Here is a 72,089-nt window from a genome sequence, read left to right as displayed (position 1 = left end):
CCTGTTAAGTTCCATGTGCAATCTAATTACAAGTAAAATCATCAGAACACTAAAAGACGTATTGTTTGTTTTCGAACTAACATTTTTGAAACTATCAACTTTTCACCTACCAATGATCTGAGTTTGTTGTTAGTATTTAAGTTCTTCATTGTATGAATAACAATTGTCAGCTGATATTTGAAGCAAGACAGCCGAGCAAACCAAGAAATATAATGCAGAAGGGAATGATCAGCCTTTTTTTCATGCAGAGTAAATGCAATCTGCCTATCATTGCGTTTGGATGGCAGGCAAAAAAAAACAATCACAGGTGCCTCGGAGCAACCTCCCCATTTGCTGCAGTGATGGATGTTACTGCTCTTGGACCTCAAAGAGCAAATTCAGCTCTTCAGACTGGGCAGCCTTCATGATGGCCTTAAGAATAGAGGTTCATATGAAAATTCAGGTGTAGAGGAAATGCAGTAGATCAAACTGGAGCAATAATCCCTAAAGTACTTCAAGTGTACTTGCAGAAGTGGATAGATCTAGTTCCAACAGAAGCTGCTTGATAGTGGGGACACATTGATTATCACAACTGATGCCTCTTCTTTAGATTGGGGTGAATGATTTGCTGACAAGTGGCACCTAGGCACTTAATGTCTTTTTCCTTGTTATTGCTGGAATTAATTGATTTTTATTCCAACATACAAACTGGATTCAATGCTGAAGATTTTCACTTTCTCAGCAAACATTGGCCAGAAGTCAAGGGAAAAGTAAACTGGAAAAAATAGTGAAAAACAACTGGCCCATTGAATTTAGTTTCTCCTAGTCCCCTCATTTTAGGTTCCAAGGCCCATGCTTTGCAACAATGCAGAGCCAAAGCCATCTTTTCAGAGATAATCCAATAGTTTCTATGGGAGTTGAAAAGTTGTACGGGTTTTCTTTCCACTTAGTGCCTTCCTCTGCTCTGTCTTGGAGTAACATGGCTTCAGATTAACATACCGGGCCTCTTAAACATGCTAATGATCCTGATCATTAGCATTTTATTTACTAGTGACATTTAGTGCCTAGGTGCCACTTGTCAGCAAATCATTCGCCCCAATCTAAAGAAGAGGCATCAGTTGTGATAATCAATGTGTCCCCACTATCAAGCAGCTTCTGTTGGAACTAGATCTATCCACTTCTGCAAGTACACTTGAAGTACTTTAGGGATTATTGCTCCAGTTTGATCTACTGCATTTCCTCTACACTTGATTTTTCATATGAACCTCTATTCTTAAGGCCATCATGAAGGCTGCCCAATCTGAAGAGCTGAATTTGCTCTTTGAGGTCCAAGAGCAGTATCATTTCTCAATATTTAATGAATATTAAATTGCACTGATAATGACATAAATGTAATATTTTAATTGCCCTTACTTTCGATGCTTGGTTTGCCTTTCTAATGAAAACTTAAGGAGGCTTTACGTTGTCATCAAATCAGAAAACAAAAGTGCCCTCCTTTAAAGTAAAATGTTGGGTATGTCATCCAGCAACAGATCAGACCGTGTGCCTTTTATATACAGAATTAAGCCGGTCCAATGTAAAAGAAAAATTATTAATGCTGATGTATGAAAAGATAGAACTAACACTATTGTTACGACCAGGTGAGAAAGGTGTCTAGGGGTCTCTTTTAGCCTTCACCTGGTCTTATTGTAACAGGTTTAATTTTAAAGACACTGTGTTTTGAGCTCCCCCTTGGTGAATCCTTGTTCGCTGCTTTCCAAATTATAAGGCAAAGAAATGAGCACAAACAAGCTTCCTTAGGTTTAAAGAAGAAAAGTGAAATTTATTAAAATTTAAACTGAAACTCTAATTTGGTTAAAACCAACGGATACATGCCACACCCCGTGCTAGCATCCATACGCGATACACACATGCCAATAGAGACAGAAAAGAGCAAAATAATTAGAGCGGTTTGAGGCAATATCAGAAGAGTTTCTTGTGACTGTGCTTCGAGCTCACTGTAGTCCTTTTGTACTCTTGCTTTTCATTGGGGCCCAGTATTGTTCTTAAACCTTGTTCACAGTAGGAGACTTTTTTCTCTTGGGGTTCATGTGTCTTCAATGGGTCTTCATTTCCATGAGAAAGAGATGGGAGCAGACAGGAGAGAGATGTTTTCAGTCCAGGAGCAAAGAGCTTTCTCAGTTTTAAAACTGTGTAGCAAGTTCAAATTCAAAAAAACTCCAACCACCAGTTAGTCATGCCAGGTCGTCTGTGTAGTGGGGAAGCAGGGACTGCGTCCTTTGTTCCAACACTGTCTGCTAGTATGCAAAAAAAGGTCTTTCTGGCAAAGGGGCCTAGCAATTCCTTGTGATTGGCCCTCTTTTCTTCCCAGCAGCAATTTTAAGTTTTAATGCTCATGTGGAGAAACAATGTGTGCCTCATTCATGCAGGTGGGGGCCTGCATGACACTATCCAAATTAATCAGATGACAGTAACATTAATCCCATCTCTTCAGAAGACAAGCAAGTCAAGTTTTTTTTTTCTTACTTTCTGTCAGCCATGGCTCTGTTGGTGCTACTTTTGCCTCTGAGTCAGAAGGTTGTGGGTTCATTTTGCACTCCAAAACTTGAGTTCAAAAATTAAGGTTGACACTCTGGTGGAGTACTGAGGAAGTGCAGCACTATCAGAGGTGCTGCCTTTTGGATTAGTTGTTAAACAAAGGCCCCATCTGTCCTCTCAGGAGGACCTAAAAGATCCCATAGCACTATTTTGAAGAAGAGCAGAGGAGTTATCCCCAGTGTCCTGGCCAATATTTATTCCTCAATCAACATCACAAAAACAGATTATCTGGTCGTTATCACATTTGTGGGAGCTTGATGTGCACAAATTGGCTGCCGTATTTCCTACATGACAATAATGACTACACTTCAAAAGTACTTTATTGGCTGTCCAGTGCTTTGGGACGTCCTGTGGTTATGAAAGGTGCTATATAAATGCAAATCTTTCTTTTTTCCCAACTTATAACAACTTCTGAACCCATTGAATGATTTTCTTCACCCACTATTTGTTCCATTATAGTTAGTATATATGTATGCATTAATACACGATAAGAGGGTCAATATCCACTATGCAGTAGTCAGGATGTACATAAGCTTGGTGATCACCACAGTGTGTCTCTTTATTATCTTGCTACCACCTATCATTCTTTCCTAATATTTCTTTGCATCTAGATTCACTCAGTTTGGTTTTGTTATTGCTCTATCAATGAAAAATAACAAGCATTGGCATTGTTATGGAGTCTATTTATAATTAAGACCATTATGGGTGTGGTGTCAAAAGTGTATGGTTATAGTGGTCATTAACAATGGGAGCACTAGCTAGGTTCACTTATTCAGGAAAAAGAAACTGCACTTACTGAGAGAGAACAAAAGCTTACCTGCATTGTGGGTATCAGCACTAACAGGGAAACCTTTTCTTGTTCTTGCACCCCGAGAAAGCAACTTACATTAAAGACAGGTTTGTGCATTGCAATTCAATCATGGTGAAAAGGTAACAAACCACTTTTGAACCATAAATCTAGAAAACAAAGAAAAAATAAAGATATTCAGATAAAGACAAATGTTTGCCCTCGTTTGTTTAACTTTTATTAGATATTTGATGCTAACAAACAGATGTTGATTCTTTGGGAAACTCTTCTGGTTACCATTAGACAATAGGCATACAGAGTCACAAGAAGATTTGTTGTTTTTTGTGATGTAAGAACATGCATATACAGGGGACGGAGTACCCTACACATATATTATGTTGATAGACTAGCTGGCTAGAAGTGCTGAAGTGCTGTTGCATAATTGAGGGGTTTGTATGACTTCATTGAAGCAGAACTCAAGCAGTTTACATAGCCACCTGCGACTTCAATTTGTGTTACAGACTTCAACAGATTCTTTCCAGAAACTCTTTCGAAGATGGGCCGATTGAGTTTTTCCTACTAGAAATGGAATATGTCACTTTTGAAACTATTGCCTCGTTTTCCATAGTACTGCCACAATGACACACTGCACAGCAGGCAATTCAGAGAGGTGACATTTTTAAAGATGATACTATTCAATCAAATTCACAGTAGGGGGTCACCCAAAAATGAGCACTAAGAATTCATTTGGTCTTTACAAAATAATTCACATAATCAAGTTTAATAAATGATAGATCTGAAACATCATAACCTAGAACAAAGAGTGTATTTAAAAACCAATGGATCCATGGAAAATGTTTAACTTGCTTAATAAGAAAAACTACCAATGCAATAGAATGTCTAATAAATTACATACATCTATGTCAAAAAGCATTGAAACCAAAAATCTCAAATCTGTGAACAACAACATATCGAGTTGAAATTTGTTTGATCATACTTGTAGGGACAGAGGACGTAAAGAAAGAACTTACATTTGTATAACGCCTTTCACAACCTTAGGATGTCCCAAAGCTCTTCACAGCCAATGATTCACAAATTAGTGTCGAAGTCACTTTCTTGTGACAGAATAATGAAAACACTCAATGTTCTTCCACTAGTAACTTTATTTGTTGTGTTTTTAAAAAAACACAGAAAGGTTTGAACCTATTTTGTTTCATTACAGCTACGGAGGTCAGAGTACAACTAAATTAATTTAATTTTAAAAAGTACATACAGATGTGGACATGCTAAATTACACTCTTTAACCAAATTATAAATTTCAGGTTCTTAAATGACAGATTTAATAAGTTTTAACCATATATGTATCAGTCCAAAGAAAACTATTGGAAATTTCAGTTTTAACTCCTACTGTTAAAGACGTACTAGAATTGTCCAATATAATACAATCAATCAGTATACCCGTTCAAAACTTTAAGGATTTGGCATTACAAATTTAAATAAATTATTATATGTGTGTATGTATATTTGAATTTCCTGATCCAACAATGTGAAAGGTTTCTCAATAAAATATTTGAATCATGCAGCTTGCTATTTTTCCTCAGCACAAATTTGGCTCTTCAGGGACACATGGGTGATGTCACCCCTTAACCTTTGACCTATTAAAGCACTCAACTGCCTTTTTAAAAAAAGACAAACCCAGATGTCTTACAAAGACTTGCAACAGGATGAAATTTGGTGCACATTTTGTTGTTAATGTGTCATAATTGAATTTAGTTTCAAAAAGAACTATTGACTGATGCTATTAACACCCATGTGTTTTGTGTTAAATATGTACAGTACAGAGAACAATGCATTGACAACTTGGGCTGCCAGAAAGCAGATGGTGACTATGTATTTAAAGATCATTAAGATGCAATAAAGGAGAAATTAATCAGAATACCACAGCCAGTGTTGCATAAGATATTATAAATTTATAACAGTCTATAGACAAACAAAGCAAATATTGTTCCTCCAACTGCATGTAAAGACAACTATTATTTCACCACAGTGTAAGGTTCAATAGTCAGAATGGAAATTTGAGCACCTTCAAGAGGTTTCAGAGGAAAGCAGCAATGAATTAAGCAAATGCAGCTGATGTTGCATCATACTCCCAAAAATTCTTCACATTAACTTCAAGTTAAGGGGCAACTTACAAGAAAATATCTTCGTCATATGAGGACTATTCCTGGTATTTGAGTCCTTTCAGATTCAAGAATGTTTAAATCTTTATTATCGTTGATCATCTGAGATATGCTGTTGAGACAATTGTATTAAGCCTCAATCATTACCTGCACATTTGAACTTTCCCAGTTTTTTACTTTTCAATAACTTTGTACGTATACTTCTAATCCTTGATTCTGTCGAATATTATTAGTAAATCTTTATATGTTTTTTTCATAACCTTGTATAGCATGGATAGGGTGTCTTACAAGTTGGAATGGCCTTTCTTCCTTTCCACACATACCAAAATCAAATATGAGCTGACAAAATGAAAAGTGGAAACATGCAACACTGCCAACTTGACTGAAAAGTTACATGAGCTGGAACATTATTAATACATGCCCATTGAAATCATAAACAAGAATAAAACCTCTGATACAAACAAGATGTTAATTAGCAATAGGCGTCTTGAGTTTTATGGAAATGTTCTTCTTCTGATTTATGAGATTTTAAATGCATTAATTGAATCAATATGAAACGCCTCCATACAATCTGTAAAAATCTCCATGTCCAACCACTGGCTGTTCTTATTCATTTACTGACTAGCGCTGGGTAAGATCATGTGTATACTTTGGAGAAATGGAAGTAACAGCCCTTTGTCTTCCATACCTGGCCTACTTCGCATGTAAATTTGGAAAGTTAGAAAAAATGTCCTAGCGCCCAGTTTGGAAAGATTGTGCCAAAGAACAAAAGGCTGGAATTCAACCTACCTAACACAAAGACAAAAATCTAACTATTGCATGCAGCTGAGATTGCTGAAAGGACTACTTTCCCTGTGTAATTCTCTCTGGTCAGATCAAAGTCAAACCACTGGGGTAAAGTATGCAGTGTTACGATCAGATGATGAGGGGTTGAAGGGCTGCCTTCTTGTCCTTCTCCTTATTTGACCACAACAGGGTTGAATTTTTTTTTAAAGTGGATATGCTTGCCAATTCAGTGAGAGTTTAACTATTTACCTGCTATGATCATAAAAAAAACCAATCGGATAGGTTCTCTTGAGTTTAACAAAGAAAGAGATTAGCTTTATTGTAAATAAACCGATCTAAGTAAAATAATAAACTATGCTCCAACTTTCACACACACACACAAACAGGTTACAGAGTGGGGAAGGATAGCTTAATCGGGTTAGAGTCCGGAGCAATAAACAAAGGTATACAGTGTGTGGAGTTTGGTGACTCGGTTGTCTTTTGGATGAACTCGGTCGTCCTGAGATGTGGCCAGCTGGTTTGGTGGCTCTACTGGAGAACAGCGAGGCAGATTACTTCCTTCATGGGGTCTCTGTCTGCAGCAATGATAGGCCTAGGTGACTACAGCCAGCAGGCAGGGTTCGAATCTTGCAAGCTGGACTGGAGAGAGAGAGAGAGAGACCACACTTGGGTCTTCTCTGGTTAGTTTCCAGTTGCCTCTCTGGTCTGCAAAAAAAGACAAACCAGCTTAAACACACAGATGGTGGGGACTGTCACATGACTGTCACCCAGTGTGTATTTCCTCTTACAACTTAATCAGTTTATGTCTAGGAATTCCCTTCATTCAACCAGGGTCTCATTGTACAAGTGATTGTTTTTGTGTGTTCATCTCCACCAGTTTAATGTCCCAGATGATTGCATTTAATGTCTTGTTAATGGGGACATGGCAAGCAGTTCACTCAAAATTCCCAGGTAATTTTTCTGGCTGGGTACTAAGCAGACATTATGTCTCCACCTTGATTCATTGGAATGAAAGGTATTTTAATGCAAATTGAGGTGGCCATTTTAGCTGCTAACAGTCACATTTTATCTGTCCTTTTTCAAAAATTTCAGTCAGGTTTCCAGCCAGTGGAATAAAAAAAATCATTTGGCATGACACATGATCGTGACACCTTCACACCACGTGGAATGAAATGTGTGATGACAGGAGCAGATAAAAAAAACTGTACACACACATTCATCCTCAAACACTCACTTCTCAATCTCACAATACCATAGCTATGCTCTGGTTTATTTTTCATCTGGGATGATTCTGTGTTGAGTTAGACTCCGGATAAAGCATCAATTATCACATTGTTTTTCCTGCAATGTTGGTAATCTTTAGGTGGTAGGGTTGTAAAAGCAGGCTCCATCAAATAGCCCTGCATTCTGGGTTTTGAATTTCTCCTAAAATGTTAAAGTATTGTGGTTGGTATAGACTATAGTCTCCCTAAAGCCATTTTGGACGTATACCTCAAAGTGCTTGAGAGCCAGCAACAGTCCCAGAGTTCACTTCTGGACATCTTTTAATGTCTGTTTAATTTTTTGGAGAAATACCCAACTGTCTCTCAATGTCTGACTCATCATCTTGGAGCACCTACCCCTAGGTCACTAGCATCAACTGTCACTTTTTATCTTATTCCTGGGATTGGGCATCGCTGGCTAGGCTAGCATCTATTGCCCATCCCTAATTACCTTTGGGATGGTGGTGGTGAGCTGCCTTCTTCAACTGCTGAAGTCCATGTGGGGTAGGTACACCCACAGTGCTGTTAGGAAAGGAGTTCCAGGATTTTGACCCAGCGACAGTGAAGGAACAACGATATAGTTCCAGGTCAGGATGGTGTGTGGCTTGGACGGGAACTTGCAGGTGGTGGTGTACCCACGCATCTGCTGCCCTTGTCCTTCTAGGTCGTAGAGGTCACAGGTTTGGAAGGTGCTGTCTAAGGAGCCTTGGTGCGTTGCTGCAGTGCATCATGTAGTTGGTACACACTGCTGCCACTGTGTGTCGGTGGTGGAGGGAGTGAATGTTTGTGGATGGAGTGCCAATCAAGTGGGCTGCTTTGTTTTGGATGGTGTTGAGCTTCTTGAACGTTGTTGGAGCTGCACCCATCCAGGCAAGTGGAGAGTATTCTATCACACTCCTGACTTGTGCCTTGTAGATGGTGAACAGACTTTGGGGAGTCAGGAGATGAGTTACTCTCCGCAGGATTCCTAGCCTCTGACCTGCTCTTGTAGCCATGGTATTAATATGGCTATTCCAGTTCAGTTTCTGATCAATGGAAACCCCCAGTATGTTGATAGTGGGGGATTCAGCGATTGTAATGCCATTTAATGTCAAGGGGAGATGGTTAGATTCTCCCTTGTTTGAGATAGTCATTGCCTGGAACTCGTGTGGCGTGTATGTTACTTGCCACTTATCAGCCCAAGTCTGGATATTGTCCAGGTCTTGCTGCATTTCTACACAGACTGCTTCAGTATCTGAGGAGTTGCGAATGGTGCTGACCATTGTGCAATCATCAGCGAACATCCCTACTTCTGACCTTATGATGGAGGGAAGGTCATTGATGAAGCAGCTGAAGATGGTTGGGCCTAGGATACTACCCTGAGGAACTCCTGCAATGTTGTCCTGGAGCTAGGATGATTGACCTCCAACAACCACAACCATCTTCCTTTGCGGTAGGTTTAACTCCAACCAGTTTTAAACTTTAAAGAGTTTATTAAAGTTTGAGCTGCCAGCACCGGTTCATTAGTTAAGATGGCTTTCAGCCTCTCAAAAGCTGTTTGACACCTCCCTCACCAAACTACCTTCACTCTTTTCTGTAACAAGTCTGTCAGTGGGGCGGCTATAGTGCTGAAGTTTGAGATGGACTTGCGGTAAAACCCACACAAGCCCAAAAATCACATTATTTCTCGTTTGGTCGTGGGGGCAAGAAAATCCATCAACACCTGTACCTTTGCTTCTCTGGGCAATACTCGCCCTTAACCCACAACATGCCCTAGGTAGGTTACTTGAACTTTATTGAACTCGCTCTTCACAAGAGTTACCACTAGGTCAGCTGACTATAACCTTCGGAAGAGGGCTTCTAACTGGTCTAGCTGCCCCTCCACCACCACCACCACCACCCCCCACCCCCTCTCAGGTATCACTGTACACTAACAGATCATCCAGGTACACTGCACAGGCCAGCTTATAACTGTTTCATCAGACTTTGGAAGGTGGCTGGGGCATTTCTTAATCCAAAGGGCATCACTTGGTACTGGAATAAGCCGTCTGGGATGACAAAAGCCGAGATCTCTTTAGTTCGAGTGGTTAAGGGAACCTGCCAGTAATCTTTTAACAAGTCTATCTTGGTTATGTAGGTGGCGTTTCCTACTCTATCTATACAGACTTCCAGATGGGGAATTGTGTAGGAATCAGCTCTGGTCACTGAATTAACCTTCCTGTAATCAATGCAGAGCCTTGCTGAGCCACCGAGCTTGGGCACGGGCACAACTGGGGAAATCCAGCTTCTCTGACTGGGCTCAATCAGCTTGTGCTCCAGCATATACTGAATTTCCTCCTGAACCTGGGTTAGTTTCCTGGGACCTAGGTGATAGGGATTTTGTTTTATGGGAGGGGTCTCTCCTACATCCACATCATGCAGGGTTAGGGTTGTGCACCCTGGTTTGTCCCTACAGATCTCTTTAAACACTGTGAGCAGTCTTGCTAGGTCTCCTCTCTGTTCTGCCTTTAAATAGGAGAGTACAGGGTCTAATTTCCCTAACATTTCTGTATTGGCTAACTGGACAGTACGGGATTCAATTTGGGAATCCTCCAGGCCTCCCTCTAACTCATCCTCACTGTCCCTTTCACCCTCCTCTTTCCTGACTGCCTGACAGACCTGTGCTTGTTTGTCCCCTTCACAGCTGTGATACTGCTTTAACATATTGATGTGGCACAGCCTTTGCTTTTTCCTATTGTCTGGGGTGTCAATTAAATAATTTACCTGGCTAATTCTCTTTACTACTCTGTACCGGCCACTGAACCGGGCTTTTAATGGTTCACCCTGTATTGGTGGTAGTACTAACACATGTCTCCAACCAGCAATTTTATGGCCTTGGCATGATTATCCACCTGCCTTTTCATAGCTGTCTGGGAGGTTTTTAGGTGTTCCTGAGCCACCGCACTGGCTCTCATGAGCTACTCATGGAGCATGGAAATGTAGCCTCGCATGAAAAGCTCATTCCTGTGTCCAAAAACCTCTCCTTAATTAGTTTAAGAGGACCTCTCACCTTGTGTTCATAAACTAATTCAAAGAGACTTCAGTCAGTGGACTCATTGGGTGAATCCCTGGTAACAAACAGAAGAAATCCCAACCCTTTGTCCCAGTCATGGGGTACTCATAGGAGTTTGCCCTGAACATTGTCTTTTGGATCTGGTGGTACCACTCCAAAGCCCCTTGTGATTGGGTGGTAGGCTGAGGACTTTTGAAAAATACTGGCCATAAATTTCATGCCCTGATCCGACTGGATCTTGGCAGGCAGCCCATAGTGGGTGACGAATTGCGTTAGTCCCTCCACCACTACCTTGGCAGAGATAATTCTCAGGGGAATGACCTCTGGAACTCGGGTAGCCACATCCATAATAGTGAGAAGATACTGGTCGCCACCTTTTGTTTTTGGCAAGGGTCCCACACAACCCACCAGCACTCTGCTGAATGGTTCCCTAAAAGCCAATATGGGAATTAGGAGTGCAGGTTTCACGGCAGGTTGAGGCTTCCCCACAACTTTGCATGCGTGGCAAGTTTTATAGAACTCCACCACATCCTTGTGGAGTTGTGGCCAGTCAAAATGCTGCCTTATGCGGGCTTGGAGTTTTCGAATACCGACATGTCCAGCCATTGGGAGTTCTTGGGCTATTCTCAATATTTCCCTGTGGTACCTTGGCAGAATCACTACCTGGTGGATCACTGTACACTCTTCATCCGCAGCTCTGTGAGGAGGCCTCCACTTCCTCATCAGCATCTCATTCTTTAAATTGTAGCACCCTGGAATTTCCTCTGCTTCAGCTTCAGTTTGGGCAGTCTGTGCTAACTTTTTTAACACTGGCTCGGCTTGCTGAGCCTCGACCAAGGAAGACCTGCTGAACACTTCCTTTGGTTCCTCCAAATTCCCGAATAAGGTTTTGGATAACCAGACAGTAGGATCATCTGTCTGCAGTGCCAGTTCAGGCTCGGCTGACGGAGCTTGTTTGGCCATGGACTGGGTCACCACACAGTCGAGGGTAACTGCTCCATCTCCCTGACCTTATTTGGTCTCTCTAAAACCACTGGAGAGGCTACCACCTTCACCCCCGCTATATCATTACCCGGGAGCAGGTCGACTCTGTCCACATGTAAACCATGGAAAATCCTCACAGTTTCTGGTCCTGAAACAAGGTCACACTCCAGGTGCACCATAAAGGTATGGGCATATACCTTCCCCTGATACTGTTGACTAGCACTCTGGCATTCAATGCACTCTTTGGGAGAAAGGTCATGCCTTTTCCCAGCAGAAGGAATTGGGTGGCCCCTGTATCCCTAAGTATGACTTGCCTCACTCAAGGGGTATGGGGTAACTTTTCCTCTGGACACAAAATCCTGGTAACTCTCAGGGATTTTGTGTAATTCTCCCAAACTTACAGCAGTATGTTTACTGGATTTTATTGCCACAATTAAAGCCACAGCCTGCTCTGATGTGCTTTCCATCAGGCCCCTTTTCCTGCACTGGTCTGGTGTACCCTGACTAAACCAATGGGTTTTCCTCGTAACTTCCAGCAGTCAGCTTGAAGGTGACCTGCCTTGTTACAATGGAAACATACAGGCTTTTGGGCGTCACTCCTGTTCTCAGCACCTTCCTTTTTGGCCTGAGGAAGGCCCCCTGTGTTTCCAGCTCTCCCTTCTCGCTCATGGCTTTTCATCCACCTATCACCCTCCCATCTTCTATCCTTCTCAGGTTTTTGGGGATGACTAGGAAAGCGTTTTCCTTGGGGCAAGGGCTTGTGGACAAATGCATAATCATCAGCCAGGATTGCTGCCTGTCTGGCTCTTGGAACCTTTTGTTCCTCCACATGAGCTTTTATGGAAAGGGGAAGCGGGTTTTTGAACTCTTGAAGAAAGATCATCACTCTGAGGTTTTCACAGTTGGACTCTATCTTAAGCGCCATATCCATCAGTTGAAAGTGACTCACTTAACCCTTCCGAACTCAATGTAAGCTTGTTCAGGCTGCTTTCGGAGAGTTCAGAATTTTTGGTGGTATGCCTCCGGTACCAGCTCATAGGCGCTCAGGATAGCATTTTTGATCATCTCATAGTTTGATGAACTTCATCAGACAACAGTGAATAAACCTCATGGGCTTTTCCTGTAAATTTGCTCTGCAGTAGCAGGGTCCAGCCCTCTGCTGACCACTTCAACTGTTTTGCAATTGTTTCAAAAGAGATGAAAAATGCTTCCACATCCCCCTTATTGAACTTTGGTATCAATTGGGAGAATTTTAAACGTTCAGTACTTGGCCCTGAGCTAGGGGTAGTTCCCTCATAGTGGTACCTTCACTGGGTACATTGGGTCTTCCCCTAGTTAGTCTGAGCTGCCTTAACTCCCTTTCCTCCTTCTCCTCTGGAACGCGCTTTCTTTCTCCCTAGCCTGAAATGCTTTCTCCTCCTTCTGGAAAGCTCTTTCTTTTTCTTGGCATTCTAGCTCTAGCCTCCACTGTTCTAGCTGTATCTTAGCTAATGTTACTCTGTCTGTTTCATATTCTATGCCTGTCTCTGGTTCTTCAGTTTCAATTTCAAAATGGTTGGCCACAAGTTTTCGGATTTCAGTTTTCCTAGCTTTTGGATGGATAGTTATCTCGAAGTGCCTAGCTACACTCTTTAACTCTTCAGCAGATAGGACTTTTAAATTGTCCCAAATTACTTCATTCTGTTCTGGGAAGGTACTGGCCTCGAATGTGGAAATGTTAGTGCTCTAGCACTGAAAACCACAAGAAAACATGTATTGAGGTTTTTTAAATTATTGCGAGCGATGAATTTAGTTTCCTGCTTCCAGTTTCTCATTTGTCTTTGGGTTTTGACCCCGTACAAGAGCCCCCGCATGTATGTCATGATCAGGTGAGGAGAGGTTGATTGGATCCCCTCTTGTTGGCCTCCTTGTTTGACCGCAACAGGGTTTATTACTTTTGTAAAGTGTATATGCTTGCCATATGATCATAAAAGAAACAGACAGGTTTTTTTGAGTTTAACAAAGAAAGAGGCTAGCTTCATTGTATTTAAACTGATCTAAATAAAATAATAAACTATTCTCCAAGTTTCACACACAATTTCAAGGTTCTCTATCACACACGCACATGCACACACAAATAGGTTACAGAGTGGGGAAGGATAGCTTAGTTGAATTAGAGTCTGGAGCAATAAAAATAGGGGTGTACAGTCTGTGGAATTTGGTAATTTGGTTATCTTCTGGATGAACTTGGTGATCCTGAGGCTTCCGTTTGTAGATGTGGCCAGCTGGTTTGGTAGCTCTCCTGGAGAACAGCAAGGCAGATGATTTCCTTCATGGAGTCTCTGCCTGCAGCAATGATAGGCCTGGGTGGTTATGGCCAGCAGGCAGGGTTCGGAGAGAGAGAGAGAAAGATAGGGAGAGAAAGAGAGAGAGAGAGCTGAGGAGAAGGGGAGGAGGAAAGAGAACAACACAGAAAAAGGGGGAGAAGGAGAGGAGAGGGAGAGAAGGAGAAGGAGAGCGCGGGGAGACGGGGCGAGAGAGGGGAGAGCGGGGAGGGGGAGAGAGGAGGGAGAGGGGGCGGGGGAGAGAGAGAGAGGGAGAAGGGGGGAGAAAGAGGGGGAGGGGGGAGAGAGAGGGGGGAGAGAGAGGGGGGAGAGAGAGGGGAAGAGAGAGGGGAAGAGAGAGGGGAAGAGAGAGGGGAAGAGAGAGGGGAAGAGAGAGGGGAAGAGAGAGGGGAAGAGAGAGGGGAAGAGAGAGGGGAGGAGAGAGGGAGGAGAGAGGGAGGAGAGAGAGAATGAGAGAGAGAAAGGGATGGAAAGAGAGAGAGAGAGAGAGAGAGAGAGAGAGAGAGAAAAAGAGAAAGAGAGAGAAAAAGAGAGACAGCAGAGGAGAAGGAGAGGAGGAGAGAGAATGACAGAGAAAACTGGGGGAGAAGGAGAGGGAGAGAAAGAGGAGAGAAAAAGAGGAGGGGAAGGAGGGGAGAGAGAGAGTGGGGGAAGAGAGAGAGTGGGGGGGAGAGAGAGTGGGGGGAGTGAGAGAGTGGGGGGAGTGAGAGAGTGGGGGGAGAGAGAGAGTGGGGGGAGAGAGAGTGGGGGGAGAGAGAGAGTGGGGGGAGAGAGAGAGTGGGGGAGAGAGAGAGTGGGGGAGAGAGAGAGTGGGGGAGAGAGAGAGTGGGGGGAGAGAGAGAGTGGGGGAGAGAGAGAGTGGGGGGAGAGAGAGAGTGGGGGGAGAGAGAGAGTGGGGGAGAGAGAGAGTGGGGGAGAGAGAGAGTGGGGGGAAAGAGTGGGGAGAAAGAGTGGGGAGAAAGAGTGGGGAGAAAGAGTGGGGAGAAAGAGTGGGGAGAAAGAGTGGGGAGAGAGAGTGGGGAGAGAGAGGGGGTAGAGAAGGGGGAGAGAGATGGGGAGAAAGAGAGGGGAGAGAGAAGGGGAGAAAGGGAAAGAGAGAGAGGAGAGAGAGAAGGAGAGGGAAAGAGAGAGAGAAAGAAAAGTGAGAAGGAGAAATGAGAGAAAAAGAAAAGAGAGAGAGAAAGAAAGAAAGAGAGAGAGAGAGACCACACTTGGGTCCTCTCTGGTTAGTGTCTAGTTACTTCTCTGGTCTGCAAAGAACGAGAAACCAGCTTAAACACACAGTTAATGGGACCTGTCACATGACTGTCACCCAGTGTGTATTTCCTCTTACAACCTAATCAATTCATGTCTAGGAATTCCTTTCTCTCAACCAGGGTCCCATTGTTCAAGTGATTGCCTTTGAGTGGTTTGCCTCCACCAGTTTAATGTCACAAATGATTGCATTTAATGGCTTGTTAATGGAGACAGGGAAGGTAGATCACTCAAAATTCCCAGACACTACGTCTCCACCTCGATGCATTGGAGTTTAGGATATTTTAATGCAAATTGTGGAGGCCATTTTAGCTGCTAGCAGTCACCTTTTATCTGTCCCTTTTTTCACAATTTAATGCAGGTTTCCAGCCAGTGGAATAAAAAAAATCATTTGACATGGCACATATTCGTGAAACCCTATGTAATTCTCTCCAGTCAGATCAAAGCCAGACTACTAGGGTAAAGTATGCAGGCATAACTAATGGGATGTAGCCACCTTCTCTTCCCATTTTATTATTTTTTTTCCTGATTTTCTTTCTTCATCTGTTAACTTCCTCTGTGTTCCTTTTCGGTTATAGAATATCAGTTTCTTTGCTTTCCTTCATTGCATTCTTCAATTCCCTCCTTATTTCTTATAGCACAACCAATGAATTAGAAAACATGTACATTTGGAAAAAATACAATTGGCTGTAAACATAGTTACTTAGGTTAAAAATGTGCCTACATAGGTAACATTAATAAAGTACTATATCTGCAATGTAAGACTGTTTATGTTCAGCTATCTGTATATTGTTTCAATAATACATTTTTTGCAGAGAAAAATGGATTTGTTATGAAGAGGTAATGTATAAGTTATAATATAAACACAAGAAATGCTGGAACCACTCAGCAGGTCTGGCAGCATCTGTGGAAAGAGAAGCAGAGTTAACGTTTTGGGTCAGTGACCCTTCATCAGAACTGACAAATATTAGAAAAGTCACAGGTTATAAGCAAGTGAGGTGGGGGTGGGGCAAGAGGTAACAAAGGAGGTCTAGATTGGACCAGGCCGCATAGCTGACCAAAAGGTCACGGAGCAAAGGCTGTTAATTCAGTCCCACTACTCCACAAGTCACAGCATATTAGTAAAGTTTCCCACCAACCGGAAATTAGCCAAATTAAACACTATTTATTTCCCGGAATAAAGCACACCAAATCAGGTATCTTAAAACAAGAACAAAATTAACTATTTATTAATAAACCAAGTTTTAAGTGATAAAGAGATAAATCTATATGCATGAAAAGATTTTATAACTCCTTAATCTTCCTAACCCTCAAGCAAACACGTACATTTAAAAATCAACAGTTAACTGGTTTTAAGAGGTTGTTTTAAGTTGTAACAGTTTCTTAGGAATAATAAAATAATTAATTGCCACAGTCTGGTAGGATATTTCCAGATTGGTGAAATGTCCCAGAGTTAAATAGTCAGATGCCATTCGAAGTCTCTCCAGGTGAGATTGATGAACAGTCTGTATGGGTAGACATTCAAGGAAATGCTTCTGCAACAGGCATCCCACAGCTCTTTCAACAAAAGGTTGTAGCAACAGGTCTACTTAAATTTTAAAGTAGCAGTCTAACAGTAGAAACTTTCTTGAGATTTCAGGTTCTCTCAAAAACACAAAAGGCAGCAGGACTCACTCTTGAGGCAGAGATTTTCCAGAGACTGGAGACTGGAATGTTGCTATCTTTAACAAAACAGTCTTTCTCTCATCAAAGGTGCCTTTCTCCACAGAGAGCAGCAACTCCTCTTTCTGTGGGTCTTTTCCTCTCCAGGGGTCTTTTTCTCTCTCCAGGGGTCTTTTCTCTCTCCAGGCAGATTCCAGCCCCAACTCAAATGTAAAATTCTGTTTTTTTTTAACAAGAGAAACAAGCATTCCTTTCAGGGAGAGTTCTTTTTCTGGTCTGCAAACCCAGGTCTCCAACAGCAACTGGCTTCTCAACCCAAAAACTTTTAACAACCTAGTCACAAGACAGTCATAAAATCTTTCTGGTTGCTTGGATTCAAGTTTTAAAGCCTGCAGTTCAAACATCAGGTCTCAGCAGTCATTGTTCACAGACAGTCCTTTTTCTCAGTCTTAAAGGCATACAGACCTCATAGTTTAAAAAAAAAAACTCTCTTGACAGTTTTAAAATCAACTGAGCTGATTGTCTGAACCCAGCACCATCGCTTAATCTCCGAGCTAATGACAAATTCCTGTTACGGCAATAATTTATGCATGCCTACAGTGGATTTGGAATTGAGGCTTGGTTAACCCATTGAAAGCAAGCATGTACAGCCCCACCATTGAAATAGCTGGGCTACCCTTAACTCTCACTAAAGTAGTTGTTGTTTGATGATACTGTCAAAATATTGAAAATGACTTAATTGGTAGCTTTATCTCCAGAGGCGGGGTGATCCAGAAAAACACACAGTCTATCTCCTCAGGGCATTCTCAATTAAATTTAAATGGATGATCACAAGCCAATTATGGTGCAAGATTGCCCACAGGTATCATCAAATATGGTAGTCATGTTTCAAAAATACAAGTGTTGGAATGGTAAAAGGCTATTTAACCCATGCAGCTCATTTTCCATGCAGGTCCCTGTTTCAGACTCACTTTGCGATTGTTTTCTTATTTCAAATCTACAATCTCCTCCATAGAATGAGGAGATCGCCTCATGTTTTTGTTTGTCCTCGTAATGGCATTGTCTAACACTCGGAGAAAAATTTGCAAAGCAAATGCGCCTAGCATTTTGTCAGGTATGTGATTTATCTTTGAGGCTGTAATTGGGGGGGGGGGGGTGGGAAAAGCTTAAGTCAGAGAGGTCTAACTGGGAAAAATTGTATTCATATTGAACATTTTTAGTTCAGAAATTATTGCTGCAACTTTAAGAATATGTGCTGTAGTTTGCATCAGCACCTATACACACCTCTACAAGTTGTTCATGAAAAGCCATTTAAAATATGGGCCAAAATTTCCCGAGACACCAGAACACAGTTAAGGCATTTCCATTCGTTGATTTAAATAATGGAAATGTCCAGACTGGCCAAGAGAGTGTGGGAAAATGGCGCACTGACACGGAACACAAAAGTCTGAGTGTATCAAGCCTGTGTTCTCAGTACATTGCTCTACGGCAGCGAGGCCTGGACAACATATGTCAGCCAAGAGTGACGTCTCAATTCATTCCATCTTCGCAGCCTCCAGAGAATCCTTGGCATCAGGTGGCAGGACTGTATCTCCATCACAGATGGAGGCAGCCAACATCCCCAGCATATATGCCCTACTGAGCCAGCGGCGCTCAGGATGGCTTGGCCATGTGAGCCACATGGAAGATGGCAGGATCCCCAAGGACACATTGTACAGCGATCTCGCCACTGGTATCAGACCCATCGGCCATCCATGTCTCCGCTTTAAAGACGTCTGCAAACGCGACATGAAGTCCTGTGACATTGATCACAAGTCGTGGGAGTCAGTTTCCAGTGATCGCCAGAGCAGGCGGGCAGCCATAAAGGTGGGGCTAAAGTGTGGCGAGTCGAAGAGACTTAGCAGTTGGCAGGAAAAAAGACAGAAGCGCAAGGGGAAAGCCAACTGCATAACAGCCCTGACAACCAATTTTATCTGCAGCATCTGTAGAAGAGTCTGTCACTCTAGAATTGGCCTTTATAGCCACTCCAGGCGCTGCTCCACAAACCACTGACCACCTCCAGGCACTGACCCATTGTCTCTCGAGACAAGGAGGCCAAAGAAGAAGGGATTTAAATAAACAGTAAATCATAGTCAGCATACCCGTGATTTACCAATTAGCCATCCAGTACCATGTGTACCAGTACCATGACCTGCTGAGTATTTCCAGAACTTTTTGTTTTTATTTCTGCAACAATGCATTCGCCCTCCTAAAACTTCCCAAGTTTTGTCTGTAGTGAACAAGGAAAAAGGAAAAACAGGCCTGCACCATTTGTAAATCTTTTGCACCACAGCTGCAACACCACCACCCCCCCCCCCACCCCCCCAAGGGAAGAAAGCAAAATTTACAGTGAACTCTTTTAAAATCCATCAGACCTAAATGCACGTGCCCTTTTTCTTTTCTTGTGTGCGTGTGCGTGTGTGTGTGTCTGTATGCATGTGAGCATGGGTGAAGTTGCAATTTTTTGGGGGATTGTAAAATGAACATTTATCTTTCTTTAAACCTATGAGAAAACCTGTCTTTTGTCTGTTTGTTGACCATTAAAACGCTCAGGGGGTAGAACTCATTTTTAATAAAAACACTATCTTCAGTCAGTTGAGAGGTGAAAAAGGTAAACCATCCCTATCATTTCTCACTTGTCCATAACAGATTGGGGGCTTGTGAACCGGGATCTGAAACATTGGATTAAACAAGTGATTCAAAAGCGGGAGGCAAATTGATCATAAATTGTCAAAAATAAATCAGCAAGTTTTCTCATTATTTTTTCTGTGCTAAACACTTAAGACATGGCCACGTTCAACGCCGAAGCATTTGTAGAACAGGGAGAGTTTTCTTGGGGTGCATTAATTTCATTAAATGTTGAGGACCTAAATTCTGTAGCTAACCAGGTGGGCGTAACTTTAAGGCCAAAAGCAGGGAAGCCCGAGATCCTTAAAACTCTAACTAATCATTTTAATCTTGACCTAGAGCTAGAAGAAACCGGCATGAAACCTGAGATGACAAAGTAGCCTTAGCAAGAATTCAAATGGAAACACGGAGAATGGAATTAGAGTTTCAAAAGGAAAAATAGGAAAGCGAGATGCAAAGGGAAAAAGAGGAAAGAGAGATGCAAAGAGAAAGTGAGAAAGAACAGAGAGAGAGAGAGAGAGATGCAAAGGGAGAGAGAAACAAGGTAGTTTGAGTTAGATAAGGAAAGACTGAACTCGCAAAGTGAGAATGCAGCCAGCAATTCAAATATGGATCCGCATTCGGAGCAAAGCTTTGATGTTATGAGACACTCACAATTAGTGCCAAAATTTAACTAGGGTGAGATTGAATCATATTTTATCTCTTTTGAGAAAATTTCCCATGGGTTAAAATGGCCAAAGGAATCTTAGACCCTCCTTTTATAAGGCGAATTAGTGGGAAAATCCCATGAAGCTTACTCCATGTTGTCAGAGGAAATCTCTCCAGCTTATGAGCAAACAAAAATTGCTATTTTAAATACCTACGAGTTAGACCCTGAGGCATACAGACATAAATTCAGAAATACTCACAAAAGGCCTGCTCAAACCTTCATTGAATTTGAGCAGGTTAAATGCATGGCTTTTGGTCGCTTGATGAGATCTTTGAAGTTAGAACACTCGTATGAAAACTTACAAGAGGTGATCGATTAGAGGAATTTCAATACAGTATTTCAATTAATATAAAGACCTAAATTGAGGAACAAAGGGTCACAGGATTATGGATACTGTTGTTATGGCAGACGATTATGAACTCACTCACAAATCTTTTCTTCGGGAAACCCTTCTCTAATAATCCCGAGAGGTCCAGGAAGGACAGAAAGTGCGATAGCGACAGGCGATGGGTGGTAGTGAGAGGGAGAATAGGGATTGAATTTTCCTCTCCCACCACCAGGAGTGGCAGTGGGCTAATAAAAGGCCGTGCCATCATGCCACCACAATCTACCTCACAGCAGCCCAAGATAATACGCTGATCAGGCTGCCCCCTCGCCCCCCAATCAGGTGGTGGGGGCGGGCTCTGCGAGGCCAGCGTCGGCACCAGCTGCCTGTACGCAGGCGTTGGTGCCATTTTTAAAGGTAAGCCAGCCCTGCCGGTTCATTTAAATTTTTTAAGGCCTACCCGTCCACCTCCACAATGCATCACAATATACAATATCGCCCCTTCCGTCCCCAATAACAATTAAATGTAATAGTTGCCCTCTTGCCCCACCCAAAACACTTACCTTCGAGAGTTGACCTTCCCCCACAACCAAAACTGATCAAAGTGGTCACCACAACCCCCCTCCCCCCCCCCCCCTCCTCTACACTAGTAATTTACATTTGACCCCATACCCACCCCTCCAACTACACTGAAAATCATAAGTACCTCTTTTCCCACCTCGGTGCCTCAGCATTCCCTGGATGGGAAATTGAAGATGCATAAGTGCCGGTCACCGCCAGGTAAGATTGCTGCGAATTTTATATAAGTTTATTCATTTACTTAATTTAAATATATAAAGCCGGGTGCCATCGCCCAGCAGCGGTGGGGGGGGGGGCGTGGGGGTGGGGGCCGCCATGGAGACTCGCCGCCGCTGGGAACATCAGTCTGGCACTCCCAGCTTCGGACTTCATGGCGGGCCACTGCCCGCCAATCTACTGCACCCCCCACCAGGGAGCTCGACATCGGGACCTCAACAAAATCCCGTCCTAGGAATGAGAACGCAGGAGACCCGTCACTAGTCAGGAAAGAAGATGCAGAGGGTAGAGCACGTGTGTTCCCACTGTGGAAATTGAAGGGGAAGCCAGTGGGTTTTGTTTGGGTTCACAAGGCCAGTCCAGGAAAAGGTGCCCTAACAGTGGCAAGACAGACTGGACCATGGCCCTATCCATAGTGAGTGACCCCTCTAGAAATACCGACATGGTGTGATAGAAACAGACAAAATCCCCAAGGGTTACCAGGATTTTGTCTTAAAGGGAAAGGTGTCCCCATACCCCTCTAATGAGATGAGCAAGCCAATTGTCCTGTTCAGGGATACAGGGACCACTCAAACCTTAATGCTGGGTAATGGCATGACCTTCCCACTAGAGAGCTCAGAAAATGCAACGGTTCTGGTAAAATGTATTGAAGGTGGGTAACTGATTGTAACCCTATATCGGGTCCACTTAGAGTGCGGCTTAGTCTCTGGACCAGTTATGATAGGGATGGTGCCTAGTCTGCCCATGGTTGGAATAGATGTACTGTTAGGCAATGATTTTGCTGGGGGTAGAATGATGGCCTCCCAGGTATAGACAAGTCAAACAAGGCCAGGGAGATGGAACAGTTACAGGAGAAAGTCCCTGGAATATTCGCCATATATAATAGTGACCAGGACCAAAGCTAAGCAAGCTCCATCAGAGAGAGCTGAGCCAGTAATGCACACAAAACCTTTTTTGGAGATTTAGAAGCAGAGAAGGAGGTATTCAGCAGATCCTCCTTGATTGAGGCTCAGCAGGCAGACCATGACTTAAAAAGAATAGCACAGACTGCCTGTTCTGAGGCAGAGGCAGAAGGGGTTCCCAAATACTATTACTTAAAAAATGGGGTAGTGATGAGAAAGTGGAGACACTCGCAGTGACCTGCAGAGGAAGAGTGGACTGTGGTTCACCAAGTTTTAGTTCCCCCCTAAATATTGTAGGGAAATCTTGCAGATTGCCCACGAAAACCTGGGCACATGGGTATGCAAAAGACTCAGGCCCGGATAAGCAAATACTTCTACTGTCCTCATGTCAACAAAGATGTGGATGAATTTTGTAGGACCTGCCATACCTGCCAGTTAGTTGGGAAACCACAGCTTGCCCCACTAATACCCATACCTGCTTTCAAAGAACCCTTTAGTAAAGTTCTGGTAGATTGTGTGGCACCTGCACCTAGAACTAGAACAGGCTTTCGGTATCTCTTAACAATCATGGATATGGCCACCCTATTCCCAGAAACCATACCCCTCAGAAAATTCACAGAACAAGCCATGATTGAGGAGTTGACCTAGTTCTTCACCCGCTATGGACTGCCCAAAGAGATCCAATCAGATCAAGGATCAAATCTTATGTCCCAAGTATTCCAAGAGGTTGTGAATAACCTCGGCATCGAATAGCTAAAATCCTCAGCATACTACCCGCAGTAACAAGGGGCTCTAGAACGGTTTCACCAAATCCTGAAAACCATCGTCAGAGCCTACTGCTGTGAGTTGGGATAAAGGATTAGCTTTTCTGCTGTTCGCCACTAGGGATTCACCCAATGAATCGACAGGCTTCAGTCGGTTTGAACTGGCCTACAAGCATGAGGTGAGAGCCCCCTTAAGCTGATCAAAGAAAAATTTCTAGATCAAAGGGAGAAAATCTCGTTGTTAAATTATGTATCAGCTTTTTGTGATCGACTTTTTAAAGCATGTGCTATGACTAGGGAGCAGAGCATGAAAAGGCAGACAGATAGAAATGCTCAGGTTTGGATGTTAAAACCAGGGGATCAGGTCCTGGTGCTGTGGCCGTTACAGGGCGAACCCTGAATGCGAGATTTAGTGGCCCATACTGTGTGAAAAAGATCAGTGAGGTAAATTATTTGATTAACACCCCAGACTGGAGAAAGAAACAATGAATGTGCCACATAAATATGTTAAAGAAATATCATAATTGCGAACAGGACATGCCAGGTAGTGAGGATAATGGAGGATAAATAGTGAAGAGGAGCTAGGGGAAGAAGGGAACCTGGAAAATTCTCAGATTGAATCCCTTACTGTGAAATTAGCCAACACAGAAATCTTAGGGAGATTTGAGAGAGCACGTAACTATTCAAGTGACGAGCAGAGGAAAGGATTAGCAACACAGTTAAGAGAGCTTGGGGAAGTGTGTCGGAACAATCCAGGTTCTAACTCTTTAGCCATTCATGCTGTGGATGTAAGGGAGACCCCATCCATTAAACAAAACCCATATCACCTGAGCCGCAATAAATTGGCCCAAGTCCAAGAGGAGATCCAATACATGCTAAAGACTGACCTAACTGAACCCAGTCAAAGCAGCTGGAGTTCTCCTATTGTATTAGTCCCCTAGACAGATTAATCAAAAAGACTCTGTATTGATTATTGAAAGGTGACCTGAACAGACTCATATATGATCCCTTGCATCAAAGACTGTATTGACTGGGTAGGCAACTCCACTTACTTCAGTAAAATTGATTTATTAAAAAAATACTGGCAAGTCCCCATGATCACCCGAACTAAGGAAGTATCAGCTTTTGTAACACCAGATGGTCTATTCCAGTGCAAAGCCAGGCCATTCAGTTTAACAGACACCCCAGCAACCTTTCTAAGACTGATGAATCGGTAGTGGCTGGTTTAAACAACTAACACCACCTGGTAAGATCACTTAAATCACATAAGAGCATATTCAAGAGTCTCCAAAACGCTAACCTAGTGGCCAACTTAGCTAAAAGCGAGTTCGCTAAAGCCAAAGTGACCTACTTAGGAAATATTGTATGTCAAGGTCGAATGTTGCCAAGGGCAGCAAAAGTACAAGCCCTGATAGATTTCCCCAATCCCAAGTCCAAGAAAGAGATAATGTGATTCCTGGGAATGTGCGGTTTTATAGAAAATTTGACCTTAATTTCAGCACCTTAACTGCCCCATTGACTGACCTACTGAAGATAAATGTCAAGATAGTGTCAGAACTGTGCCAGATGGCTTTCGAGAAATTGAAGGCTATCCTGACATATGAACCATATTAGCAGCACCAAATTTTAACAGATCCTTTAAGGTGGCTATTGGTGCAAGCAATGTGGGAGTCAGAGCTGGCTTACTTCAAGAAGATGACTCAGATATTGAGAGACTAATGGGCTACTTTTCAAAAAAAATTAAATTAGCATTAGCATAAATATTCCACAATAGAAAAGGAGGCATTGGGACTTCTGCTAGCCCTTCAGCATTTCGAGATCAATGTTAATAACAGACACAGGGAAATTTTAATATACACTGACCACAACCCACTAATCCTTTTAGAGAAATTCAAAGTTAACAGCGCCAGGCTGTTCAGATGGAGTTTACTCCTCCAGCCATTTAACTTAAAAATCATGCACATTGCTGGATAAAATGTTGTCCAGAGTTTAAACAGCCAATACCACCAGCAAGCTGTGGAAAGTCTAGTGACAGTGAATGTTTACTATTGTGTGCTTACTTTTCTTTCTTTCTGAAAAAAAATGAAATACCAAGGAATGTCATTTTTGTCCTTTTTGCAGGGAGGTGTTACGCTCATGCATGGAAAAATTATGGACTAGAAATGAACTTCCAAAACAAACCCAAAATGGGCACTTATCCTGGAAAACATGATGGAGTCGAGAGGTCAGGTGACCTTATCCTCTACTGCCAATACACATGGAAACTGCAAAAACCCTGAGTCAATCTTCATATCTGTACCAGCTTTGGAGAAGGCATTAAAATGCAAATGGCCCATTCTGTATTAATGGCTACCTCTCTTCAACAAATTCAGATAACAATGGCATGGCAGACAAGGTGTCTCCAAATTCAAATTCAAATGAATGTGTGTGGAAAAACTACACTTTATCAAAATGGAATGAAGATGGGTGACACCCAGACCTCATTGTCTAACAATGGCCCCACCATCAGACACCATTTATGAGGACAATGGTAAAGAGGAACCATGGTCACATGACAGAAACAAGGGGTTTGATAAGGAGCTTAATAAAAGTATATCCTGGACTTACGAAGGGAGAGCCATGGAGAGGCTCCAGCGGAAGACATACCCTGCCTAGAATACCATCTTTAAACTACAAGCAGGCAGTGACTGGAAAGAGCTTTGACCTCCATATTTGAGAAATTGTATCAGGGTTTTCAACATTGAACTGTGACTGAGATACAACAAAACAAAGTCTGCAACAATGCATTTGTCCTCCTGAAACTTTCCCAAGTTTTTTCTTCAGTGAACCAGGAAAAAGGAAAATCAAGCCTGCACCATTTTTAAATCTTTAGCACCACAGCCACAACGCCCCCTCCCCCGCACCCCAGGGAAAAAAGCAAGGTTTACAGTGAACTCTTATAAAAACCATCAGACCTAAATGCATGTTATTTTCTAATCTCTATCTTTTCTTGTGTGCATGTGTGTGTGTCTCAGTGTGTGAGTATGGGTGAAGTTGCGAATATTTTCAGCTATTGTAAAATGAACATTTATCTTCCTTTAAACCTACAAGAAAACATATCATTTATCTGTTACAACACTCATGGGGTTAAAACATATTTCTTATAAAAATGCTTTATTTGGTCAGTTGAGAGGTGATAAAGGCAAACCATCCCTATCATTTCCCACCTGTCCACAACAAACACATACAGCAAGCAACAGAGCTGATAATTGGACCAGTACAATTCTAGAGAAAATTGGAAAAATGGGAACAGGTCATGAGAGATTTAGAATTTAGGACAAGAGTAGAGTAGAAACAAAGTGACACTAGGGAAAGAATCATTTTACTTTCCTTCCCCTCCCAATGTTTTTCAGCCAAGCAAATCATTTTTCCACAAGTCTTATGTTTTCTGCTTTGGGTCATGTAGCACTTAAAAGTTACTATAAAACAAACATTCTCCCAAACTCAAAATGTTTACATTGGCTAACCGTTCCTACTTTTTAAAATCTACACATAAATTTAATATTCCCAGCTTCCCTACTCCAATTAGCTATGTAAATTAGATAAAGGGCAAAATTGTGGCACGGTAAGCAAAACCCAAACTTTAATATCCAGAAATATGCAAAACAAAATTCATACATGTTTTATATTTTTCTCTAGAATGTTGAATCTGGACAGATAATATTTCACCATTGGAAGTTTTTACGTAGAATAACTTTTGAGGCAATGCTGAATGAAAGTTTCTGATTTAATATGCTAATTTTGTGCCCACAATTGTTAGTTGTGTTTAGTTTTAAAATATACATAGCTTTATAAAGAATTTTTCATCTGAATGATAGAAGATAATTAATTTTAATTAGATATGAGAAATATGACAACAGTTGATATCATATGGAATACAATTATATCTGTGGATTGCGTTGCTGTGGATATGTGGAATGTGTTTTCTTGCACTAAAGAAGAAATTTATTAAAGAACATATAAAAATCTCTTTTCATATATGCAATTTGAAAGTGGTAGAAAAGTATATTTTAATGTCCTCAGTCAAAAGAAGGTTGTTTGTACTGCAGTACCTATTCAACTGTCTTGTTTTGAACATAAGAACATAAGAAATAGGAGCAGGAATAGGCAACACAGTCAAATCTTTCTGAACAACATTTAAAAGTTTCTCACCATTTAAACAATGTTCTATTTTCTATTCTTCTATAAAAGTGAATAACCTCACATTTCCCCAGATTATACTCCATCTGCTACTTTCTTGCCCACCCATTAACATGCCTATATCCTTTACAGACTCTGTGTCGACCTGACAGTTTACTTTCCCACCTAGCTTTGTATCATCAGCAATCTTGGATACATTACATTACAATAAAATTAATTTAAATCCATGTCGCCATCCTACGCCAATATTCCGGCCTATGGCCGATTGTTCCGCACGAACGGGGAACTGAGGCAAGACACTGTTGGGGAGGGAGGAGGAGTGTAATTTTCAGGTCGGGAGTGGGGGAGTGGAGAAAACTGATTCCATTGGCTGAGGGGATGGTGGGAAGGGGTTGAAGGGCAAAGATCATAAAATCTGGGGTAGAAAAGCTGGGACCGGCAAAAATGGCTTTTCGGGGGGAGAGGGAAATAAATTTATTGTCTGATGATTGAGGGGGTGGAAGAGGGTCTTTGATGTGGACTTTACTGTTTTTATTTAAAGTGAAGGTAATGTTCCCTTTAAACAGTCAAATGATCTGTCAGGGCTTGAAGCTCTTTAACAATGGTGCTGGCGCCTGCGCGGTGGCGCCAGATGCCGTTGCCAGGGATGGAGCAGCCGCCCCCTCTACGTCATCGGGGGTGGCTGCTCTGCCCCCTCCATTTAAATGAGGCCCTGCAGGAAATATTGCAGGGGCTCAGCTGCAGCCGCTCCATGCAGGCGGACTGCCGACTTCAAAGTGAGCTGCCGCGATTTGCGGCGTGCTATTAAAATCCAGCCCCCTGTGACATTACACAAGACAAGATCTAAAATACCCTCTTCCCTGGTTTGTTACACAACATATTGATCTAGGAAACTGGTTGGAATGCATTTCTTGAACTTGTCCTCCAAGCTATTTTTGCCGATTTGATTTGTCCAGTCTATATGAAGATTTCAGTCCTCCATGTCTATTGCATTGCTGTTGTTACAAATACTCCTAATTTCTTGATTAATATTTTGTCCAACTGTATATCTATTTTTAGGGACCCTTTAAACTACTCCCACCGATGTTTTCTGCCCCTTATTATTTCTCATCTTCACCAGTACTGATTCTATTTCCCGTTATTCCAAGCCAAGATCCTCCTCACTGCTGTGATTGTATCATTCTTTATTATCAGGAATATATCCCCTCCTTTTCCATTTTGAAATGTCAAGCACCCTGGAATATTTAGTTGGTCGCCATGCAATCATGTCACTGTATTGACGATCAGATCAAACGAATTTATCTCTACTTGTGCCATTAATTCCTCTATCTTGTTATGAGATAAAGTGCCTTTAATTTTAATTTCTTACCATTTTTTGCTGATTCAACCTTATTCACTGCACTATTACCATTAAACTCTGTCTCTTCCTGCCATACATTCTGCTTATCTTTATCCAAATTGCTACTCTGCTCTATGGTCTTGACTTTACTCATTAGATTTATAAATATTCCTTCATCTGCATCTTCCCCCAGCCTTTTTAGTTTATATCCGTAACTACAGCCTTAGTTATTCATTTCGCCAGGACACTGGTCCCAGCCCATCCCAATGGAACAGCTCCCTCTTTCCCCAGTACTGGTGCCAGTGCCCCATTAATTGAAACCCCTAACAAGGGAAAAAGTCACTGGTGGGAGTAGTTCATAGGCTTCCTAACGGTATACTCTAGGATGGAATAGAAATCAAGAAATAATGAGGGCTTGTAAGAAAGGTACTGCAATAATTGTGGACAATGTTAATCTTCATATAGATTAGACAAATCAAATTGGCAAATGTAGCTGTAAGGATGCATTCAGCAAGATTATTCAGGACAGTTTCTTAGAACAATACATTCTGGAACCAACCAGGGAACAGGCTAATCTAGATCTGGTAATGTGTAATGAGACAGGATTAATTAATGATCTCATGGTAAAGGCTCCTCAAGGGAAGAGTGATCATAACATGATGAATTTTACATTCATTTTGAAGGGGAGAAACTTGCATTTGAAACTAGTATCTTAAACTTATATAAAGGCAATAAACAAAGGTATGAAGACAGAGTAGGCTGAAGGGGACTGGGAAAATAGTTTAAAAGGTAAGACAGTAGATAAGCAATAGCAGACATTTAAGGAGATATTTCACAACTCTCAGCATAGATATATTCCATTGAGAAAGAGTAAACTAGCAAGAAATATAAAAACAGATAGGAAGAGCTTTTACAAGTATAAAAAAAGGAAGAGAGTTGCAAAAGTAAACGTTGGGGCAAGGAGAATGAGACTGGGGAATTAATACCGGGGAAAAAAGGAAATGGCAGAGATTTTGAATAAGTATTTTAGATCTGTCTTCATGGTAGAAGTACATAAAGCATATCAATATAAGTAGAAAATCAGGGGGCAAAAGGGATGGAGGAACTTAAAACAATTACTATCACTAGAGAAAAAATACTAGGAAGCTAATGGCAGTAAAGGCTGACAAGTCCCCTGGACCTGATGCTTGCATCATAAAAGAAATGGCTGCAGAGATTGTGGATGCATTGGTTGTAATCCCCTAGATGCTGGAAAGGTCCAGCAGATTGGAAAACTGCAAATCTAACTAATCAAGAAAGAAGGGAGACAGAAAGCAGGAAACTATAGGCCAGTAAGCCTAACATCTGTCATTGGGAAAATGCTGGAATCCATTATTAAGGAAGTAAAAGCAGGACATTTTAGAAAATCATAATACACTCAAGCAGAGTCAACATGGTTTTATGAAAGGACAACCATGTTTGACAAATTTATTAGAGTTCTTTTCAGGATGCAACAAGCAGGGTGATTAAAGGGAAACCAGCAGATGCAGTGTATTTGGACTTCCAAAAGGTATTCGATAAGGTGCCACAGAAAAGGTTGCTACACAAGATAAGAGCACATGGTGTTGGGGTAATATATATGAACATAATTAGGAGCAGGAGCAGGCGACTCGGCCCCTCAAGCCTGCTCCGCCATTCAACAATATCATGCCTAATCTGATTGTAACCTCGACTCCACATGCCTGCCTACCCCGATAACCTTCCATCCCCTTGCTTATCAGGAATTGATCTACCTCTGCCTTAAAAATATTTAAAGACTCTGCTTCCATTGCCTTTTGAGGGAGAGAGTTTCAAAGACTCACGACCCTCTGACAGAAAACATTCCTCTTCATCTCTGTCTTAAATGGGTGACCTCTTCTTTTTAAACAGTGACCCCTAGTTCTATATTCTCCCACAAGAGGAAGCATCCTTTCCACATCCACCCTGACAAGACCCCTCAGGATCTTATGCGTTTCAATTAAGTCACCTCTTACTCTCCTAAACTCCCGCAGATACCAGCCTAGCCTTTCGAACCTTTCCTCATAAGACAACCCACCCATTTCAGGTATTAGTCCAGTAAACCTTCTCTGAACTGCTTCCAATGCATTTACGTACTTCCTGAAATAAGGAGACCAATACTGTACACAGTACTCCAGATGTGGTCTCATCAATGCCCTGCAAAACAGAAACATAAGCTCCCTACTTTTGTATTCAATTCCCCTTGCAATAAACAGGGAGAAGACATGGAGGGCGGAGTTCCGGACCGGTAAGTATAAAAAACTTACCTTGGGGATTCACGGCCTACATCCAGGGAGAAGACTTGGAGGGCGGAGTTCCGGACCGGTAAGTTACCTCGGGTTAAATAAAAATTAAAAATAAAACTGAAAAAGTGACGTCACAGGAAAGCTGTGAGGGAATCTGTACTGAATTTGAAAATAAAACATTGAGTAAAATTGATTAAAACCCTAATTAACTAATTAATTAATAAGTAGAGGAGTAACTAAACCGGAGGGAGGAGATTACTGTATTTAGCATTTAATATTTATAGTAGAAATCTAGCACTAGGGACCATACAGTTAATTGTAACATAATTTAGTCAGGATTTAATAAGTATTTATTTATTTTAAATTAATTTATTAATTAGTGCTAGAAATGTCAGTTAGAGGAGTAAAGTGCTTCACCTGTGAGATGTGGGAGGTCCGTGATGCTTCCAGCGTTCCGGATGACTACATCTGCAGGAAGTGGACCCAGTTGCAGCTCCTCACAGACCGCATGGATCGGTTGGAGCAGCAACTGGATGCAATTAGGAGCATGCAGGTGGCAGAAAGCGTCATTGACAGGAGTTTTAAAGAAGTGGTTACACCCAAGGTGCAGGCAGATAGATGGGTGACCGCTAGAAGGGGCAGGCAGTCAGTGCAGGAATCCCCTGTGGCTATCCCCCTCCATAACAAGTATACCATTTTGGATACTGTTGGGGGGGTTGGCCTATCAGGGGAAAACAACAGCAGCAGCCAGAGCAGTGGTACCACGGCTGGCACTGTTGTTCAGCAGGGAGGGACAAAGCACAGAAGAGCAATAGTTATAGGGGACTCAATAGTCAGGGGCACAGATAGGCGCTTCTGTGGACGTGAAAGAGACTCCAGGATGGTATGTTGCCTCCCTGGTGCCAGGCTCAAGGATGTCTCTGAACGGACAGGGGGCATTCTGAAGGGGGAGGGTGAACAGCCAGATGTTGTGGTACACATCGGTACCAACGAAATAGGCAGGAAGAGTGATGAGGTCCTGCAGGGGGAGTTTTGGGAGTTAGGTAGAAAGTTAAAAGACAGGACCTCTAGGGTTGTAATCTCGGGATTACTCCCTGTGCCACGTGCCAGTGAGGCTAGAAATAGGAAGATAGTGCAGCTAAACACGTGGCTGAACAGCTGGTGTAGGAGGGAGGGTTTCAGATATCTGGATCATTGGGATCTCTTCAGGGACAGGTGGGACCTGTACAAGAAGGACAAGTTGCATCAAAAATGAGAAGGTGTTGGGCATCTTGCAAAACATTAAGGTAGGTAAGTCCCCAGGGCCTGATGGGATCTACCCCAGAATACTGAGGGATCCAAGGGAAGAAATTGCTGGGGCCTTGACAGAAATCTTTGTATCCTCATTGGCTACAGGTGAGGTCCCAAAGGACTGGAGAATAGCCAATGTTGTTCCTTTGTTTAAGAAGGGTAGCAAGGATAATCCAGGAAATTATAGGCCAGTGAGCCTTACGTCAGTGGTAGGGAAATTATTAGAGAGGATTCTTCGGGACAGGATTTATTCCCATTTGGAAACAAAAGAACTTATTAGCAAGAGGCAGCATGGTTTTGTGAAGGGGAGGTCGTGTCTCACAAACTTGATTGAGTTTTTTGAGGAAGTGACGAAGATGATTGATGTTGTCTATATGGACTTCAGTAAAGCCTTTGACAAGGTCCCTCATGGCAGACTGGTACAAAAAGTGAAGTCACATGGGATCAGAGGTGAGCTGGCAAGATGAATACAGAACTGGCTCTGTCATAGAAGACAGAGGGTAGCAGTGGAAGGGTGCTTTTCTGAATGGAGGGTTGTGAATAGTGGTGCTCCGCAGGGATCAGTGCTGGACCTTTGCTATTTGTAGTATATATAAATGATTTGGAGGAAAATGTAGCTGGTCTGATTTGTAAGGTTGCGGACGACACAAAGGTTGGTGGAGTTGCGGATAGTGATGAGGATACAGCAGGATATAGATCAGTTGGAGACTTTGGCGGAGAAATGGCAGATGGAGTTTAATCCGGACAAATGTGAGGTAATGCATTTTGGAAGATCTAATACAGGTGGGAAGTATACAGTAAATGGCAGAACCCTTAGGAGTATTGACAGGCAGAGAGATCTGGGCGTACAGGTCCACAGGTCACTGAAAGTGGCAACGCAGGTGGATAAGGTAGTCAAGAAGGCATACGGCATGCTTGCCTTCATCGGTCGGGGCATAGAGTATAAAAATTGGCAAGTCATGCTGCAGCTGTACAGAACTTTAGTTAGGCCACACTTAGAATATTGTGTGCAATTCTGGTCACCACACTACCAGAAGGACGTGGAGGCTTTGGAGTGGGTACAGAAGAGGTTTATCAGGACGTTGCCTGGTCTGGAGGGCATTAGCTATGAGGAGAGGTTGGATAAACTCGGATTGTTTTCACTGGAATGACGGAGGTGGAGTGGAGACATGATAGAGGTTTACAAAGTTATAAGTGGCATGGACAGAGTAGATAGTCAGAAGTTTTTTCCCAGGGTGGAAAAGTCAGTTACTAGGGGACATAGGTTTAAGGTGTGAGGGGCAATGTCTAGAGGGGATGTGCGAGGCAAGTTCTTTACAGAGAGGGTGGTGAGTGCCTGGAACTTGCTGCCGGGGGAGGTGGTGGAAGCAGGTACGATAGCGATGTTTAAGAGGCATCTTGACAAATACATGAATAGGATGGGAATAGAGGGATACGGTCCCCAGAAGTGCAGAAGGTTTTAGTTTCGACAGGCATCAAGATCGGCGCAGGCTTGGAAGGCCGAATGGCCTGTTCCTGTGCTGTACTTTTCTTTGTTCTTTAACAATCGCATTCTATTCGCTTTCCTAGTTACTTGCTGAACCTGCACACTAACCTTTTGCGATTCATACACTAGGACACCCAGATCCCTCTGCATCTCAGAGCTCTGCAATCTCTCACTATTTAGATAATATGCTTCTTTTTTTATTCTTCCTGCCAAAATGGACAATTTCACATTTTCCCACATTATATTCCATTTGCCAGATCTTTTCCTAATCATCTAACCAATCTATATCCTTTTGTAGACTCCTTATGTTCGCTATTTTCGCATGAGGGAGGTCCGCTTGAGCCACATGCAAAAAGGACAGTTTTGGTTCGCCTCCATCTCGTAGAGAGATTATGCCATCCAGAAGAGATGATTATAGATCAAGAGAATCAGCTGCCAGAGAGAGCTAATGAACCGGTGATACAACCAACAACAGATCACCCAGACGACAATAAAAGCAGAGAACCTGAATCATCCAATAGTTCCACTCACTCATAGGAAAGTGAGGAATAAGAACCGAAGGACTCAATACCCCAAACAAGAAGAACAAGCTATGGCAGAGTCGTGAGAACCCCACAGCATTACAGACCTGATGAATGAAGTCAGAGACTTGGAGAGAGATGCAGTATAATGTACATCAGCTGTTGCTGGGTAGATTATGTATATAGACCTTAAGCATCATCACAGGATGTGATGCCATGAGTTTGAAGTTCGTGTTGCTCAGTGTTCATGTCGATACCTTCGGGATACGACCCCTGTAAATAAACTCCTGTTACTTTGACCAAAAGTCTACTATCCTCACTTAATATTAACAGCACACTGACCAAATAGTACACACTATATGCAGCAAAATAGTAAACGTGCACTTTATGGACATTTATGATTTCGATAGAAGCAGAAGAAATCATCTCAAGTGATTTGATTTGACCTGCAGCTCATGGTTTCTTTCTTACACATAGCTGAGCTAACAGTTTGTGCATAGGACTGAACAATTTATTGAACAGCTATTCAAATATAATTTGACTTACTTTGAATGTATACATTTTGTAATTCTCATATTTTCACGAAGCAATGACATAAGTAGAACAAGGTTCTGTGGAGGGAGTAAATGCATTGGAAGCAGTTCAGAGATGGTTTACTAGATTAATACCTGGGATGGGCGGGTTATCTTATGAGGAAAGGTAGGCTTGTATCTGCTGGAGTTTAGAACAGTCAGAGGCGACTTGACTGAAACATCTAAGATCCTGAGGGGTTGTTTTAAGTTGCAGCAGTTCTTAGGAATAATAAAACAATTGGTTGTTACAGTCTGGTAGGATATTTCCGGATCGGTGAGGTGACCGAGAGTCGAATTATCAGATGCCACTTGAAGTCTCTCCAGGTGAAATTAACGAACAGTCTGTGATGAGTCGGCATTCAAAGCAATTTGTATGCAGCAGGCATCACACAGATTTTTCAGCAAAAGGTGTAGCAACAGGTTGACTTAAATTTTGAAGTAGTAGGCTAGTAGTCGAAACTTTCTTGAGATTTTAGGATCTCTCAAAAGCACAAAAGGCAATAGAACTCACTCTTAAGGTAGGGATTCTTGAGACTGGAGACAACAGCAATCCGCCACACCCGAAACACAAGCCTTCCTTTCTCCAAAGCAGTGTTCCTTTGTGTAGCAACTCCTCTTTTCCTGGTGCCATTCCTGGCCTCACCTACTACAATTCACTGTTGCTGGCTGTAGGTATCTTTCCCGCCTCTCGGGCTTTCTGGTGCCATTATTCTCTGTCTTCTCCATAGACTCAACTGATTCTAGAATTTTCTAAGCTGGACTCCCCCCATCCCCCCGAACCAGTAGTCGATTAAATTTTTTGATCTCTGATTGCCTGCTCAACAGAATGTTTTTTTTCAAAGTCATATCCTCTTTCGACTGAAGCTGGTCTGATAGCGCTTCGTCTATGACTCCGACTACTGTTCTGTCCCAAATAAGTTCCTCCAACAAACTCCCATAGTTTAGCTACTTATATAGATTAGCTACTTTATACAGATCATTAATAAATGAATTGATACGTTCACCATCTTTTTGGGTGCGTTTGTTGAACTTCACCCTTTCCACGATAACATTATTTCTGATCTGAAAGTATTTAAGCTTTTATTACTTCACCATTTGGGGTTTCCTTTACATCAATCCTGGGGTAGTTAAAATGTCGGTCCACACGGTTTCCCACGGTGTAAAGTAAAATACTGACCTGCTCCCTGTCTAGTTGTGCTGTTAGATCCAACGCAGAACGGTACCTATCGAATCTTCGAATCCATCTCAGCCATGCTTCGGCCTAGTTGGGTTCCGCTGCTCGCTCAAAGCTCTCTGATAAGGGTATCGACTTTGCCGTGCGTCTCTTGGATGTTTTCAAACCCTTTTTTTTTAACGCTACAGATGTCGTTTTTACCAGTGCATCCTTGTACTATATAGCTTTGGGACAAGGTAACAGGAGTTTATTTACTGGTGTCTTATCTCTAAGGTATTTACATGAACACTGAGCAACACAATGTTCACACTCATGACATCCTATCCTGCGATGATGCTTAAGGTTTATCTACATAATCTACTCAGCAACAACTTATGTACATTATACTACATAGTGAACAAAAGAAATCTTTTACTTACATACTAACCAATTCTACTACTAACCTGAATGCACTACAAGAGTGATATAGTCAACCATTACAAGTTCTAACCTCAAACCTTATTTTCAAGTATGCCCAATTCCTCTCCAATCCAGATTAAATTCAAATCTCCAGCATCATCAATGGCTTTCTCAGATCATGTGGAACAATCCTCGAATTCAGATACACAAGGAATAAATTCAGTCTCTAATTATCAGATTCAAATTGTGATATATCTCTGAATATTTCACTTGCAACTCCATTTTTCAGCTGTACTAAAGCCTTAATCTTTCATGACTCTTGTTTTAAAACATAATCAAGAACAGTCAAGTACCAAAAACAAAATCCTATGATATATCAAATGTTAATTGGCCCAAAAAGTTGCTCACTTGAGGAAGAAAGCTGCAGGAAGATATCAATGGACTGGTCAGGTGAGCAGAAAAGGGGCAAATGGAACTTAGTACAGAGAAGTGTGAGGTAATGCATTTGGGGAGAGCAAACAAGCCAAGGGAATACACAATAAATGGTAGGATACTGAGAAGTATAGACGAACAGAGGGACTTTGGAGTGAATGTCCACAGATCCCTGAAGGTAGCAGGATAGGCAGATAAAGTGGTTAGGGAGGTATTTTTGATTTGATTTGGAGATACAGCACTGAAACAGGCCCTTCGGCCCACCGAGTCTGTGCCGACCATTAACCACCCATTTATACTAATCCTACACTAATCCCATATTCCTACCACATCCTCACCTGTCCCTATATTGCCCTACCACCTACCTATACTAGGGGCAATTTATAATGGCCAATTTACCTATCAACCTACAAGTCTTTTGGCTGTGGGAGGAAACCGGAGCACCCGGAGGAAACCCACGCAGACACAGGGAAATCTTGCAAACTCCACACAGGCAGTACCCAGAATTGAACCCAGGTCGCTGGAGCTGTGAGGCTACGGTGCTAACCACTGCGCCACTGTGCCGCCCTGAGGCATAGGGAATACTTTCCTTTATTGGCCAAGATGAAAATACAGAACCCCAATGGAAGAGTTATAAAAATTGACTTTTCCTTTAAAAAAGTGGACAATGTGCTGCAAAATTGCTGCTGAAGGTTAGACAATCTGGCCCTGTATATTCAAACTATCTTGCTGTCTGTTAAGGACAAAAGGATACATGCCAGGCTAAGAGGTGTCAATTACACCCAACCCGAACCATCAAGAAACATTCATGAATTGAATGGGTTCTCCTGAAACAAAGAAGGTGTGAAGAAGCCACATCCTGGTTTATTGTTGCTCACCACAGGGAGGAAGCCCTGTGTCTCCTAACAGAGGCAACATGTGAGATTTTGACCTTGAAAAGTAGCTCTCTGGAGAGAGAGGGGAGAGATCACAGCAACATCACAAAAAGCCTGTCCATGCAAGAGCTGTGAGAGATCCAGTAAAAACCAAAACAGAAGACCTGCTGTGAATTCTACACTTCAACTTGGCACAGCAGAGAACTGAAAGTGACCACCAGCTCCATACTGAAGCCCTAACCATCAGAAAATCTACAAACAACCCAAGCCTGAAACTTTAAAAGAGAATCTGTTCTCCGAGAAGATTCAACCGGTTTACCGTGAACACTGAACACCGATCTCACTTCATACCACTTCTCCTTTTCCTCTTTACCTATCTATTCATGTGCGTGTATGAGAGAGTGGATGAATGTGTGGGTGTGCTTACAACCATTTCAGGAATGAATATTGTTCAATAAATATTTAATCTTCTGTTGTTAACCCACAAGAAAACCTGTCACTATTTATTTGACAAATAAGACACAGGGGGTTAAAACCCTAGTAACAAAAACATTTGCTGTGGTCAGTTGGGAGGTGAACAATAGAAACCACCCACACCCCTTACCATCTGGCCATAACAGTGTATAAAATACTAGTAAGACCGCAGTTAGAGTACAACATAAAGTTAAGGTCACCACATTATAGGAAGGATGTGATTGCACTAGACAGAGTACAAAGGCGATTTAGAGGATGTTGCCAGGAATGGAGAATTTTAGCAATCAGATAAAATTGGATAAGCTGAGTCGTTTTCTTTGGAACAGATGACACTGAGGGAAGATTTAATTGAGGTGTATAATTTAATTGAGGTGGACCTAAATAGAATGGATAGATATGACCTATTTCCATTAGCAGAGAGGTCAATAACTAGGTAGTATAGTTTTAAAATAATTGGCAGAAGGATTAGAGGGGAGTTGAGAGGAACTTATTTCACCCAGCGGATGATGGGGGTCTGGAATTCATTGCCTGAAAGGGTGATAGAGACAGAAACCCTCACAACATTTAAAATGTACCTGGATATGCACTTGAAGTGGTGTGACCTACAATGATATGGACTAAGAGCTGGAAAGTGGGATTAGTCTGAATAGCTCTTTTTTGGCTGGCACAGATATGATGGGCCAAATGGTCTCCTCCTGTGCCATGTTTCTACTTTTTTGAATAACTGTTTACTTAATTTGCAAAGTTTAGTCTTAAGAAACAGAAAATATTCTGCAGATATATTTTTATATAATTTAATTGTAACAATGCTTTATTTGAAAATTTGCTTGATACCAAGTAACTGGCAGCCTAAATATATACTGAAGCAAATAAGACATCTATAATCTGCAAAAAAAGAGGAATCATTGTACATTTTTAGGTAATGTATCTGTGTCATGCTGAGCAAAGAAGCCAAAATGTTACCATAAACAAAATTAATCAAGTGTTTTTCTCTGCAGAGCCATTCACATTTGTAGACCCTCATCTCAGCCAGCACATTTTTACAGTAGCAAAAAAGTCCTTGGTGCCTCTTGTTTGCAATGCATAGAGACAGATGATACACATGTACTGAATATGATTTATGCAATCCTTTTATTTTTGTGGTGACATACACTAATTAATTTGTCCCTCTAGCTTTAAGATGACCAACACCTTGTTCCATCGCATTGTTCCTTTACTTGTGTGTACACCAATTCTTTCCTAATCTTCCCTTTGTCCTCTGGGAGACTCCTGTTTGCTGGTATTTGTCCAGATTCCACTGCACTCCTCTGCAGCACTTTGACTAGGTGAGGCATCATCCTCATGGATTTTCTACCTTCTTGAGGACTTTCTTTGTCTCTGCAGGTCTCTGTAAATGCTGTTAGCAACTCTGGTGCAGTACTTGTGGTGTTTGCATTTACATAGGATAGGGGTTTAATTTCTCAAACATTTTGTGTTTGGCTGACCAGACAGTAGGGGTTTCCATTTGGGAATCCTCCAGGAATTCTTTAACCTGCCCTCTTTATCCCTTTTTCCCCTTTCCTTTCTAACTTCTTGCCAGTCCTCTGCCTGCCTGTCCCCTTTTGTTCTCGGCAATGGTCACTCACAATTCACCAACCCTCTGCTGGAGGATTTCCCAAAAGCCGATACAAGACTTAGGGGTGCAGATTTCACTGTAGGTTGGGGTTTCCCCTCAACCTGGCACATGTGGCAACTCCTACAGTACTCCATAACATCTTTATGGAGTTTTGGCCAGTCAAACTGCTGTCTTATGCGGGTTTTGATTTTTCATATACTGGCATGTAGAGTCACTGTAATCTCATGGACCCTGCTTAATATTTCTCTCCAGTACCTCCGCAGCACCACTAACTGGTGAACCACTGTCCACTCTTTGTACTCAGGTCTGTGAGGAGAACTCCGCTTCCTCATCAGTACGTCATTCTTTAAATAATAGCAATCAGGGACTCCCTCTGCTTCAATTTCAGTTTGGACAGGCTGTGCTAACTCTCTCAGTAGGGTTTTGGTTCACTGAGCCTCAACTCGGGAAGATCCATTTAATCCATTCCCTGGGTCCTCAACTTTCCAAAGAAAGTCTCAGGCAGACAGTCCTCATGGTCATTGCCTGCAGTGCCAATTCAGTCTCCTCTGGAGGAGCTGGTTTGATCATGGCCCGTTTCACTCCACTTTCAGGGGAACTGCAGGGGACAGTCTCCTGCCACTGCCCTGTCTCTCTGACCTCCTGCGGTCTCTCTTTCACTAGCGGGGAAGCTACCACCTTCGCTTCTGCCAGATCATTACCTAGGAGCAGGTCAACACTGTCCACAGGCAAACTACGGACAATTCCTACAGTCACCGGTCTCGAGACTAGGTCGCACTCCAAGTGCACCCAGTGTAAGGGTACAGGCGTACACTGCCCTCCAATAGCATTTACCACCATTCTGGTATTTCCTGCACTATTTGGAGGAAAGGTCAGGCCTTTTCCCAGTAAAAGGGATGTAGTGACACCTGTGTCCCGGAGAATTACTATGGGCTTGCTTGCCCCACTCGAGGGGTATGGGGTTACTCTCCCTTCAGACATAACCTTCAGGAATCCTATTAAATTTTCTTGCACTTGCAGCAGTATGTCTTCTGGGCCTAACTACTGCTGCAGTTAAAGTCATTGCTTGTTCAGCTGTGCTTTCCATCAGGGTCCTTTTAGAATGTAAAATGTGCAGCCATGTTTCAGTGGTCTTTTAAACCAAGTTATTTTTCAGTCCAGTAACAGTTTAAAATTAATGTTCCATATGACAAAATGAACATGTCTCATTTTGGCAGGTGGGGTTTTCATGACAGTATCAGGACTTGCATTTATAGACCTGACAATCCTCTATTCGCAGGTCAATGAATTTTCTGTCTTTGCCACTTCTCATTTCATCAGAGAGGCTTGGGCCATGCCATGTATAGGCACTTCTGCAAGTCATACTGTAGCAAATGGCTGAGGAATAGCTATTCCAATAGTTGAGAAAGTCACCAGTGAATTGAATCTTTAGCTTCTGGATCCTTCCAGGCCACCACAGAGAATATCTGCCTGATTTGCCAGTCTGCAATGCAAATACACATCAAGCAAGTAATGGATGTTATATTTGCAAAAGCCAACATTCTTCATCACTTTTGAAAGAGGGCATCAGCTGGGCAGACAGCCCTTTTGGCAGGGTTACCAAGAGTGCAGGATATAGTAGATGGTATCCATGATGACATTAACACTCTTCACATCAACTCCATTGTCCCACATTAAGAGAAAGGGCTTCCATTCAATTAACATTAAACTGGTGATAGAAACACCATTATGCAAGTAACTGCCCATAATCCAGGATTTACCCATAATGTAGCAATCCACAAAGCCTGCATTAGCTAATAGACTGAATAAATGACGGGTGGGAGACCAAGGCTGTATTCTGCAGCCATGGCTGATGATCCAGTGAAAAATTCCCAAATGGCAGCACAATACAAAAAATACAACAATGAAGCACCGCTGCAACTAGAATTACTGTGGAACCCACCATTAGATGGTAAAATGGTTTGGATTGCTCAAGTGGGGTGATCCTCTATTGTTCAGGAAAGGCATCCAAAATAATCACAGTCTGCTGGATGCTGCATAACTTTATGATATAAAAAGGTGTAAGTATGTTGCAGAGTGAAAAAGGCCCATGACACTGCAAGTACAAAAGATAAGGAGGAAATGGAGAAGTTGAGGTGCTCCTTAGACAATTAGTGCAGATACTCACTGATAACTGCTTCCAGTAATTCCCAGATCCAGTTCCTGAACAAGATGAAAGCACCACATATGATAAATTCTGCAATCCCACACTCTCAGGAGGGAAGCCGTGTGCTCAAAGGGAAAGTGGGTGAGAAATGGGGGTCATAAAAGTGCATTCCCTTGTGCATTTACCTTCCGCTCCTTGATACTGCCTTTTTGCATGGCTCCACCATCAGTTATTACCTTAACATGGCTTTTCCCAGGAAAAACTGTTTGCATAAAGCAAGAAATAAAGTACTCAATATTTATGCATGATACTTATACATGAAGGTCCTCCTATATAAGTATTTCTCACTCAGAACAATTCTGACAAAGCAAATTAAGCTAAAATGTGAAGCATGCCAAAGGAAACATAGACACAACAAACCTCCTTGGCTGTGCTGCTTAATAAAATCTAGCCATTTCACAAAGTACTCTTGGAAAACCTCTCTATCTCCATTACATGCAATGGGGAAAAGTTTGAACTTGCTGCCTGGGCATAAAACTGGAACTGCAGATGGACATCCCGTTATTGAAATCACTGCAATTTTTATTTCGAGTTTTAGGTCTTGGTGGCAAGTTGAAAATTTATGCCATCGTGTGTAAACGCTTAACAATTTTTATTCATTAGATTGTAATGACACAATGTTGAAAGATCCTATGATGGTTCACCAACAATACCACGTAATTTGCGACACAAGTCCAAATGAGTATAGATCTTACACTTGCTTCTATGCGTAGTTAAAGCTGCTGTACAGGGCTACAAGGTTGTTTTGCCAATTTTAGGTCATTGGTAAGACCACCCACTATTGTGTTTTTTGTGTTATTTTACATGAATCAAATTACTCTGCAACATATTAAAAAAAAGTTTGGGTAATGAACTAAATGAGCTCAAAATTGAGGAGAATTCTCACAAGCTATCTCATCAATTAAAAAGTGAAATTATCCACAATTAAATACATGTAGTGGATTTTGTTATTATGACCAATTTCTTGCTTTAAAACCACTACTAACCAGTCATTCTAGTCATTTTTTGAATTGTTCTTCCGTCTCCATTGTATTTTGTCTTCCTGCCTGACCTTTCTTTTTCTTATGGTCTGGCTCTCTATCTTCCCTAATCTGTCCATACCAATCTGGCTGTCTCTCTCTTCTGCTTTGTTGAGTCTGTTCTCGCCCACTCCTAAATCTAACCCTGGTGCTCAAAAGAAAAGGCCCAGCCGCTTGAGAATTGCTTTTTTTCCAAGGCTGGTAGCTATGATTTTGTCAGAGAGAGAAGCCTGTAATGTAAAATTTAATCCCAGTGGGTCCTACCAATAATTCAGTTCCACTTTCTTTCCATTGCGGGAAAAGTAGAAACTTGGGGGGTGGGTGGGGCAGCAATTGAAAAGGGGAGTAAAAGGAGAAAAGAAATTAAGGACATGCCACTATTTCTGCCTCTCCAAGTCCACAACCAACAGCACTATTACTAGATTTCTTGCCATTGAGAAAATCCTGGGGGTGCAATTCTTTCATTCAATCACAGATCAACCAATCAATCATCTAAAGCAACATTTTACACTGAAATTAAAAACAGTTAAAGAAGCCAACCTGCATTTATCATGAAGTGCTGGGACTGCTTGTTTGTGCTTTAATGTAAGTCGACTTTGAATTCTGCTGGCATGGTTATTCTGAGCCATTAATTTTCTTCAGTTATCACTACAGCGACTGAGTTACATCTTCTTGTAAGTACTATCTAAGAATACCTGCATGAGGTTGTGTCACACCCAGAAGGCATGGATATTAGCTGTAAAATAAATGCTGAGCCCCAGCAAAATGTCTGTTTTTAGAAGTTCAAACAAATGCTCATGGTCTGCTGTACCACCATTTAGCTTTGAATTATACTGTCAGCTAATTCTCATCATATCAGTGGCAGGATGTCAGTGAGCAACAGTGATTGCATGTGTTTAAGTATGATGCATGAAGACCTGTTTTCAATATAAGTAGATGAAAATATCACTCCTGCTTCATCACTGTGAAATGCCATCCTTCAGTATGGCATAAATGTGGCATTCATCTCCTCTCTTATATTTTTCTTTCCTCTTTCTGTTCCTTTTATTTTCTGTCCTTTTTCTCTCCCTCTCCCCCATCTTTTCTCAATATTTTTTCTCTTTCTTTCTTTCCAGACCCTATGCACTGTATTAATTCTAGGACCATCTTGTCCCCACGGCATTCTTCTGCTTTTTCTTGCTGCCCAATTACATTGGAACAAGATCATAGTCTCACTCAGGAGGCTCCTGCAGAATGTGGTAGACATGCAATTAAATTGACATATTTGACTTTTATCACAAAAGCCACAAATTGAAATGTAATCACCCAAGTGTCATAGGAACATAGGAATTGCTAGATGGAAAAAGACAAGGGTCATTTTAGTTTGCCTTCTACCATCCTGGTAGTCATATGATAATCTAGTGGAGATGTTAACTAATCATAGTAATTAATCACAATCAATGAGTCGACAACAGACCTGGAAATGACAAGAAACACCCCATTGGTGGAAAGCTTTGGGAGTATTTAGGTCAAAAGTCACCTTTTTCCTCCTAAGCATACTATACTTACCACATCATGCCTCAGATTACACATATACTGTATCCCAAAATGTCATCCTAAATCTGGTCTCCGGGTGCAAGTTATAGTGTGGTTTTATGTTGCACTGCCTGCAGTATAACTGATTCCCAAGATTGGTGCAGCACTCCAAAACACAAATCAGCATTGCAGATTGATAAAACTATACAAGAGAAATATAACTGACAGCTGGAGTAAAATCATTAAATGGCATCCTGTATCAAGCAGAAGACTTGCATGTGTAGAGTGCCTTTCCCAATCTCAGGATGCCTTAAAGCACATTACAGTCAATCATCTAAATTTGTAGTAGACACCATTGTAATGTAGGGTTGGTTGTAATATCAGTATCTAATGATTTAGGGCCATTTTTCTGACTGAGGTGATGCTTCCTAGCATATTATTTTCAAGGGATTTGTGTAACTAGTGCAACCCTTCTAACTCAGTTGGTAAATACACTGATTTGTACACAACTGAGTCATAAAAATCATGATACTCTTGGCGTCAAACTCCACATCTCAAGCTGTGTTTGCTGATCTCAACCTGCGCAGTGGTGAGAACACAACAGTCGGTCTCAGTGCCTTTTGGCTGGGAAGCGAGATCAACCAAAGTGTCCACAGCTCATTGTTATTTACTGGCCATTACTAAAAGTGAGCAGGTGAGAACATGGTGCAACGACAGGATTAAGCTCAGCTATAAGTGCTCCAGTAAGAAATATAACTTGTATTTATATAGCTCCTTTCACTAAAGGCCAGCTACCTGACCCAAACCCGACGGGACCCGATGACATGTGTCGGGTTCGGGTCAGGTCGGGTCGCACTTCTGGGTCCAGCATTCAGGCTCAGGTCGGGTCGGACACGCTCTATCACCACCTCTGGTAAGTGGCTCCAATGTTAATATACTTTTTGGACTTGAAAGGTGATTTTGTTACAGTTATTTTAAGCTTGTGCAGATAAGCAATAAAGTGAAAAACGGAAGGTAGGTTAACTGATGGTCGGGTCGGGTCAGGCGCTGGAAAAAATGAAAGAACTCGGGCCAGGTCAGGCTCGGGTCGGGTTTCATTTGCAGACCTGAGCCGCCCTTTACCTTTCACGACCTCAGGACGTCCCAAAGCGCTTTAGTCAATTAAGTCATCATTGTGATGTAGGGAAATACAGCTTTCAATTTGTGCATAGCAAGGTCCAATAAACATGGAGTGAGATAATGATCAGAAAAGCTGTTTAATTGAAGTTGGTTGAGGAATTAATATTGGCCCAGACACTGGGGAGTATCTCTTACTCTTCGAATAGTGCTGTGTTAGATCTTTTATATCCACCCGAGAGGGCAGATGAGGCTTCGATTTAACATCTTATAAGAAAAACGGTACCTCCAACAATACTGCACTGAAGTGTTGGCCTAGATTATGTGCCCAAGTGTGTGAAATGGGATTTGAACCCACAATCTTCTGACTCAGAGGCGAGAGTGCCACGGTATGGCATCATACCGGCACAGGTCAGCTTGCAGGAGGTTGCAAAAATCTGAAACAACCTGACTGGAGAAGTGGAGCCACTGGACCAGTATTCCAGAGTCCAGACTAATGCCCTGGAGGCACAGGTTCAAATCCCACCATGGCAGCTGGTGGAATTTAAATTCAATTAATAAATAAAAAAATCTGAAGCTGAATGGCCTACTCCTGCACCTATTCCTTATGTTCTTCTGTTCAAACTTGTCTCTCCTGCTGGACTCCACTATCGGTGAGGATGGGGATGCTCATGGAGCCTCCTCCTCTCATTAGCCATTTAATTGTCCACCACCTTTCATGAGTGGATGAGACAGGACTGCAGAGCTTTGTTTTGATCCATTGGTTGTGAGATTGCATTGTTCTGTCTATAGCATGCAGCTTCTGTATAGTATGCATGTATTCCCGTGCTGCTCGTGGCATGCTTACAATGAACTATGCCATGGAAGATCCACTCACATTAAGGAAAATCCTAACATGGTACAAAGACCTTGCCCCTGAAAAACAAGTTGGAAATAGTCCACGGATTCTTGTTTCATGCTCCTAGATAATTACTCAACCAAATTATCATGCTAATTTATTTTGAATTACAGGAACAGAACTTTCTATTTGATCGCACTTCAACTGAAAACTATACAAGTCAAACCATAGCACCATTGAAATTAAGAAACATCCATTCATTACTAAAATCTAATTTGGGAAAAAACTGTAATTGATAAGGCTGAAGTGTTTGCAACAATCTTGAGCCAGAAGTGCCGAGTGGATGATCCATCTTGGCCTCCTCCTGAAGTCCCGAGCATCACAGATGCCAGTTATCAGCCAATTCGATTCACTCCACGTGATATCAAGAAACTGCTGAAGACACTGGATACCGCAAAGGCTATGGGCCCTGACAACATTCCGGCAACAGCACTGAAGACCGGTGCTCCAGAACTTGCCGTGCCCCTAGCCAAGCTGTTCAAGTTCAGCTACAACACTGGCATCTACCAGACAATGTGGAAAATTGCCCAGGTATGTGCTGTACACAAAAAGCAGGACAAATCCAACCTAGTCAATTACTGCCCTATCAGTCTACTCTCAATCATCAGTAAAGTGATGGAAGGGGTCATTGACAGTGCTATCAAGCAGCACTTGCTTAGCAATAACCTGCTCAGTGATGCTCAGTTTCGGTTCCTCCAGGACCACTCAGCTCATGACCTCATTACAGCCTTGGTTCAAAAATGAACAAAAGAGCTGAACTCAAGAGGTGAGATGAGAGTGACTGCCCTTGACTTCAAGGCAGCATTTGACCGAGTATGGCATCAAAGCGCCCTAGCAAAACTGGAGTCAATGGGAATCGAGGGAAAACTCTCTGCTGGTTGGAGTCATACCTAGCGCAAAGGAAGATGGTTATGGTTGCTGGAGGTCAATCATCTTGGCTCCAGGACATACTGCAGGAGTTCCTCAGGGTAGTGTCCCAGACCCAACCATCTTCAGCTGCTTCATAAGGTCAGAAGTGGGGATGTTCGCTGATGATTGCACAACGTTCAGCACCATTTGCGACTCCTCAGATACTGAAGCAGTCTGTGTAGATATGTAGCAAGGCCTGGGTAATATCCAGGCTTGGGCTGATAAGTGGAAAGTAACATTCGCGCCACACAAGTGCCAGGCAATGACCATCTCCAACAAGAGAGAATCTTACCAACTCTCCTTGACATTCAATGGCATTACCATTACTGAGTCCCCACTATCAACACCCTTGGGGCTACCATTGACCAGAAACTGAACTGGAGTAGCTATATAAATACTGTGGCTACAAGAGTCAGAGGTTAGGAATCCTGTGGCGAGTAACTCACCTCCTGACTCCCCAAAGCCTGTCCACCATCTACAAGGCACAGTCAGGAGTGTGCTGCAATACTCTCCAATTGCCTGGATGAGTGCAGCTCCAACAACACTCAAGAAGCTCAACACCATCTAGGACAAAGCAGCCCATCCACAAACATTCACTCCCTCCACCACTGATGCACAGTGGCAGCAGTGTGTACCATCGACAAGATGCACTGCAGCAACGCACCAGAGCTCCTTAGACAGCACCTTCGAAACACGTGACGTCCACCACTTAGAAGGACAAGGGCTGCAGATGCATGGGAACCCCACCACTTGCAAGTTCCCCTCCAAGCCACACACCATCCTGACTTGGAACTATACCACAGTTCTTTCACTGTCACTGGTCAAATCCTGGAACTCCCTTCCTCACAGTACTGTGGATGTACCTACCCCACATGGACTGCAGTGGTTCAAGAAGGCAGCTCACCACAACCTTCTCAATGGCAATTAGGGATGGACAATAAATGCTGGCCTATGCAGTGACGCTCACATCTCATGAACGAATAGAAAAAACTTTGTAATCGCCTTTTTATAGCATTCTTAGCTTGACAATTAATTTGCAATTTTCATTCATATGTTAAATTATTTAATGGATTTGAAATATAAAGTAAAATGTTTATTCATTCAAATAATCCAAACATTCAAAAATGTGCTCAGTTTATGTTGAAGAATAAAGATCTATTGACGGAAATAAATGTTGGTTGGTAATCTGCTCTTTGTCAAAAGAAACCATTATTTAAAGGATTAGGATTTACCAACACCCTACTGCCATTTTATTGTTATGAATGTTTGCAGATTAGCAAAATAACACAAACACTTAAACATAAAATCAAAATGAGGTCAAATTCAAAACAAAGAATCTTACATTTCTATTGCTTTCCATGAGGTTAGGTCCATGCAAACAAGAAGGAATAACATTTTGTAACATTTTCCATCCTTCTACTTCTTACTGGCTATAAATTAACTACCGTTGAACAATTTCAGATTCTCATTAAATTTTCTTTAAGGACCTTTTCTGAGCTGCTCTTACCTTTAGCCCCTCAAGCACTACAGGTGAGCTGACTCATCCAAGTACATTCAGATGTTTATTCATCAGGAGCAACACTTCCTGTTTTGGCCATGATTTTCATCACATCAGTGATTGGCCTAAGCGATGAGACCAAGTTAACCTTGAGAATCGAAGCTTTTACTCAGCTGAAACCAATGGCCATTAAAACTTGTTTGCAGTCAATGAAAACCAATTTTATCAAAAACAACTGGCCCTGTCTCAAATTTAAATATCAAAAGGGGAAAAGGCGGAAGGAGGAAAATTAATTAATTACTTTAAAGTTTCGGGGGAAAAGCTACAATGGAGTATATTAATTAGAAATAGAATAAAATTAAATTAAATTTAAATAAAATAAGGTGGATAATGAGACAAGTGCATTGAATAAACCTACATATTGGTCTATCCAATTTTTAACTTCAAATAGATTCACCTTTTATATCCATAACTTTATTTCATACAGCACAGTACAATTTTGAGATGACTCTTGTTGCTGGAACATTATTTTTGGTGATCTTTTAGTAATGTATACGTCGCCCTGTTCACTTGTGGAATTAAAGCTGGTTGGATACAGCATATCTCAGCTTGATGTGATTTCTGTGTTCTCAAGTTATTCCAAATCTGACAATTTTTTGCTTCATTGTTTAAATTTTTTTGTAATATTTTGGTGTCTATCTTAGCTTAGGCTTAATATTGCAATGATAAAGATATTTCTGCTGTTTGAGTAGCTTTCCTGCTATAGTATTAGTGGTTTACTCAATGGCACAGGAAACAAATAAAACCAGCCACCCAAGTGATTCAGGAGCTTCCGTGAAACTGCAGAAGTTAATATAAGTTAAATAATTATAAAAGCAGCAATATATAAATTATGTTATTCACACTTTGCTATTCTTCTTCCTGTTCTCAACGAGCTGGTGATCTGATTGAATAAATGGGAGAAATATTTTAAATATTCAGGAATTAAATCACAAAATCCTATGCCAACATATCTCAGACTCATATAGATCCTGGCTCTGTTTCAAGATAATCTAAACCTATGGCACAGAGCTGCCCCTGTCAAGGACAACAAGGATTCAGAAATATTCCTTCTCCAGACAGTGAAAGGAAGCCCTAACAACAGTTTGACTGCACAAGAATTGTCAGACCTGGAATAACTTCAGAACACAGAAATCACATCAAGCTGTGGATTTGCTGTGTACGACCAGCTTTACTTCCACAAGTGAACAGGGCGAGATATACAGGACTAAAAGATCACCAAAAATAATGCACCAGCATCAACAAGAGTCATGTCAAAATTGTACTGTGCTGTATGAAATCAAGTGATGTAGATTTCTTCAAGTGAATTTATTTTTGCAATAATTTACTTGAATTTTACTTTTAATACACATTATTGTTATTACATTCAAACAAGTATAATTAAATAGTCAGCAAATGCTACGTGGAACTTCAGTGTGTGGAGGATTATTTAAATGATCACTGGTCCTATCACTATGTAGCACATTGTTTTTTCACCTCTGATGCTGGGCCTGAGGTTTAAATTCAGTCCAGACTAAAGGAATGACAATTTCTCCTCTTAATTGACTATGATTGTCTAACAGCTGGACAGATGTATCATAGAAATCAAAGAACGTTTATGGCACAGAAAGAGGCCACTTGACCCATCGTGTCTGTGCAGGCTGAAAAAGATCCACCTATTCTAATCCCACCTTCCAGCATTTGGTCTGTAGCCCTGCAGATTACAGCACTTGAGGTGCATATCCAGAGTCCTTTTAAATGAGTTGAGGGTCTCTGCCTCAACTAGCCTTTCAGGCAGTGAGTTCCAGACCCCAAACATCCACTGGGTGAAAAAAATTTCCTCATCTCCCTTCTGATTTTTCTACCAATCACTTTAAATCTATGCCCCCTTGTCACTGACCTCTCTGCTAAGGCGAATAGACCCTTCACCTCCACTCTATCCAGGCCCCTCAAAATGTTGTACATTTCAATCAGATCTCCCCTCAGCCTTTCTGTTCCAATAAGAACCACAGCCTATCCAATCTTTCCTCATAGCTGCATTTTCCCAGTCCCAGCAACATCCTTATAAATCTCCTCTGTACTCTCTCTAGTGCAATCACATCCTTTCTGTAAAGAGGTGACCAGAACTGCACACAGTACTCAAGTTGTGGCCTAACCAATGAGTTATACAGTTCCAGCATTGCTCTTATATTCTATACCTTGGCTAATAAAGGAAAGGATTCCATATGCCTTGTTAACCACCTTATCGACCTGTCCTGATACCTTCAGGGATCTGTGGACATTCACTCCAAGGTCCTTCACTTCCTCTACACTTCTCAGTATTTTCCCATTAATTGTGTATTCCTTTGCCTTGTTTGACTTCCCCAAATGTATCACCTCACATTTCTCCAAGTTGAATTCCATTTGCCACTTTTCTGCCCATCTGACCAGACCATCAATATCTTCCTGCAGCCTACAGCTATCCTCCTTGCTACCTACCGCACGGTCAATCTTTGTTCCTTGCTTGCTTAAGTCCACAGTACAAAAATACCTATATTACAGCATTAACTTTTAATTTTCACTCCAATAGTTTATAAGGATGATTGATACAAGATTTTAAAAAGTGTCATAATGGTGCAATAGGAGATGATTTTCAGAGGCTGTTAACACTCAATGCCTAATAAAATTCCACATAACTGGCATCCCTCAGCTTGATTAAAAACATAAAATCACATCCAGAGAAACTTTAAAATAACACGAGAGCAATGTGGCATTGAAAGTGTTAAAACTTTGCCCCTGGAATATTGCATGAGTTTGAAAGTCAAATTACATTTATATCCCATAATTTGGAAGTGTTTAGTATATTCTACATGGTAATAAGAAAGAATATGGCAATTTTTCTTTTCTCAAATGAGAATAATGTCTAATTTATGTGAAAGGTCATCAGAATTCTTTTGAAAAAATTTGTTTCACCCTAAAAATATGACCTGCCCCAGCTGCCACTGTGATATCTCACAAATTAGATTCCAGCATGTAACAGGCCAGTAGTCACATTATGATTGGCTGGGAATACCAGTTTGTTATGGTACAGCTTGCCCTCTAAGGCGACAGTTATCGTGAGTTAAACTGCAACAATATACAAGTTCTCACCGAAGAAACGAGATAAACCACAAACGAGGATGTTCTGCTCTGATGGGAAGGCTGAGGTTAATACAAATAACTACATTTTCAAGCGTAGATAATTTAAAAAAAAAATCCTTGCTAATTAACTTGTGAATTAGGGAGTACATAACAAACTGAAGCGATGCTTGTGTTCATGCAATCCCCAGCAACAATCCTATAATAGAATGAATTCCATAAATGGAAATGCTGTAAAGGTTGCACAAAATCTTATGAGATCCAGCAGACTGTTTAGTCTCTCTGTGCAAAGTTTTCAATGCATTCCTTATTTCAAAATTAGGCATTTATCACAATTATGAGTAATTTACATAATGTCTCATTTATAGACATACAAGCCTATGTTAATAATACAATGGAAATGTAAAATTAATTTTACACATATCTCATGACATTACTCATGTGTTGCTTGGGCTCAGGACCCAAGGTTTCTGATGTTTCCCACAGCCCAAGTGGTTTGAATTCTTAAACGGACATTTGCCTCCTGCTCTTGTCAGAGACTCTCCAATTGATGCAGCACAGTGGAAACTGGGAGATATCATCTTAGGCAAGCGGGAACTATAGTAATGAGCTGGCATGTTACAAGCATGTGCGGCACAGTGGCGCAGTGGTTAGCACCGCAGCCTCACAGCTCCAGCGACCCAGGTTCAATTCTGGGTACTGCCTGTGTGGAGTTTGCAAGTTCTCTCTGTGTCTGCGTGGGTTTTCGCCGGGTGCTCCGGTTTCCTCCCACAGCCAAAGACCTGCAGGTTGATAGGTAAATTGGCCATTATAAATTGCCCCTAGTCTCGGTCGGGGAATATAGGGACAGGTGGGGATGTGGTAGGAATATGGGCTTAGTGTAGGATTAGTATAAATGGGTGGTTGATGGTCGGCACAGACTCAGTGGGCCGAAGGGCCTGTTTCAGTGCTGTATCTCTAAAATAAAAAGCAATGATGGCGCTGTTGCTGCAGCAATCAAGTTGGAGACCAGTGGGAGTTCAAGAAGCAGAGACCAATCAAGCTCAGGAGCAGAGACACCATAGCCTCAATAGTGAGGCAGCTTGGAATGAGGCTTACCTGGCTATTCCCACTAGATAAAGTAATGTGAATTAGGGCATTTTAAGAGGGAAATATGTTTTAAGGACATAAGTGGAGTAGATGCAAAATTCTTATAGTTGCAGTTTGTGGATTCTTTTCTTGCTGCAATATGATTGGACAGAATTATTTTTTCGTGATATGTGGAGAGAAAATGGGCATTTTAAAGAAATGTTTTGCACAATATGATTGGTCAATATTATAAGATATCATAAAACATAAGTTCTCTATATTTTCCTAAAGGTTTACATAATTTATGCACTAATTTTATTATAGATCCTGCTGAGCTTGAATTTTCACTTTTAATAAACTGTTCATGCTACATTGCATAACTTAATCTCTCATACTGTTTAAGACTATTATAAATAATGCAAGCTATGGGACTAGTTCAGTTGAGTAAGCATAAATGAAAGCATAATTATTTTGCGTTTAGCTCTTTATTGTGGAAGACGGCAACATTGAGTGAAACTGATTCAATAATTGCTCATCTTTCAAATAGGGACCTGGCTACCTTGCAGAGGATAGATGATCAGCAGAAAAGACTAACACATTTGATAATACCCAGCAGGTTGTTGATGAAAACAAAGAACAGAAAGAACAGAGCCAAGCATCTACGATGACTTAGGTGTTCCAGGATCCATGATTTCATCTCAGGGTGGGATTCAGGCAGGTGGAGGCTGAAGCAATGACAGACCCACACTCCCATCCTAACCTTAGCAGCATGAGGCCCAAGTGGGCAGCAGACAGAAGGAACAGTCCCCAGCCTTCAGTTAAGTTTCAGGGAGGGAAATTCAGGAGGTCTTGTTAGCAGAGGTGGGTGTCAATGGGGTGGTGAGCTGTACTTTCCATGTGGGGCCTGGAGGAGCACTCCTGTTCCTCACAAGGGACATTAAAAACAAAGTTTTTAAAAACTTACCCCTTCGGTCCTCTTCTGGCCCCGACTCTTCTTCCTGCGGGCTTCACTTGGCGGTAAAGCCACAACAACTTCTCCACTCAGTCTGATGGTTAAAATAGCAGTCAGACCCTGATGATGTAATCACAGCTTGATTTGCATTTTAGGAGGGTCCCTCCTGGGATCCAGCAGGTGACCCTCCTGCCTTTTCAGAACAGCATATCAAATTTGCTTGTGGGAAGGGAATGGGGCATTAATGGGTCAGTCTTTCAGGAAATACTTACTGCCCACCTGACCAGTATCCCCATGGACAAGCAGGGTTAAAATCACCCCCAGTAAGTTGGCAAGCATCCTTTTATCACAATGATTCAATTCAACAGTTCAGGAGAGGCAGCACAAGAGGGCAGCTTTCTAAAGAGGCCAGAGAACACCACCTTACTGATTGTTTTGGAAATGGCATGGACTACTGGTTCAACTGCACAGAGTGACAAAAATCAAATCATTCGAATTCTCAGCTATAAGACCACGGGCACAGAAGACCTGTATTAAAATCAATATGGTTTAAGGAAGAGAAAACACAAAATGAGATCCAAAATTCAATATAAGTTAAACTGTATTTAAATGATAAGCCTTTTTAATCCTCAAAGATGCCCCTCCGCTCCCACCCCACCCTTGACAGCCCCCCCCACCCCACACACAAACACAGACACCTTTAACCTGCTTTAGTTTATTTTCGAATACAATTCAGGTGATTCATCTTGAGAGCTACAGTAAACTAGAATATGTTTTGTTCCATCAATATGTTGAAACTTTTTAATTTGTATTGCGTAATGTGGCAATTAGGAGCTCAAAAAGTGGGTATGAGGTGGGCTCAGTATCTAAAAGGGCATCAGCCCCAAAATTCCTGGGGCTGGAAAGGAAATAAATCATATTTATACCTGGTAAGGGGAGGCACAGAATATGGGCCATATCCTGCCTTTGCTAGAGTTCTCCCCATTAGGTCTCGGGCTTTAATAATGGTTGAGAGGCCATGGTCCCTTACCCCCATTCCAGATCAAGGGGTGGGGGTTGAGGAGAGTTCCCAGGTTTCCCTTTGAATTTATCCCTTTATGCCTGTGAAAGGTTTCAGTGGAAGTCTCACCAATTGATAACTGCCTTTTAAAAGACCCAAACCTTTTATTAGAGTAAGGTATATCAATACTGAAGGTTACATTTTTTTGTTGGAGTTGCTACCGTGAAAGTTAATTTGTTCTCTTTTGTGCATTTGGGCCATGGAGGAAAACATAATTTCAGGACACTATTTATTTGCAAGCAATTTAAATGTTACAAAAGCCTCAACACCAATACCTTAGAGAATCAATTCAATCTTTGAGAAATGGATTAAAATTATTACAGGTAATTTTTTTCTCATGCAATTGCTTTTTTTCTGCAAGCCTAATTGTACAAGCCTGTCAACAAGAGAATAGGAAAGATTTCTTCAGCCAATGTATAGATCCACAAAATGGATAGAAGTACGAGTTGTACATCAACTCATATTAAACTCGATATCAAAATCAGGACAAACATTGAGTACAGCAACATAATCTGAAACAAAACTATAGCAATTTTCACAACTGCAAAGTCAATATTCAGTGTCTGGTACTGTTAGAATAAAATAGTCTTCATGTGTGTGCATGGGCTTAGTGTACAGCAGGAGACAATTCAGCACATTATAGTACAGAAGACAATACTACCCAAACCAACTCCTGGTGGATATTTACAGGTGTTATGATCCTCCGCATGTCATGTGAGGAAGGAATTCAATATGTGACAAGGGAAAACTGCCAAAGTTTGAGTATAATGTGCATCAGGCATCAATTTTTTATTCATCGCAATCTAACAATAAGCAATGGACAGACTTGGTTCAGAAAGGATTAAATAAATGCATGGATAGGGTGTGTTAAGTTCAAAAGTAAAGTTTTAATTGAAAACAGCTAAAGAAGATGCATATTTACTCACAGCATGAGGAAAACACTACATATTAGGTCTCCACACTGATTTGACAAGTATTTTTTTCTCTTTTAATATCATTAGCATTCCACATTGACTTTCACAGCTGTAACATTTATAAAGAGAAAAAAATTCATTTTAATCAGTCATCTATCATTCAGTAACCAAATTTGCTGGAAATGATATCAAATGCCAACCAATTAAAGGGAAAGGGGGAACGGTGCAGGGCGGGGAGGAGGGAACAACTTCCTCTGGGGAAAATGTGCTGCTAGAATTTCTGAAAAACTGGAAGAGAATTTTATAAATTCTAACTAGCAGTTATATCTTACAATGAGATATGGACACAATTATATGTAACCAATGCAGTTCTTGTATACAATAAAGTAGAATGCAGCTTTAAAAGTGTCAGCAATGATCCTGTTACTGCATTCAAGGAGGGGCACCTTGACCCAGAAGAAGAACAAACTACCCCTTTCTGCATCACCTTGCCAATAATTTTTCTTTGTTCCTTTTTAAAAGTCTGCATAAATTCTATGTGGGAGATATTGGCTGAATTTTCTCAAGGACTCTAATATTCAGCTTCAATTGAACTGAAAATAGGGAGGAAATCAGAACACCACGTCAATGCTAGTTACAGTCTTCTTTCCCTTAGCATCATTTGCCAAAAAAACACTAAGTTCCTGTTTACTGTGAACCTAACTTTGAAATATTAAAATATAAACATATAGTTCATTCAGCAATTAAATGTTGCATTGGTGATGTCATGGTTGAGCATTCTGAGCAATCTTGCATGCATTGTTGAAATGTGTTATACGGATACACTTTGCAAGATGACAAGTTTTGTAACTTGTGTTAAAACATATTTTAATTTTTTTTTAATTTCCTAACGGTGAAAAAATTACCCAATAACACTACAGAGTGATGGGATTATAATATTTTAGTGTTTAGAGTACACTGTGGGTGTGTATGTTTATGTTTATAACTGTAAATTAAACAGAAAAAAATGCAAATGTTGGATGGAATTTTTCCATTCAATTTGTAAATTTTGAAAAAGTAATTTTGAATTTTAATTTTAACTTACTTTTTAAAATGTAAAATATTAGTAACCTGTAGCAAAAACAAATTTGCAGAAAATACATGGATAAAGAAAGGAATTTTAAGAGTCTTGGTTGTATCAATTAAGTAAAAGAGAGAGAAGACAACAAATGAAAATTTTAATGATGTGTGGACAGAGGAGTAAAGTCATGTAAAACTCCAGATGTGCTCAGCTGTTGGTGAACTGAAGTCCTTAATTCAACAACTGCTCCTAAGTAACATACCATCTTGAATGCTTTCTGAGCATATTCTAAACAGCATATTTTTCTTTGAAATAAAATGATCTGTGCCATAAGACTATTTTTAAAAAGCAGAATTTGCACATAAGTTGACTACAAAGTGTTCCAGACAGATATGTTAATGGTACCAGAATCAGCAATTTAGGTTGTCCAATATTAAAAATCAGACAAAAGCAAATCAACACAAATACAATTCTGAGTATTGCTCAAAAATTCTATGAACATTAAAATGAAAGTAGAATTTAATGGTCAAAATTTTAAGAAACATAATTAGTTACTTACTGCCACCTATGGATGAAAAACTTCAGAATAGTTGTCACCATAAATCCAGATTAAAATTTTGTGAACTAAAAAGATTATAGTAGGTTTACCACAATCCATTTGCAGAACTGTAATGTAAAAAAGGAATTACATACTGAAACATTGAATTACAGCACACCGATTGTGAAGCACATTTACTCTACAAATACAATTAAATAATCATGTTATCATTGCGTAATCTATCCTCCATGCAAAACTATAACTGATTGGAAAATAAACAGGTAGAATAATTGTGATGGGAATATGTATATCTTATCAACACAAGCAAGCATTCTTACATCCATTAAGTGAGCTAAATGCATTTCCAAATTGCATAAGTCTTGTATTCTATTAAGTATTATCAAGCAGATGGTATAAAGTAAATCCACATTTCCCTCACAATTATTCTCACCAAACCAAAGCTGTGCAAAAGTCACAAATTCACTTAGATTGTTTTTCAGGGACTTACAAACAACTTGTCTTCTTAAGAACTTTGAACGTTCTCAATTGATCAATTAGGATTAGCAACTATAAAGATATTGACAAAAATGTTTGAATTTGTTTTTCCCAGGGAGTTAGAGGAAGCAATTCAATAGTTCTTAAAGTCGGGGATCTAGTAGGGATGAAATCCATAATAGAATAACATACATAGGAATGCATTTTAAAAGCTCGATGCCGAAATAGGAGGCGGGTGGAAAAATTTGCAGCCGCACACACGGGGCCCACATCGTGGCACCACTATGATTCCAAGTGCAGCGGCTCATTAGCATGGCAGGGGCAGCCGCCACCTCCCCCACCCCCCCACCTCCCCCCGATCCCCTGATGAAGTGGAGAGGGTGGGTGAGCCGTCCCCGGCAATGGCATCCACCAGCAATGGCATCCAGCGCCAATGCAATTTTTAAAGGGGTAGTTATTGTACAGTTTTCAAAAAATGACAAAAGTCTTTCCATGCCCTCTCCCACCGCCCTGCCCCCTCCCCACCCCACAATGGCATTAAACATCATTCCTGTCTTTTTGCCCCCCTGGAATACCTATCGTGATCAAATGGCCTATCCCCACCCCACAGTTCAGAACCCTTGTCATTTACCCCTTCCTATCACTCCCCCCAATGAATCTGAAGCATTTGGCTGCACTCCCCCCAGTTCCTCATGGAGAAAATCACCTCCTTCCCCCTCCCCACAGGTGTCGCGACTTATTTCCTCGAACGGGTATTTAAAGGCGCGGCATTGCCGGACACCGGAATGAAGATCCCAACCTGCTGGCGGATTCGCTGCGGCCTGCATATCAATTAAAGGTAAATTCCCATTAGCGTATTACATTGTGGGTCCTGTCGCAGAGCGGTGGGGCAGCCGCCACGAGCCCTTGCCACCTCTGCCGAGATCGGGACAGGGCCAGTCGGGGTCGGTGGCGGGCCTCATCCTTTGCTATCTTCATTTCCGCACCACCATCCCCACGCCCCCCCCCACCCCCCCACCCCCCGCCACTGTTCCTGGCATTGGAGAGCCTTTAACATCCAGACCTTCGTCTCTTAATGGAGTGTGCTTGATCAGCCATTTGATCTTTTCTCACTCCACATCTCTTTGTTCTCTTAATAATGCTAGTTTCATAATCCATCCGACTTTCGATGCAAGATACTATATATGTTGCCTTAAACATCAATATTTGAATATAAAAATATAAAAACCTCATTCGATAGGATATAATCAATTAAAATACAGTACCGCAAGTAAATTACTCATTGTTTTAGTGGTAGGATAATTTTATACATTTACACATCATAATATGCTAAATTCCATCATAATTGGAAAGATTTCTTTGTTCAATGCAAAATGAAATTACAAATTTTTAAAGTACATTTAGTACTGCATTATGGGAAATTGCATCTGCATTAGGCATAGTCAGAAAAATTCAAATCAAGACACTTCAACAGTTTTAATTTAATAAAGAGAATTACTCGGTCTAGTTAGAACAGTTGAACAAACGTAGGTCAAGACTTTTCAACTTGAAAGTTCAGGAGTAAATAACTTCAGTGGACTGCCAGCACTCAAGACCAAGTCAGCTGTCTCAGTGGTTGCTCATTCGCAGTATGCTATGGAGGATTAATAGGTCACTCGTTCTCCATTTTTTGCTCCTCTGAATATAGTGTAGCAGACCTTGAAGAATGGTGGTAGGCACTCTGCTGATACTGCAGGGCTCCTCCAGAGCGGTCCAGGCAGCAGAAGCACTGTTTAAGCACCCAAATGGTCTGCTCTATTACATTTCTTGTGGAAGTATGGCTTTAGGAACATAGGAACATAACAGCAGGAGGAAGCCATTCAGCCCATCCAGCCTGCTCCGCCATTCAAGACGATCATGGCTGATCATCCACTTCAATGCCTTTTTCCCACATTATCCCCATATCCCTTTATGTCATTGGTATTTAGAAAACTGTCAATCTCTGCTTTAAACATACTCAATGACTGAGCTTCCACAGCCCTCTGGGGTAGAGAATTCCAAAGATTCACAACCCTCTGAGTAAAGACATTTCTCCTCATCTTGGTCCGAAGTGGCTTCCCCTTATTTTGAAATTATGTGCCCTGGTTCTAGACTCCCCAACCAGGGGAAACATCTTACCTGCATTTACCCTGTCTATTCCTTTAAGTATTTTGTAGGTTTCAATGAGATTACTTCTCATTCTTCAAAACTCCAGAGAATACAGGCCCAGTTTCCCCAATCTCTCGTCATAGGACAGTCCTGTCAACCCAGAAACAAGTCTGGTGAACCTTTGTTGCACTCCCTCTCTGGCAATAATGTGCTTCCTAAGGTAAGGGGATCAAAACTGCACACAGTACTCCAGGTGCCATCTAATCAAGGTTCTATACAATTGAAGCAAGACTTTGCTACTCCTGTACTCAAATCCTCTTGCGATAAAGGCTAACATACCATTAGCCTTCCTAATTGCTTGCTGCACGTTAGCTTTCAGTGACTTATTGATGAGGACACCCAGGTTCCTTTGTACATCTACACTTTCTAATCGCTTACCATTTAAGAAATACTCTGCACATCTATTCCTCCTATCAAAGTGGATTACCTCACAGTTTTCCATATTATATTCCATCCGTCAAGTTCTTGCCCACTCACTAAGTCTGTCCAAATCCCCCTGAAGCCGCTTTGCATCTTCCTCACAACACACATACCCTTCTAGTTTTGTATCATCCGCGTACTTAAAAATATTACATTTGGTTCCCATATCCAAATCATTGATATATATTGTGAACAGCTGGAGCCCAAGTACTGACCTTGCGGTACCCCACTAGTCACAGCCTGCCAACGTGAGAATGACCTGTTTATTCCTACTCTCTGTTTTCTGCCTATTAACCAATCCTTAATCCATGCCAATATATTACATCCTATCCCATGTGCTTTAATTTTGCTAATCAACCTCCTATGGGGGACTTTATCAAAAACCTTCTGAAAATCCAAGTATACTACATCCACCAACTCCCCTTTATCAATTCTGTTAGCAACATCCTCAAAAAACTCCAATAGATCTGTCAAACATGATTTATCATTCATAAATCCATGTTGACTATGCCCAATCAAATCATTATTATCCAAGTGCCCATTTATCACATCCTTTAGAATAGATTCTGCATTATTATTATTTCATTATATTCATGCTGCCCACTTGTGCATGTGTCACACACTGGAGTCATAAACCAGGAGGTTAGTAGATGGGGCTTGTCGCCCTGTTGTACCGTCTAGTTTGTCACGATGGCTCAAATGCAGATGATACAGAGGACTGCTGCAGAATTAAGGTATTATCATGATTGATGTCAGGATGCCAGGCATTCACCTGCACGATACATTGATATGGTCATACACAAGCTGGACATTGAAGGAGTGGAATCCCTTCCAATCACAGATTTACGAGCAGTACCTGCAAAGTGACATGTGCCATAAATGGCACCCTGCACCATGGGGAAGTCTGCAATCCAGGCAAAGCCATGTGCTCGCTCCGCTTGCTTCTCTCTGGTAAGAGAGAATGAAATGTATTCTGTTCTCTTTGCATACAGAGCTTCAGTGACCTCCCTTACGCAACAGTGGAAGGCAAACTGGGAGATTTTTGCAAATATCACCTGCTGTATCCTGGAAGGAGCCCGAGCATACATGTTCATGGCCACAGTTACCTTCACAGTCACTGGCAATGCTGTCCTCACCCTGCTTTCAGGCTGCAACAGTTGTCATGTTTCAGTGAGCAGCTCCTTGGTGAGGTGAAAACGTCTGATGCATTGTTCTTCACTGTGGTTGAGGTAGGACTCCCTGAAGACCCTGGGTGGATCTGACCTCCTACTGAGAGTACTTCTTCCCTCCTCCTCCTCATTGAGCAGCTTTTCCTCCGCTGTGTCACCTCTGCTCATTCTCCCTGTTATGTTGTAGGCCAAGGGGATTGCAAACTAACTGCACCCATATCTAGGAGCAAGTGGTTTGAGCAGAACCCTTGAAGTCAGAAATAGGGCCTACAGCATGTGTCACACCGTTCCCTGTAGACTTCTGCAAGAACCACCAAACAATTTTATAAATTCAGCAGCAGGCAATATAAATCTATCAGCAACTAACCTGAAAGTGATTGATGATCCCTTTAAATAGCCCTGGTTGGGTGGGGAGGCGGGTGTGGTCCCTGCTTCCTCTTAGCACATGTTCAACTGTGTGAGGTTAAGAGAGGACATTAACTCAAATGTTCAGGTTGAAAGTGCCATTGAAAGCAGTGTTCCACCTTGACCAATGTCACAATCTGGCTATTCTGTGTTCTTCCAGTGCACACTCCATGCACCCACGCTAACGCCATTGTCAAAATAGTGTCCAGTGCCAGAAGTGTGCGCACACACAACAGACACCATTTGGGACCTGAAATGGCACCCATAGCGGAAAGAATACGGGCACTATGCAACTGAATCTTGTGGCATTAGGATCTTGGTCACACAAGTGTGAGCCATTATCATTGATCTTTTCTAACTGGGAACAGAACATAGGTGACAATCAGTTGACTCAAAAATTCATCACTTTAAAAAAAGGATTGCATGGAGAAAGCCACGCTTGCTCTCATTCCCGTTGTCTCTCTCCCTGGCTCGTCCTTGCTATCTCACTCTGAAGGCTGAATTTTACGAGCACGCCGCTGATCGTGGCAGCGCGCTTTGAAGATGGCGGTCTGCCTGCACGGATCGCCCGACGCTGAGCCCCCACTATATTAAGTGTGGCGGCTCATTAGCATCATGACGATGCGTCTTCCCCCACCATATTCCATATTACATGGCGGGAGGCAGAACATCCAGCACCGTGATGGACGCTGGCTCAGCTGTGTAGCAGGTGCTCGGGCTGTATTTAAAGCACCCCAGCACCTGCTTCCTGACAGCTGCCAAAGAAATACTTACCTCACTATTTAAGAGTGGGGATGCCGGCAATCTGGCAGCAAAGCAGAAAGTGCTGGAGAAATTAAGCAGGTCTGGCAGCATCTGTGGAGAGAGAAGCAGATCACAGACCTGAAAGTTAACTCTGCTTCTCTCTCCACAGATGCTGCCTGACTTGCTGAGTTTCTCCAGCACTTTCTGCTTTGCTGTCACATACTTACTCTGTTTTGTCCCAGTGTCCTGTGAAGTTGCAATCCTCTTCTTCCACTCAAGTGTAACATTCTTCTTGTAGGCATGCTGAACCTGGGTGAATAATCTTAATTTTGCATGTACCAGAACATGAGACTGAATTGTATCAGAAAAGGCAAATACACTATCTGAAATAGAAACATCATTTAAGAATACATACTATGGGCTTTTAATTATCCGAATGTGAAAAGTGACAGACTAATATGCATTTGGAATCTGTATTCATTTCCCTGCTAATTGTTATGTTAAAAGACATGTGACTGGAATTAAAAGTACTTCATATAGAACCAGAAAAATATATTTATATTCTAGCTGCATTGCAAACCAGAAATATAACATCAATAATTATGATCAGCTGCTGCAGAAGCAAAGTGTACGTGAACATGTGTCGATCTGTCATAGAAGAAAAACCATGACAACAGCACAGATTTCCTCACTAGTCCTGCATTAGTCTTCAAATATATGCAAGAAAAACCTTGCAGCCAGAAGTTAGAGCAGTTACACTGTGGAATCGCCTTTGCATTTAAAGGACCAGAGCAAAAACCGAAGTCGGCAGAGGGGCACTCTAGGATGGCCCCATGGTTCAGCGATGTCTCCCTGCTCACTCTTCTCCAGGCTGTGCGGGCAAGGCGGGAGGTCCTTTTCCCCAGCAATGGTACAAAGAGGCCCTCCCGCCTAACCAAGGCAGCCTGGCTGGAAGTGGCAGAGGAGGTAAGTAGCCGTGGGGCCATCCGGCGCCAAAGTGTCCAATGCCAGGAAGAAGATCATTCCCCCAGCCAGCCGGGGGCCCTCCAGGCCTCATGTGCAGCAAGTACGACCGCTAAAGTCATCCACAGCCAAAGGACAATCTGATCCGCAGCCTTCCTCCAGTCAGGGTGCGATGGCAGAAGTGGAACAGCAAACAGCAATGATACAAGCTATCCTTTCCAGCTCGTACTGCAGGGCACCACCCGATCTATCCAGGCAGCGGAAACGCATTTTCAACATGACAATTGCCTGCTCAATGGTGGCTCCTGTAGCTCTGTGGCTGGCATTGTATCTCTTCTCTGCAGCAGTGGTGGGGTGTCTCACAGGTGGCAGGAGCCATGTCTGCAAGGGATAGCCCTTGTCTCCAAGAAGCCACCCCTCCATCTGAGCCAGTTCAGTGAACAGCAGTGGCAGCTGGGACTGGTGCAGGATGAAAGCATCATGGCAGCTGCCTGGAAAGTGGGCACAGATTTGCATAAAGTGCTTTCGGTGATCACATACTAACTGAGCGAGTGGAAGCCCTTTCGGTTTACGTATGCAGCTGGTCGCCCGGTGCGAGCCTTGATGGCCACATGGGTGCAGTCTATGACCCCTTGTATCTGTGGGAATCCCGTGATGGAGACGAAACCCATGGCCCTCTGGGCCTGGCTCCCAGGGTCCATCATGAAGTAGACATAGTTACCGGCCCTCCGGTAGAGGGCATCGGTGACCTCCCTGATGCAGTGGTACACTGCTGACTGAGTGACCCCACAAAGGTCTCTGGTGGGCCCCTGAAATGATACAAAGGTGTAAAAGTTAGGAGCCGCTGTCACTATGAGAGGCACAGGCATAGGATGTCCACTGAGGCCCATCGGCTGCAGGTCATCATTGAGCAGAGCACAGAGACGTGTCACTGCCTCTCTTGACATCCGCAGTTGCCTCTGACACTGGCGCTCAGACATCTGCAGGTATGTCATGCGGGACCTGTAAATGTGTGGTGATCTGTAGTGGTGAGTTCTCCTTGGAGGCAGCTGCTGGTCACGACCAGAGGCCTCTACGTGGGCTGCACCAGGCTGCTGGTTTTGCCTGTGGTGCATATGGCTCCTGTTGAGATGCAGATCAGACAATATAGTTTTAAGCATACCCAGCACCACGTGACCAATAAAGTTGTACCCCTCATTTCTTCGGAGGTGCCTAACAGGGCAGGCATTGTTCTTGACTGTCACATTAGGTGCTTTCATGCACTAACTATGTGGCATGGCATGGCATTGCCCGTCTTAGCTCCCACTAAGAGTGGCACAGCATGACCACATCAAGATTCTACCAGCTGCATCGACTGCCGCACCAGCCAGGTAACCTTGAAATGCCTACCGTTTCTGCCACCCTCCCCAATCACAGGGTGACTGGAGTGCCATTGCTCCCTCACTCACTCAAATAAACAATGCAGAGCGGCCTTCCTTTACGGAGCGAGGGCATGCAGTAACTCCCTTTATGCTAGCAGAGCTGTGCCCCTAGTAATCCCATCCCCCTCCCATCTCCCTTCAAGTACGCAGAGTTGAGAACCCGGTATACAGAGACTTACCTGCACTGTCTCCGCTTGCCCCCTCGTCTGCTGTCCTGCTGGCTTTTTTCATTTGTGAACGGGACGGCACGTAGCAGCCGCCCGTTCAGCAATAAATACAGAACTGAGGAGTGACAAGCAGTGGGTTGCATAATCAGGCAAGGTAAGTAGTGCTGAGCATATTTAAATTGGGGTGCCACCACCCAGCGGCTGGGGGGACGCACAGAAATCCCGCCGCCGCCGGTAAAATGGGGTGGGAGATACCCGGCGTTGGGGGTCATGGCGGGCCTCTCCCGCTAGAATATGCTGGGCCCCCCTGCCACAACCCCCGACGTCGGAGGGCTGGTAAAATTCAGCCTTGATAGTCTTGCTCTTTCCTCCCTGACTTCCACTTTCTCATCAACAAATGAATCAAAACATTCATTTTTAAAGCTCTCTTTTACACATAAACACATAACTCAGTTACTTTAAAAAGTAATAATTTAAATCTTACCTCAGCAAGTTCTGAAATTTGTCCTCTTGTTTTTCAAAATTATTTGAAGAAAACTAGCAAGTGCTAGAAGCTGAAGAAAAATATTCCATTTGCAATATCAGCCCTTCTTTGTCACAAAGCCAATTGTGTAGGGAACAAAACTTCTGCATGCCATATTCAAACCTGTCTCATGAAAACCCAATATGCCAAATGGGAAATATTAATTCCATTGGTTGGAACCTTGCATTAGACTTTTACTAGAAATCCTTACAAGTAAACTTTTAAAAAGTTAAACTGGCAGCCAAGATGGCCACTGCAATTTACATTTGAAACACCAAAAGATCAGACTGGAGATGACAAGTCTGATTCAACCTAGCAAGAACAATGGGGTGCTCTTGGTGATTAAATTACCTGGAACGGCCTTATCAGCACAGTCATCAGAGCCACCTACACCCATTGACTTTGAAAAAGTCAACCCTGCCCCCCCTCCAAGTGTGACTGGACAACTTGAGGTGTAGCACCTTGAATCTCAGAGAAGATTCTAGAAAACCTCATTAAAACAACAAAGGGCCTTGATGTCATGTGACTGCCTGTACAGCTCTGGAGAGACTGTAAACTTTGTCACACAGAAAGCAGAGAAGTAACTGAAAAGCCATCACAAAGCAGGTCTCTCTCCCTTTCTCTCGCTCCCCAGTAAAGATCAAGAGAAGACTCGGCTGCAACTGGGAAAGCCCCCCAATCCTACAGACTGCCACAGTCAGCAACTGGGGACAAGAATCAAACTCCTCTTCTGCCTTCAGGAGCCCTGAGAAAAGCAAGCCCACAACCATGCACGTGGCCCAGTGAGGACTTCAGGAATGCAACTTCACCTGAGGGCTATGGGACTAAGATACCGTATTTAAATTCCATTTATTCTGGACTTTAATCCAACTACAAAATCTGGTTTTCCTCCTGTAATCTAGTTGTGTGTGTGTGACTCTTGTGTGAATGTGTGTGTGAATGTGTAGTGTATTTTAGCATTTTAACCGGGTTAGAGTGTAAATAATAAACTTACATCTTTCTTGTTTACAAACATAGAAAAATTACAGCACAGAAGGAGGCCATTCAGCCCGTCGTGTCTGTGCTGGCCAAAAAAACTAGCCACCCAATCTAATCCCATCTTCCAGCACCTGATCCATAGCCTTGCGGGTTACAGCACTTCAGGCACCTGTCCAGGTACCTTTTAAAAGAATTGAGTGTTTCTGCCTCCAGCACCGTTCCTCACCGTGAATTCCAGACATTCGCCACCCTCTGGATGAAACAGTTTTTCCTCATGTCTCCTCTAATCCTTCTACCAATCACTTTACATCTGTACCCCCTCTCCGCTAGGGGAAACAGGTTCTTCCTGTCTACTCTATCTAGGCCCCTGATAATTTTGTACACCTCAATTAAGTCACCCCTCAGCCTCCTCCGTTCTAAGGAAAACAACCCTAGCCTATCCAATCTTTCCTCACAGCTGCAATTTTCAAGACCTGGCAACATTCTTGTAAATCTCCTCTGTACTCTCTCCAGTGCAATTATATCCTTTCTGCAATGTGGTGACCAGAACTGTATGCAATATTCCAGCTGTGGCCGAACCAGCGTTTTATACAGTTCCAGCATTACATCCCTGCTTTTGTATTCTATACCTCAGCCAATGAAGGAAAGAATTCCATATGCCTTCTTCATCACTCTACCTACCTGTCATGCCACCTTCAGGGACCTGTGGACATACACTCCAAGGTCTCTCACTTCTTCTACCTCTCTCAATATCCTCCTGTTTATTGTGTATTCCCTTGCTTTATTGGCCCTCCCCAAATGCATTACCTCACACTTCTCTGGATTGAATTCCATTTGCCACTTTTCCACCCACTCAACCAAACCATTGATATCATTCTGGTCTACAGCTATCCTCTTCACTATCAACTACACGGCCAATTTTTGTGTCGTCAGCAAATTTCCCAATCATGCCTCCTACATTTAAGTCCAAATCATTGATATATACCACAAACAGCAAGGGACCTAGCAATGAGCCCTGTGGAGCACCACTGGAAACAGTTTTCCATTCATAAAAACATCCGTCGATTATTACCCTTTGTTTCCTGTCACTGAACCAATTCTGGATCCAACCTGCCACATTCCCCTGTATCCCATGAGCTTTCATTTTATTGACCAGTCTGCCATGCAAGACCTTGTCAAATCCCTTACTAAAATCCATGTAGACCGCATCCACTGCACTACCCTCATCAATCCTCCTTGTTACTTCCTCAAAAAACTCAATTCAGTTAGTAAGACATGACCTTGTCTTAACAAATCCATGCTGACTATCCCTGATTAATCCATGCCTTTCTAAGTGGCAATTTATCCTGTCCCTGAGAATTGATTCTAATAATTTACCCACCCCCGAGGTCAGACTTACCGGCCTATAATTATTTGGTCTATCCCTCGCACCCTTTTTAAATAATGGTACAACGTTCGCAGACCTCCAATCATCTGGTACCTCGCCTGTATCTAGTGAGGATTTGAAGATGATCCTCAGCGCATCCGTTATTTCCTCCCTGGTTTCCTTTAACAACCTGGGATGCAATCCATCCGGCCCTGGCGATTTATCCACTTTCAAGGATGCCAGACCATCTAATACTTCCTCTCGCATTATGCTTATCATGTCTCATACTTCACTCTGCTCCTCTTTAATTACAATGTCTGCATCAACCCTCTCCTTTGTGAAGACAGACACAAAAAACTCATTAAGAACCTTGCCCACATCTTCTGCATCCACGCATAAGTTCCTGGTAGGCCCTACCCTTTCCTTAGTTATCCTCTTGCTCTTAATGCACTGATAAGACATCTTCGGGTTTTCCTTGATTTTACCTGCCAATAATTTTTCATGTCCTCTCTTTGCTTTTCTAATTTCCATTTTTACGTCACCCCTGCACTTTCTATATTCCTCTAGGCTTTCTAAAGTATTAAGACTTTTTTGATTGTCATAAGCTTTCTTTTTCTGCATTAACTTACCCTGTAAGCTTCTAGATAACCAGGGGGCTCTAGATTTGACAGTACCACCCTTTATCTTTGTGGAGACATGCCTATACTGTGCCTGTAGTATCTCGCTTTTAAATGCTTCCCACTGGTTTGCCACTGATTTTCCTTCAAGTCCACTTTCATCAGATCACTTCTCAGTTTTGTAAAATTTGCCTTCCCTCAATTTAGAACCTTTACTCCTGTTTTATCTTTGTCCTTTTCCATGATTATGCTAAAACGATTTGTTTAAACTCAGGAAAACCTGTCTGATTGGTTCTTTTCCAATTACATTAGAGGAGCAAGAGCAAGTGCTCACCGAGCTGGTGAGTTCAATCACTGTTTTTAAAAAAAGGATAAACTCTGTTGTGGTCAAACCAGAGAAGGGGCAAAAGGGGGGCCTGAGACCCCCTCCTCACCTGGCTGTAACACCTGTTACCCATAACTTTCCATGTTACGTCAAATCCATGAATTGAAGACTGATGGGCAACAGAATTAAAACAACTAAATAAAGCCCACGGCTAAACATGGCACATTTTAGATAGCCTGTAGTAGCGTTTACACACCTCCGGAACCCTATCCAACTGTGAGTATGCCAGCCATATCTCTACATATACACATCACCATAATACTCTTCATAACTCCACATTTACAAAGCGTCTAGTCAATCTCACATGACATTGCCCACAAGGAGTCAAAACAAAAATGTCTCCAAGATCAAATGACATTATAGGATGGAGTATAATTGATACAGGTGCAATTGATTCTACATATGTGCCCACACCGTGCAATCCACCATGAAGGATTTCATTCCTTGAACGTCTAACTGACTTAACTGCAAGAACATCTTCCTTCAGTTAATGCCAAGTTAGAAGGGAGCTGCCACTTTCTCCCAGGATCAAGGGCAAAGGATGGTTACTTGATGGCAAGGTTTACCTGGCTCATAATTCCACTGCATTAGACAACCAATGGCAGACAATAGGATTATAATGAAGCTCATATACATACTATAATCATAATAAACTAGTGACAAGATGAAAGAACAGTTTGGGTGCCTTGACAGGGCAAGAGCCTTTTGCAACATACTCTATCGTCACTGCCTGCTTTGCTCCACAATTTTGCTCTATAAACATCCTTGAGGAGGAAGAACAGGCAGAGGCTGAAAACATTTAGACTGCTGAAGCAACACATGAAGATGCAGCAGCAGCATCACAATCAAAGGTGGCATAGTGGCGCGCGGTTAGCACTGCAGCCTCACAGCTCCAGCGACCTGGGTTTGGTTCTGGGTACTGCTGGTGCAGATTTTGCAAGTTCTCCCTGTGATTGTGTGGGCTTCCTTTGGGTGTTCAGGTTTCTCCCACACGCCAAAGACTTGTGGGTTGATAGGTAAATTGGCCATTGTAAAAATTGCCCCTAGTGTAGGTAGGTGGTAGGAGAATTGAGGGAAGGTGGGGATGTGAGAGGGAAAATGGGATTAATGTAGGATTGGTATAAATAGGTGGTTGATGGTCGGCGTGGACTTGGTGGGCCAAAGGGCCTGTTTTTGTGCTGTATCTCTCTATGACTCTCTAACAACAGGTTGAAAGTGACAAATCCTATTTACTAGAGAAACCTTCAGTCATGACTGATCCATCTTGTCAATGTGCCTTAAACATCAAGACAATCTACACTCTTTTTCCCACCAGCCATTGTAAGTAGAGGCACTAACCATCTCAAATATGACAGTCTGTAAACAAATGGATTGTACCAATCATTACCATCATCTACAGTTTATATAATGCTCAAGATAAAATACACCATAACTGGCTGGAAGATGTTAGTGGAACATAAAATAAGACTTTGAAAAAATAAGGTTATGATGATAGGTCACTGACCTGAAACGTTAACTCTGCACAGATGCTGCCAGACCTGCTGAGCATTTCCAGCACTTTTTGTTTTTATTTTCTATTATATTATATAAGACATTCATTTATTTAGCCCTGATAGGTTTATGCAATCTCTTTAGCCCTATTCTCATACTTCATCCCAAGGGCCTGCAGTCTGACATATGAACAACTCCTTTCTAGTACTATGAGTGTTTCTGGATGAAGGTGGCCCTATTCTCAAGATTGCTCAGACCTAGGATGGACCCATAGAAGGCTGCAAGTCTGGGTCTCGATCGTGGGCAGCCTGTGTCTCCATACTTACTTCCAATTGTGAAGGATCTACAGAGACGGTGCACATAATGCTCGTGGCGTTGCCATGAGGTTGAGCAAGCTTTTCTGGAGTGCTCTCATTGGAAGCATAGATAAGATAGTGGTACTAGTTGGTATTGCAACCAGTGCAGGTATCTTGGCTTTCCTGGTCAGGTCATTGGAACTCTTGAGGTGTGGTGATGGTCAGCACGTCTCCATTAACAGCTACCATCATCTCCTTCTAGATTACTCTTGCAACACATTTTCTGTATTTTTCCCTTTAGTACCAAAATCTGCATCCCTGTTCAAACTTATTGTATTTAAGAGATGCTTTAACTCATTGTTAGCTGCTTTTCTATTCCACCCACTTATTTATGCAATAGAGTCATAGAAAGTCATTGGCTGGATTTTATCCAGTCGACGAGGGTCTCAGCCATTGGCAAAAACGCCAGTGAGAGCTCCACGTCACCTCCTCTGGGGAAGGCCCACTGCATTACATGCCAGTTAGACACTTAAGTGGACAGCGGCGGGACTTCCTTGGGATCAAGGACCCCGGCAACGGAAGCCCTGCCTACTGAGATCTGCTGGTCAATCAGAGGCCGGAAGCTCTTTTACTGATTAGTGCCACCACAAAGGCGGTGGCTGCTGCTGGTGTTGGACTCACCAGTAGCCGTGGATCGCCGAAGGACCCAGGCTACAGGTGAGTCAGGGTGGGAGGGGTTTTGCAGGGTGGTGTTGAAAGGGAGGGGGGTGTAGGGTGGGTTGGCAGCAAAGGCAGGAGGTGCTTGCGGCAGGCCCTCCCCCCCACCCCCTTCCTGATGCCCAGTCCCTTGATCAGGTACTAGGTGCCTTTTAACGCGGGAACACCAACCACTCCCCACTGGAGCAG

Source organism: Heterodontus francisci, chromosome 11, assembly GCF_036365525.1.
Source record: "Heterodontus francisci isolate sHetFra1 chromosome 11, sHetFra1.hap1, whole genome shotgun sequence".
Taxonomy (NCBI): Eukaryota; Metazoa; Chordata; class Chondrichthyes; order Heterodontiformes; family Heterodontidae; genus Heterodontus; species Heterodontus francisci.
The sequence above is the reverse complement of the archived record's forward strand: the minus strand, read 5'-3'. Positions refer to the sequence as shown.